Source organism: Ambystoma mexicanum, chromosome 12, assembly GCF_040938575.1.
Source record: "Ambystoma mexicanum isolate Mex_15411 chromosome 12, UKY_AmexF1_1, whole genome shotgun sequence".
Classification (NCBI taxonomy): Eukaryota; Metazoa; Chordata; class Amphibia; order Caudata; family Ambystomatidae; genus Ambystoma; species Ambystoma mexicanum.
The window spans coordinates 1018460451-1018532539 of NC_090936.1; positions in this window are offsets into that span (position 1 = coordinate 1018460451).

A 72089-nucleotide genomic window follows, 5' to 3' on the forward strand; every position below is an offset into this window, starting at 1 on the left:
AAGTGTCAAAGATTATTGGAATAAATATCAAGTGCTAATCAGTGCAATAAGCTATGCATTGATATAAATAGCATTCTATTATCAACTTCAATCCAATACACTAAGGTACTCATGTAGAAACATAGGCATTGTGTGCAGCATACATGATGGAGGTGCAATATTCATAAGCTTGCCATGTTGAATAGTGAAATGATAACTTTTTTCATATTAGAGTTTTGCGTACAGTGAAACTTGTAATAAGTAGGTAATAAAACCCACTTACTACATAATTGCATTATTATAGACAAATCACAAAGAGACAACACCAGATACAAATATGAATATATACAAGGGAAGTGAAGTAAGAAAAAGAAAGAGCAATAGTAGCAGAAAGTGTTCATAACCTAACTGATTACCTTTATGCAGAGAAATGATTGCTCTGTTTCAAAGCTGTTACTTACCCTATCTATATATATCACATGATGTGTCTGGACCCCAAGGACAATAGTGTGAGTACAACATATAAAAATATGAGCATATACAGGGAGAGTACAGTAATAAAAAAACATCAAAAGTATCAGAAAGTGCTGATAAATCTACTGATAATTTCAATGCACAAAAAGGATTGCTGTCTTTCAAGGTTGTGTCTTCCCCTATGTATATGTTTCATATGATATGACTGGACCATAAGGGAATTATTCTAAGAACATACTTGAAGGATAAGTCTACGAATATAGTAATTTACAATTTTTAGTTCCTGACTGTTACCGAAGAAAATCATGTGGCCTAGATATGTCAGGAAAGGAAAAAAGGGGGAGTCAGATATGTGATGTCATCAGTGATGTCATCAATGACATTTGTGATGTCATCTTTGATGTCCTGGGTGTTAGGCTTAGCAGTACACGGTGGTGGCGTGAGTTATGGTTGCTTAGCTTACCATAATTCCCGAATTTCAGGTTTTTTTCGGTTTTACTTGGAACCATAACGTCCCTTTAACAAAGTTTTTTCACTGAATTTCATAGGTTTTTAGTTGCGCACCTTAACCATAACGTTCCGTTAACAAAGTTTTTTCACTGAATTTGAAAGCTTTTTAGCAGCGCAACTTAACCATAACGTCCCTTTAACAACGTTTTTTCACTGAATTTCATATGTTTTTAGCAGCGCAACTTAACCATAACGTCCCTTTAACAATGTTTTTTCACTGAATATATATATATATATATATATATATATATATATATGTACATATATATATATATATATATATACTTTATATATTATGTGGAGAAAGAGAGAGAGCGCGAGAGAGGGTGAGAGCGAGAGGGTGAGAGAGAGAGAAGCAAAGAGAGAAAGATAGTGTGATTAGGCTTTCCTAATCTTCAGATCTTCAGACCACTTCACCAGGTATAGGAAGAAAGAAGCTCTTGGAAAGATAGGATAGCTTAAGAATTCACCTCTGCAATGCATTATCTGTTTTGACGATGTTTCTGGTTTTCAATCAATTTCAATTTTATTTAGATTGTAAGAATACAATCATAATAAACAGACATAAAACATACATACAGAATACATTTTAAAACAATGAGTTACAACGTTTCCTACATTGCTGCTATGTGAAACCAGCCAGTGCCTTTCATATTATCTACATTGAGTCAATAAGATGGTCCTTATAACCAGTGATAATTATCAACTCAACCAGATAAAATACAGCTGGCCGGCATTAACAGAATTAACAGAGGCTTGACTCCTTCAGTATTGGGGTTGAGTTATCTGTCTGACTGCAGCATATGCTGGGCAAAAGAACAAACAATTTAACAGATCTTCGCTTGGAGCCCCACATAGATCACAGCTGCTTATTTCGCCAGAGCCTGCCCAAGAGACTGTCACTGCCCGTAAAGGTAAACGATTCAATCTTGCCCGTGTAATTATAGGGGTCGAATTACTAAAGTACTAAGCGCATTGATTAACTACCACTTTATGTGTTGCAGCCACGGAATAGTTGTGGATACTAACTTTGATTAGCCGGCCCTAATAATAAAGTGTGATAAAGCTGCCTTAGGATTGTTCCATTCACATAACCAATATATAATTCCCAAAATAGGTTAGATTCAAATCCATATGTGCAGAAAAGTTGGGTGCGCACTGCAGAAGACCCAAACGTTTCTTTATATAATTGTTTTCTATCACTTGTATGATTGTGGGTTCCTTCACAAAGAGCAGTGCCCTTCAGAAGTTACCCTCAACTATTGCAGTCTGAAAGTTATGAATGGGGACACTGCAAACTGCATAAAAAGAGGCAAGAGAAAGAAACACTGGAGGGCTTCTCTCAAAGAGGTGTGAAGGGATGGGGTAGTCCCAGTCCTGGCTGTGCAAACCATGCTCTTTGTGAATGAACCACACATCAGAAACACAGACATGAGCAGAGAAGGAATTTCCGAGGTGAAGTCTTAAGTATATATATATATTTACTATGTATTTATTTTATTTGTATTTTGTATTCAGGGAGGACCAATGCTCTTTTGATCACATAAGAACATAAAATAGACAAGAAATCCGATTTGACGAGAAGCAGTGAGCTTCTTATAATGGGGAGAGTTTGGGTGACATGGTGACCAGGTTGTGGAGGGGTGTAAATCTAACAGTCACCAGGGAAAATACATGAGTGGACATACACAGATTAAGGACAATCAACATAGACATTTTTAAGTGCCGGTAGGTGGTACGGCCAGCTGTGTTCGGGATGTTACCATGATGGATGACGTGCTAGAGTGGAGTCAGAGAACGTGAGGGAGAGTGGCAGGTTAGAGACGAGGAATACATTTTAGCTACAATGCAGCGGAGAAGTAGTTTAATAGGGTAACTCAGAGGTGAGGAGGTAGGCTTTTAGTTTGGCTTTGAACAAATACATGTGGACTGTTTCTCAGCTGTTCTGAGAAAAATGATTCCATGCAATTGGGGCAAGAAGAGAGAAAGAGTTGAAGTGAGAGGGAGCACACGGAGTGTGAGGGGCCACAAGTGTAGTTGTGGAGGCAGAGTGGATTTTACGAGAAGGCTTGCAGAGTTGGACAGAGGAGGATAGATAAAGTGGCACCGAACCGTGGATAGATCTGTGAACCAGGAGAAGACATTTAAATCTGGACTTGTTTTGCATTGTCAGCCATCCATCCTGGTAACAGTCCGAGGACATAGGTGTGAAGTGAGAGAGTTCAAAGAGGAAGCTAAGTTAATGATGTTGTCAAGTGGACAGAAAGCTTAGTTGGGGAGACCAAAGAGGATGCTGGCACAGTAGACCAGTGTGGAGAATACAATAGCAGTTAAGAGATGCTTTGCAGTGTTGAAAGGAAGGAGGTGCCTGATTTTGCTAATATTTAGAGGTTGAGGTGAGCCACCGTAGCAGTTTTAGCAATATGATATGATATTTTATTTATAGTGCGCCCATACACAAGTGTTTCATAGCATGTGAAAGTAGAGAAGGTATGAGAAGGCTCAAAGATGATGCAGAGGTTTCTTGCTGAAGAAGAGTAGGGGAGACTGTCAGGTGGGAACTGGATAGGCCGGGGAAGAGATGAGAGAGAGTATTTGACAGGGAAGAAGAGCACCTGTGTTTTGGTTGAGTTTAACATCAGAGAGTGCAAAGCCATCCAATATTTAATGGCAGAGAGATTGTTGGAAATTTTGATAGGGAGATCAGAGGAGAGTTCAGGAAAAGAGAAGAAGATTTGTGTGTCATCCACAAAGAGTTGGCATGAGAACCCAAAAGGGGAAATTAGTGCTCCAAGAGCAAAGGTGTAGAGTGTAAAGAGGAGAGGACACAGAGACGGAGCCTTGTGGCACACCAACAGCTAGAGGAGTGAGTTGAGAGGTGTTGTTGCTCTAGGAGACATAGAATTGGCGAGGTGCCTGGTAGAATTCAATCCAAGCAAGGGCTTGAGCGTGAATCACAAGACGAAAGCAAGTATTAAGGAACTCAGAGTGATCAACAGTGTCAATTACAGTGGACAGGTCAAGGATAATTAGGATAGAGGATAGGTTGGAGTGCTTAGCAGAGGCGATGAAGTTGGAGACAAGCATGAGAGCAGTTTCCGTGGAGTGACAGGTGCAGAAGCCTGTTTGTAAGGGGTCTAGAAGGTTGTGTATGTCTAAGAACTTGGTAACATGGTGGAACACAACCCTTTCAAGAACTTAAGAGGAGTGAAGAAGGAGAGACAATGGGCAAATGTTAGCCAGTAGATTTGTGTCAGTCAGCTACTTGCTTTTTTAGGAGAGGGATGCCCGTTGCTGTTTTGAAAATAGAGGGAAAGTCAGCAGAGTCAAAGGACAGTTTGAAGAGTTAAGCACGGTGATGTGCCACTAAAGAGGCTATAGGCTTAACTAGCTAGGTAGCAAGAAGATCTGATGGTGCACAAGAGAGGTTAGCCTTCATCAGTAGAGATAAGACTTCTTCAGTATTAGTATTACTAAAGTGGGAGCTACAGGCAGAGGATGATGGTAGAGTAGCAGGTGTGTAGAATGTAGGAGGAGGGAGTGCGAGGAAGGTCACGTGAGAGTCTCTAATTTTGGAAATGGTCCCAGCACAATATTCAGCTAGTTAATTAGCTGTGAGAATGGAGTTGACAGTCATATGTTTAGGAGGAGTAAGTCTAGGGTGCCTGTAGCCTGCAAGGATGGTTGCAGAGAGAGTCAAGGAGGGTGAGGTAGAATTCCCTTTTCAACCTATCAAGAGAGGACTTGGCAGAGTTCAGGGCAGAGAGGCAGTGCTGAAGTTCCTCATGCGAGTGTGTACACCTCCATTTATGCAGCAGCCAATGCCTGTCTGTGCAGAGAGAGTGTGTGAATGGGGTGACCCATGGTTGAGAATTGTAAGACGTAGGGGTGAAAGTTAGCAGTTGGAAATGAGAGGAGAATGATGAGTCATCTAGAAGGGACAGGAAACTGGAGAAGACATTATTTGTGGAAGATGCTTGAGCTGTGAAGGAGAATAAGAACTGTAGGTCAGAGAGAAAGAGAGGAATGCAAAGAGGTTTACATTTCCTTTTAATAATGGGTAAGGCAAGTGGTGAGGAGAGGTCAGACGGTGCAAAGGAGATTGTGGTGGAAACAATGGAGTGATCAGATAGGGATGGTGCAACAGTGGTATTTTTTGTTTGTTTGTTTGTTCATTTATATAGCGCTACGAACCCTCAGGTATGTGAGCGCTGCTTATTTCCCACAGTGTGTGGTGCTCATTTATCGACCTCGGAAGGATGAAAGGCTGAGTTTGGCCCTGCCGGGATTCGAACCTGCGTCAGCAGGCTCTGCACGGATGTGAAAGCAAGCGCTCTACTCGATGTGCTATCTGACCGGCTATTATTTTTTATTTATTTTACTTTAAACCATTAGTATTAGTGGTTGAAAGAGGTGAAGATGAATAAGAGATCCAAAGAGCACCCGTTTAGGAGGTCAAGTTATGGAGAGAGTGGAGAGCATGGTCACTAAGAAAAGACTGATGTTCAGATTTCTGAGAATTGGTTGGAGAGGGAATGTTTAAGTCAACTAAGAGAATGAGGCAATGTTTATTGAAAGAGAATCAAGGAGTTGCCCGGGTTTATAAAAGTATGGTCAAGTGGGACCAGGAGGGTGATCGATAGGGACGATGTGAACCAATGAGGCGGAACAGTAGTAGGGGTGGTGATTTCAAAAGGTTGGAAAGGACGAGGCATTGGAGATTTGTGAGGCCTTGAGGCGGGAAAAGAGTAGATGTCCATTGCCTTCACCTCTCACAGTCAGACGAGGTGAGTGAATGAAGGAGAGTTTCAGGAGTTACATTCTTCCTATGCTTGATGAAGCGATCTGAACATTATGAAAGCTTGCACATAAATTACTTTTTATATTACCCATGGCTAATACGTTATAATGCCATTTTCACCACTTGAATAAATGATGTTATCTTTAACCTTTGTCTCTTACTCTCTATGCTTTTGTGTTCTTATCTGCCAAACATACAAGCCCACAGAAACATTCTAAGCCTACTGTGTTCTGTGCAACATCGAAAGTCAAGCTTGCATTTCATAGATGATAAGGTAATAGGCAGCAGTGGACATTAAAATTGTGAATAAGAAAAGTGTATGTGAGAGCAGATGTTTTTTTTTTTTTATTTGGGGTCTGATCACAAGCAAAGCGATGTGTGTTTGACTGAGGTTTGCTAGCGTACAGGCAAATTGTGAAATTCTCAAAAGGGATGATGGAATAAGGGCTAACTCAGTCCACACAGGCATGCTTAAGCTCTGATGAGCTTTCTGAATGTCATGTTTTCTGATTCAAAATCGAATCATCATTTGCGGATTTGCATAGCACTTCAAATATAAATCTTCCAGTTTAAAAGCACGCTACTGATCAGTGTCGCCATTATTACCCACTCCTGGTACTCAGTTTAATGACTCCAGAGTACATAGAGCTGAGTTGACCACAGTGGAGTATCCAACCCACATCACATAGCATCATCCTGTTACCGGGCTACACCTCTCATCGAACCTAGCCTCCATTGTCAATGGTCAGGAATCATGGGAGTCTTAGCCCAAAACATCTGGAGAGCCGCAAGTTGCAGACCCCTGTGCTTGAGCTTTTCACCCAGCATACCTCTGAGTTGTAGAAAGTTTTGACCAGAGAGGATGCAAGAATGGAGAGAGGAGTATGAGTAAAATCTCCAAAGTGCTATGGCCAAGAAAAGGAAGGGCCATGCTTTGCTATCCAAAGAGTAAAGAAAAAACAGATGTCCAGTCGAGAAATATAGTAAACCAGTGAGTTTGGCCAGGCAATGTTTTTACAGATAAGACAATGGGACATCATTGGGGAGCAGAACGTTCCCTCGAGGTGTTGGGGTAGTTGAGTGAGGTCCCACAGGTAGAGCGAAGTTTGAATTGCATGTGCCATATTGGGGACTGGGGTGACGGCGATGTTGATGCAATGCTGCGAATTGGCACAAATAGTGTAGTTAATGTGAGTGGGATAAATGTTACTTTTATTGTTATTTGTCTAAGAAGGTATATTTTTAGATTTGAACACACATGGCAATATAATGACAACTTTGTTATACATATTTAAATTAGTATTATTATTATTATTATTATTATTATTATTATTATTATTACTATTATTATTATTATTATTATTAATGTGGGGAGTGCCACTCAGCCTTAATGAGAAGCAAGAATGTGTACTTTTGGGCATTCTTATGTGCAGAATGTGATTACCATATTTGATCTCGGACCAAAATAACCAGACAGACTCAAAGAATATGGCAAAATACTACTTTATTATTAGCTCAATAAAGTATGGAAACCTGACGGACAACAAATCGTAGTCCACACACTCTTGGTTACATTTTAGTTACACAAAAGGATTCATACCTCAATGTGCATCAGCTATGATATCATCCTACATGGAAAATAATTAAACCTATCGGATGGAGTGATTGGTTAGGGGAACATATCTACTTATAGTTTGTATATCATCATTGGATGCCTCTTATCTAATAGGCACGTCTTGAAAGACATCTAACTACGTAAAAAATACAGATAGCAACATAATCCTAGCAGCAGATAGGCCCGTGCAATAATATATGGTCCACGATTACATGGGCCCTCTGATTGGTTGGCCTTCTCTCCCAACCTCGTGCATTCAGCTCATTCACAGCATGTAAGCAAAACAAAACCGAGGTGCAGAGAACAACGTCAGACTACTACCCACTTGCCCAATTAGTCTTCTATCTCTCACTATCCAAGCCTTCAGTCAAGGCTTCTCCTTTGTACTTGACCTTGGTGAATGTTCTCTTACCTGGAACTTTAAGGGGAGTTAAGGTACATCGTTATCTTCGTCCGGAGATTATGAATAGGCCTTATTTTCTGGTCTTGCACCACGTGTGAAGAGACCGTGGGGGTCATTATTAGTCGGGCGGTAAGGGATACCAGGCACCGGTAAGGAGACCGGTGCCGGTAATCCCTTACCGCACGATTCCGAGGTCCCTTGGAGGGAACCGTAAGGAACGTGGGGTCTGACCACACGTCCCTTACGGGTCCCACAAAGGGACCAGGGCGCTAATACCGGGCTTGCCATTCACGAGCCCATTATTAGCGCCCTCCCCATTCCCATTGAGCCCTATGGGGGCTCATATGGGAATGGGGAATGGTTTGTTCAATGGGGACTTACCGGTCCCGCCAGGGTCGGACTGCACCGGTAAATCCCCATTAAACAACACAGGTGCCAGACCCGGTATTGGAGGCAGCCATGGCGCAAATAGCGACATGGCTACCTCCAATCTCGGAATGAAGCCCCATGATTTTGTCCATCTCGCCTTTCCATTTAGTGCTATTTAATTCATTATATCAGGTGTCATTACTTTAGTTGGTCGCTAAAGACTTGGTTGGTCCATCTCACACATGCTTTCTCCATCTTTAATTGTCCAACACTTGCCATTCACAATTGTTCACTCATTTACTCAATCTAAGAGAAATATGTCATTTGTATGTTGCTTATACTCATTGGGCCTCATTACAAATCACCCCCGGTATGGAAACAACGATGGCAGTAAACCCGCCGTCACCGTTGTTTCCATGCCGGGCGATCACAACTCCTGCAGGCGGGAGGTCATGTTCCTGCCAGGTCTAACCTGGCAGTTTTAACACTGCCCGCCTGCAGGTGGACGAGGAAACACCGGCAGCATTACGAGATGCTGCTGGTGTTTCCATGATCCCCATTCCCATTGAGGCCCATAGGACTCAATGGGAATGGGGATTAACACCATTCCGCCTGCGTGATTCCCGGGAAACCGGGGTTGTAATGCCCCGGTAATTCCGGGAATCACGGAGGCGGAATGGTAATACGAGTCCGGCGGTAACCAGGCGGTTTTACCTCTGCGGTTACCGCCGGACTCGTAATGAGGCCCGTTGACTCCCTTTGTACTGTAAATTTGGTTCCTACTGTGGCATTCTTGATCTCTGACCAGCAGCTATCCTTTGTTCATGCACATATTCACTTCCAGCATCTATCAGCTCTGCAGCCCTGGTCTTTCTCTTTCAAGCTTTTTGCTTTACTTTTTATTCAGAGCCAACGTCCTTCTTTTCAACATGGTTGTTACCCATATCATATTTTCTACTACAGGAAGCTTATATGTGACTCATCCACCTTGTGTTTCTGCATATATTAATTTACTCCACATCTAGTTACTTATCTTCTGTACATACATGGTTTTTTCGGACTCGTATATATGTTTACTTTGTTTCTTCAGTTACATCTTAATTCTTTAAGTGTCCTCTTCTTATGACATCACGTTGCGCCTGTCAGACTTTCTTTACAGCTCTACGATATTCAGTGGTGTCTGCCAATCTCCTGCTACCACTTCAGTTCGAGGGTACATTTGATGCAGTTGTGTGAGTGCATATTGTATCTCATACACCTGATGCAGCATTGGATTGATAGCTGGTGTCATGCACAGTGTCTTCTTGTCTTTCATCCAGTATGTCAGAGGTGAGTGGGCGGGTTCTATTAATGACATACTGTCTGTTTCTCTAAATTCCCCCTGTGGTTGAGTGATCGACCACCTCCTACTTCTCAATTTTCTTCATTTTTCTACAGAATTACTTCTTTGGGATCCATATCTTAGTCACCCCCCCCTCAGGTCACCTGCATTCTTTATCTGTTTATCCAGACTCCAAGCCATATGGCAGTACTCCTCAGTTGGTTGACAGAACACCCAATGCCTTACATAGTTCTTATGATGCTTAGGGTAATAACACTTTGTTCCTAGGGGTGCCAGGGGACTTTCTCTCAGGTGCTCATGAGTGGTGTTCTCTGTGTGTGTTAATCAGCCATAGCATTCACATTGATCATTATCTTCATTCTGATTGCTTTCTTTGAAGTCTTCTTCCACTGTCCAATAATTATTCTTATAAAACAGAATCCCAGCAACACTAACACTGTTATTGCTCCAGATCGTTTGAAGGTATTTGACAACCAGGTTGGAACCCATGAAAACAAGGACGAAACCCAATCTTCATCCTCGGTCTCGTCTACTTCTTCCACCATTTTGGTATGCAGGGTGGACAGCATAGTTATTGCTTCTGTCAGGGTTCAATTTTCTTCATGCTGGGCAGATGGAATGTACAGCAGGAAGGCCCACTTTTGGCGCACATGACTCCTTCCATTGCTGTAATTAGCTCCAGAACATACCTGTTCTTGAGGACCATGAGCCTGATGGCCCTCAGTTCTAATTTGGTGGCATTTAATTCCTTTATTGTCGTGTTGATCATTTGTGGCAGCTCACACTTAGTAATTTATAACCACTTGGCATTCACTGCGGCTTGAATTCCTGCCATGAAAATAGCTGTAAATACCACTGCCATTCTGCTGAACAATTTATGCTCATCTAGAATGTCATGATAGGCTTCTATTGATTTTGCGAGAAGTAGTTCTCTCTATTTTATCGCATAAGGTTAAGTGATCTTTTCTTTCTCTGGTGCGCATCCATTTTGGGAAAGTCTGTCATCTGCAGGTCACTTTGTGGTACTACTAGGGCTGGCATTTTCATCAGTACTAGTAAACAAACTCCTCCCCATTCTGGTGGCAACTTCATAAATGCTCTTGATCCACAGGTCCAGTAGTGGTCCATCAGGACTGCTGTTCCTCTATTCATGCATGGTATGTCAAAAACACACCAATACTTGAGGTTTTTTCCAACTTTTACTGTGCCATTATTTCTGAAGCATAGGGATTCTACAGGGGTAATATCTGCAATGGCCCCCCTCATCATAGACCCACGTTAACAACTTTCTGATCTTAGGCCATTGGTCCTTGCATTCTTTTTCTGCATTTTCCACAACTGCTTCCCAATGTCCTAACAATGCCATTGACTTGCACACAATCAGTCCATTGGCTCATCCTTTAGGAGTGAGAATCCTTTAATTCGTAGTTGACCTATGTCCCGGCATTCTTGTACTTCCTTCTGTTCCTTATACTTGAATTGTAATATTCGATTGTCCTCGAATCTGATTACTGCTCCATTTATTCCAGGCTGCTTGTATTTTATTATTCGGTTCATTGTCTCTTGCTTTGCTCTCGACTTTGTCTCTTGAATATAATTATCTTCTCTTTGGGATGTCACTTTATTCGCCCATACCAACGATGCTGTCTTGCCTTGGAATTGTCCTCTGGTCAGGCAAAGTGCAAGGTGCATTAGGCAGTTTGCTTTTTGTACTGGTACTTCTGTTGCTATGAATATTTTAGATTCTCCCATAGCATAATGAATAAGGGTACATTAGTCACAGCTATCATCTGGCTTCTTCTCCCCACGTTCTTCATGTGCTTATACCACATGTATTTCTTTAAATGGGCATCTCTTCATTTTCTCCCCAGCATCCCTTTTAGGTAAGACAATTTGTTTGGACATATCAGTAAAAATATCACATGTGCACTCATTGAGGATAAGAATAGATGTCTGATTGTCAGACCCTGCAGATGTATTATAAAATGATATATCAAGAAATGTAAAGAGCATAAGAAAATAAAGACAACATGTAAGGCAAAATGTAGCTACAAGAAGTTTCGCCATAGTATTCAGATGTACATTATCTCTTTTGAAGTAGCTGATCTCCTTGTTAGCAATGTGTGTTTTATATAGTGAAACATTTCCCTTTTTAATTCAGTTATTCACCTTCCATTACTTTTTAAAATATGTACTTTATTACAACAGAAATTGAAATATAATTGCAATAATACCTCTGTGAATAATAGGACTGTTTTTAGAATTTCCCAAATTTCAACAACATCCATGTTTCGTTACACTAGCGCTGGGTATGTTTGGAGTATGTATACAAAAACAGTGTGTAAAAATGTGTTCAACATTTTAGGCAGCATAAAATGTGCTGTGAAATCTTTGTGTCTTATTTTTAATGTGTAGTATGTTTTTAGAAAATGTTTGGGAACGGCAGCAAGTCGATTTTTTCCTTTTCAACCTAGGATGTCAATTTGTTCCAGAATGTTTTAGTCCACTGGTTCTCTTTTTCTTGCCTTAGGTAGCTGATCTGGTCCTCATGCTGTAAGGAACTCATGGTGGCAACAGTGAAGTCAGACACAAATGATCACAGTTCAAGGGTGTTTATTACACTGTATATGCAGGTTGGAAAAATGCCTAATTTAAGCCTAAATCTAAGATGGGAAAAAGCTACAACCGTCAGATAGGAATAAGGCAGTCCTAGAGGCATCTTGTCAAATGAAAGGGCCTACACTAAGGAAACCGTAATGCCAATCCTCAGGCTAAATACAAACAAAAAGTGTGGGTTGGGATTCACAGGAAAGAAAGAAGTGTTCACAAATAATAAGTCAGGATGCGGTATTCGGGTCTCCCTTCCCCATGTTTTGAGTACAGGATAAGGACGGACTCTGGAGCACAGCACATACTCGAGCTTTCCCAGCTAACGGTTCCGCACTCAGCTTGTCAGAGCCTTCGGCGGTTAAGTCTCTTTTCTACAAAAAGGCACTTGCTTCCAAGGACCTGATGTCTTCAACAAAATAATAAACAAAAGTTGCTTTCAGTTTGAATGTTGGGTGATGTCTTTCATACTTGGATCCCCCTCTTTCAGGCTCAGACCCTTCTCTAATGTCTGCTTTCCTCCGTTGGGTTGGCTATGTATTTCAACCAGAGCTTAATTTGTGGGGGTGGTTGCCGGTGCCCAACACCAGCACTCTTTTTTGGGCACCGGAACTCATGCAGGGCCAGCGCACATGCAATTGCTTTGTTTGTTCTACCACTTCGCTTTGCTTCGATTATAAATCATTGGGATTTGTCATTCTGATCTCGATCTCTCTCATTCTTGCAGATTGCATGCCATGGCTGGCTGGGCCTGGGAGGGGCCAGCAATAGCAATGAACAACAAACTGTTACAAACAGCCAATGAACACTACCATTCCGTTGTTACTATGCAGTATTTGATACATTCTGTATAGTAACACAGAATGTGCAGTTTTCATTGGCTGTTCTTCTGATCCAGTGAAATTACATGGTGACATGTTGTTGTTGCCACAGGAGGCAGCGTGGCGCCACCTTCATTTCACAAGTTGCTGTGAAGTGAGGGTGTCGAGGCGTGGCGTCGTCGGTCCTGACTTGTGAGAGAGCCTGCCCTGCTGCACTGCATGGTGCGTCCTAGTTGCTTCCTGGGGCCCCCTCTGCCTGCTTTTTCATTTGTGCGGGTGCCAGTGTGCGCACCCAGCCCCCCCCACCCAGAGGCCCGACAGGAGACCAAGTCCCAGCCGGCAAAGCAGGTAAGTCACTTCTGTGCGGTGCAGCCTGACCTGTCACAGTCAAGTGATCAGGCAAGGAATGCTCCGGTCGGGGCCTGGGCGGCGGCACGGTCCCCTGGTGGTGTCCTTACTGCCCAGGAGTCAGGGGCCCATCCGTACCCGGGCTTCTGTCTGTGTGACCTTTGTGCAGTGTGTTACTGACTGCAGTCAGTGCCAGGCCCAGGCCAATTTCTGTGACCAGGGGCTGCCGGCTGCCGCGGGCGGTCAGGCCCATGGATTGTGCCCAAAAGTATGTTTTTTACTTTTTCCTTTGAAAATCTGACCTTTCGTGTGGCCGGTGGCCAGGGCCCGCCCCACAGAAGGTACATTTTAAAAGAAAGAACTTATTTTGAGTGACGGCTGTGGCCCATCACTTCGAAAGTGATGGGCCCCAGTTGCCCAAATATACGTTTTTTCTTTTAAAATCTTACCTTCCGTGGGGCCGCTGCGCCACACATCTATTTTTGTCATCAGGTTCAGCAAGGCAGGGCAAAGCCTTAACCTGATGCTGATTGAGGCAAGGCAAGTAAAAGCCAGGACCGGGCGGGGCACGGCCGGCAACGTGGTCCCACTAGTGTCTGTCACAAAAGGAATGAATTGTTGTTTGCAACTTTGGCCACTTTTTCATTGTCGCTGAGCCAGACTCGAGACAATTGTATGCCCCAGTTCGACCCTGAATAGCATTCATCTAAGCGAAACATGAACTGTGAATTTTTGCCTGGGTGTTTCCGTTCTTCGTTTTAATGTTAGCGGCCTCATTAGTTCACAAACGAGCTTCAGCGAGGGGACCCGGAACGGTGCACGTATAGGGCCGAAACTGAACCCGCTGCACTTTGCGAGAAAAGCCCATGCAAAGACGAACTTGTGAAATGCCATTTCAGACTTAAAGATACACACATGGAAACTAGATGGGGATAAACATAGTGCACATGCCCACTAATCTGTCGTCATAAATAAAAGCACTAATTGAGTATTTGTGTATAATTCTCAACCATCTTTTGCTGTAATTTTTTTACATAATTCCAGCGCATGTTTTCTATCCTGATGTGTGTTTTATACACCAGATGTGACCCCTTAACCTGAGTACAATATGCTCCGAGCATGTGCTCAGAATGAGAGCACATGCAATCCTCAGATGGGAATCCTCAGATAGGGGGGTGGGTGTCTGTTACACCCTGCAGTTTAGTGAAGTATGTCAAGAACATGTCAGTGGGAAGGAGATATCCGAATATGCATTCTCCTCTGGCTCCTGAATATTGCGTGACAAAACATATTTAGTTTTTTAATATGTGTTAAGGTGGAAAGAGGCTCTAAAGCAGAAGTATCACAGGCCGTTGATTTCACAACAGTGTCTTGCAGAAATGACTTTTTCCAAGTTATCCAACACCATGCTCATGCTTTAGGGAAGGGTGAAGGGGGATGCATTTATGAGATGTGATGACTCATAAGGGCTTGAGAGTAAATTGATTACACAAAACACCTGGATGAGGTGACTGAAGAACGGGTTGAGGGAAGGGTGTTCTTCCTGGAGGTAACTGATTAACAATACTGGGTGTACTTTAACAGACTGTTAAATGGGGCAAAAGGGGTAGAGACAAATACAGTTCAACAGTGACTGAAACAGAATGCTTTTTTATTTATTTGCATTTTTAAAGCACTCACACATCCCGGGGGCATTGTGGCGCAGTTCCAGGAGGAGCATGTCTTAGTTGCGTATTTACTACTAGCCTGTGCCAGCAGTTGCTGCAGCACCAAACATGTGACATGGAGCAGCAGCAGTGTGATGGGCTGGTGGTGGGCCAATCTAGGTAGGTCTAGCACTGAGCAGGCGCGGCCGGCGCGCCCTCGCTTATGGTGGTGCCGCGCCCGCACTGATGGTAGTGCCGCGCCCGCGCTGAGTGCAGCGCCACACCCAGCATTATGGGGTCAATATTTTCTGGGCACTGGCACTTATTTTTTTACAAATTAAGCACTGATTTCAACACAATTTAATCTGTGACGTTCAGGAATCTTAATGTCGTTTAAATAGATCACTGTGGGCATCCCTCTGCCGGGTTCACTCTTGTCGACACACTGTTAATTTGACCTCAGACTTTGTCCACTTTTATCGGCATCCCTTGGTCATGTTCACTCTTGCCAACTTTACGATGCAGGATTCGCTTACCTTAGCTTCACAATCATTTGTTGGTCAAAGGCTTACGAACTGTACAGAGAATTTTCCTAAACCCCTATATGACCACTTTAACCCCCTTCTCGCCTTTCCCCCCAAGGCCTTCTGGTTATGGTAGTTCAACAACAGGGTAATCGCCCAGTATTTTCTGAGTGAGCACCAACGTGGTGCTTGACTGTTCTATGCTGGCTTTTTCCTTGCGTATCAACAGTTCTTTGCACTTTCTTTAATCAGCCACTTGCAGCTTTCATTCAACACAGTTTGGTTTCTTATCGGCTCTCCCCTCGACTCACTGGCTGTGATGAACCACTTGGCTGTTCTTGTCTCTGGAGTCAAGGCCGGTACCATGGGCCAACCGTCCCTCCCTGGCTTGGTTGTCAGTGGAGGAGGACCTTGTGTACCATTGACAGGAGCTGCAACGCACGCTGGCTGCTGTTCGCAGTCTTGCGATTGCTTCTGTGGCGGTTTCACAGGCCTTGGTCGGAAAGGGCAAGGTCACTTCTCTCACTTCTCTCCTAAGCACCCTCTCTATTTGTGCCATCTTTCTCCTCTTCTTGGACTGCCGTGCTGAGTTAGCTCTCTGGTCATGCGGTCTGCCTTGCTCGTGTTGTGCTCTCATGCTCCACCTTTTATCCCTGTGGGGAAGGGAAAGGGCTGTCAAGTGTATGTGATTCTTGTCAATTGGCTGACTTTGCCTGAACCTGGCATTGGGACATGTCAGGTAGATGGCTTTGGTATTTGCCTGTTGTCTTTCGTTGTATGCAAAAGAATTTGTGTTGGAAAACGGGTGGAGGGTACAGTGTTAGAGTATCATACAGGGTAGGATGGAGAAAAGGTTTAATAGGAAGGGGGATAGCGCGTCTCACCCATTACTGCTCCACTTCCACCCCCCATACAGGTGATCCCCACTCAGTGGTCCACCCCAGGAACTGGATCCAAGAGTGATGTCCGTGTCATGCCCACCCGGATGACAGATCCCCAGGGACTAGCCGGGAAGACAACTTCAGGTTTCTCACAATGCACAGAACTTCTTCTCTTGTTCGTGCTCAGCGGTTGCCGGAGGGGTAGGGCCTCTCCTTTGTAGAGCTTTATGTCATTGAAGTGTAGCCAGGTTCTTCCTCCTTGAAGTTTCAAGGCAGTAGGAGTGACCTTCTCTACTAAATATTGGGGGTCATTATGAGGTTGGTGGTAATGGAAAAACGCATACCTCTCCGGGCTATTCCGACCTACGAAACCGGTATTAGAGGCACCGCTAATAACGGTGCCTCTAATAGCGGCAAGGGTGCGGGCACATGCGCCTTCAGCCCGGCAATACCGGGATGCCGCTAACAGGAGGATATCACAAGTCAGGTGGACATGCAAATACCGGCATTATGAAGGCGCTAATAGGGGATACTGGAATGCCGGCAATACCGGCATTGCGAAGCACCCATAAACTGCTATGTGCAGTGTTCCCAACTGCCACAGGTGCACACAATCAGCACAGGTGGAGGCAATGGAGTCTGGGCCAACACAAAAGGAGCACACCCACACACCACACCCCTTCCCACACCAAAATGATTCCACTAGTAGTAGCAATACTGGGGATGGAAGACATGCTTGCATTGCTACACCAGCAACAACAACAACAGCAGGCACCACATAGGAGACGCAGGAGGAGAAGGAGGGTGAGACAGGCCCAGCATGCCCCACCAGTGCAGCCAGTGGTACCACGTAGGCAGCCCCCAAGCCCTCGCATCAAAACCAGTCCATTCAACCTAACAGCTGAGCAGATCCACACCCTGTACCGTCTGGACCGGGACACCATCACCACCATCGTGGACATGATACACGATGACATTGTCAGCCTCATTGAAATACGCACTGCCATCACCCCTCTACTGAATGTAGTGTCGGTGCTCCACTTCCTTGCCACAGGCACCTACAGCACACAGTGGGGCACATGCATGGCATATCACAACCCTTATTTTCTCGCATGATGAACCAAGTGCTGGATGCCCTCCTGAAGCACACAAGGGACTACATATCCCTACCACAGACTCCCCAGGAGATTTTTGATACAAAAGTTGGATTCCAACAGGCATGCCAAATTGTATAGGTGCCCTCGACTGCATCCATGTGGAGTTGGTGGTCCTGCATGCCATGGAGGTGGCGTACCGCAACCGCAAGCAGTGCCACTCCATCAATGTACAGATGGTATGCGATGCCAGCAAGATCATCACACATTGTTGGGCCGGATATCCTGGATCAACACATGACTCAATGGTCCTGCAGAACTCCACGCTACCACGTTACATGGAGCGACATGCAGGACGACGTGCCTGGCTGCTTGATAAGTTACATGACAGGCACATGGCAGTGAAATGGCGGGATAGATGCACACACCACCATTGTGTCATTGTTGATGTGACAGCTGTATTACCCAAATTGTTCGTTTACAATTGTTCGAATGAACAATTGACCGAATTTAAAGGGTCACAATTGACCTTTTCACAATTGACCGAATATATATATATATATATATATATATATATATATATATATATATATATATATATATATATATATATATATGGGTTTTGGGGGGTTTGGCGTTGGGTGAGGGGTTGTGGGGGGTTTCCCCCTACATATATGGTACAATTGACCTTCACAATTCGGTCAATTGTGGAAAGGTCAATTGTCATTCGAACAGTTGTAAAACGAACAATTCGTATACAACCGTGACAGCACGATGTGCACATCACAAAACACTGTGCCCCAAAGCATCCGAAACTGAACATGACAGCCAAATCCCATAGCAATGAATTTAGCTGGACACCTATCACAACATGCCAAACTTAAAAGCACCCCACATCCCACAACACATCCACCACCCATCATCGTACCTCACCCTCGTAACACAATCCAACAACATGCTGTGAATATTCCCTATGTAAATGTCTGCAGCAAATCTCTACACAGGACAAGCATCCATGGGGGTGGACTGAACAAAATCACCAAGAGAATCCACTGCTTGTCACAGGGCCGCCATCACCACAGAAGTGCAGCATGTCACCATCGTAATAATCAGCGCTGAATGCCTAATATTGCATAGCCTACTGCCAACGCTGGCAGTTAGAAAATCATACAGAACACAACACATCAGAAATTTGACACAAACACAGCGGTATGCGTCCACAATGCATGAGCAACATCAAGGCAGTGTACACCATGTATCATCTTGGAGATGCAACCCACACCATAAATCCATGTCACAGAACAAATTGAGGGCATTAAAATTGTGTGCATACAACCAGGGACATGTGATTGTGACCAACGATAATCTGCAGGCATGTGTGACTAGTACAGCTGTCCATCATGAATCGACTAACATATTCCTTTTATTGGCTCTCATGCAGGTGATAGTGGCTATCCCTTGAAGCCGTGGCTCCTCACCCCTGTCCGAAACCCACAGAACAGGCACAAGGAGGACTAGAATTGTTCCCATACCCGTACCCGTGTGGTCATTGCGCAGACCTTTGGCCTGTTGAAGGCACGGTTAGCTGCCTTAGCCGGTCAGGTGGGCACTGCTCTACAGGCATGAGAAGGTGGCCAAGATCATCATGGCATGTGCCATGCTGCACAACATGTGTATCCGACGGAACGTGCCCCCACCCCCTAACATTAAACTGCAACTACCAGGTGATGATGAAGGGGATGAAGAAGATGTGGGTGCACACCATCGCAGTGCCGATGCACAGGAGGGACCTGCTGTGCGTCAGTCAGTGATTGCACAATATTTCTTACACACATGGGTGCAGCGGCTGACATGAAAGTTGGACAGCGAGCACTGGGTGTGGGTGTACATGTACACTATGCACTGTATATCAATAAATGACACATATGGAAGGTCCACTCAAGATATTTCGTTTCACACAATGGGTGTATTTAACTGTCCAAAAAAGATTAAAGTGCTCAAACACTCCACGCTACATACCCTCTATGCCTTCCCCGTACCCCCACACCTCCCCATACACCCTCTCCCCCCACAACTCCCCCACACACCCTCTCCACTCTACCCTTCCCCTAAAACTCCCCCACCTACCCTCACACCCTCCCCCACATCTCCCCCAAACACCCTCACCCCTTCCCACTCCCCCCACAACTCCCCACACATAGTGTCCAAGCAAATGCTTCATGTGTCAGTGTCTATTGCCTTCATCAGACTGCCCCGTCTACATCCTTCCACTGCCTGCTCTTGGTGGCGGCATGCACGTGCGGCGCAGGGAGCGCGCTGACCTGTGTAGAGGGCTGGTTTGGTTGGAGCTTGACGAAGAAGGGGTGGCCGCTTGCTCTATTGTGGGGGCTGGACGCTCAGCCTCCACGGTATCTGCAATGCGGGTGAGGACCTGCCTCAGTGCAGACACCTCCTTGCAGCAATATTGGTGCTTTTCATAATGACCTGCCTCAGGGAGGCAGTGTTGTCATGCCCCTCCTGCCTTGCTTGGGCACTGTCTGCGAGAAACTGCCTCACTAGGGCAGTGAGCTCCTCCTGTTGCTGTGCTGCATGTCCTTCCTGCTGCACTCCCGCCTGTACACCAGTGGAGGTGGAGAGTGCATGGGTGACATGTGTGACATGGGCAAATCCATTTGGGTCCTCTGTGGGACTCATGCTCCATTGTACAGACTCCCCCCCAGACTGTCCCGGGTTGCTGTTGTGGTAGGAGTCGACAGGTGTGAACTGCAGGGATGGGATGGGACTTGGTGTTGCAGGTAGGACCGAGGAGTCGTGCTCAACAGACCCACACACCTGGCCCTGCACGTCATCATCTGTCAGGGGTGCCGTAGCTGCCGCCTCCCCAACAGAGCTGTTCTCTACAGATTGTGCCCTATCAACTGTCTCCTGTGCAGGTGTCACAGGTGTTGTGGGGACTGTGGTGATGGGCCTTAGTGGCACCAGTGCCGTGGCATCCTGGGCTGTTTTGGTCTTCAGTGCCTGTCGTGGCTTGTCTTGGCCTTTCGAAGTGGAAGGCCTGTTGCCTTCATCCTTGGCCCTCTTCCGGGGTGTAGTCGGCTATGGGGGTGAGTCCTGGGCCTCGCTGTCATAATCTGAGCCTGTGGGGGAACAAGAGAGGGACGGCATGAGTGATGGTTTGACAAGCATCATGCATACATTTGTATTATTGCTCTTCTACACATTAGAGGGGATTAGGCATTGCCATTTTGATGATCACATTGCTTGCTATATGGGTGGAGCCTGCATGCATCCGGCTGGGTCACTCATGTTGGGGCGGGCGTATGCTATGTGACATGCATTTCTGTTGTGGCCTGCTTGCAGTGTGACTTATGCCATTTTTATATTTGTGTGGTGTGTGTCAGGTAGGTATGGCATTGCCATGCTGCATGCATGGGCATGTGTATGTGCTGCGGACATCTAGGCAGGGAATGTATATGTATTGGGCCATGCATTGCCTCTTTAGACAGACGAATTGGTGGTCTATCATCATACTTTGCATTACAGTGTTTTCTTAGGACACTCACCTCCTTCCTCCGATGAGGTGGCGCCATGCTCCATCTTGCCCACACCTTAGATGGCCTCTATGCCAATCGTGCATGGCCTGGCTCCTGTTTGCTCACAGGATGTTCCTGACTCGCAGGCGCAGGTCATCTCATCACTTCCGAACATCCTTTCATTGTGCGGTTGGTGTTGCCTACCGCACTGACTCTTTGGGCAAGAAGTTCCCAGATTTCTTTTTTCTTTATCACTGCCTCTCTCTTGAGGCTGTTTGCGAAAACAACCTCGGCATTGTCAGCCAGGGTCTCAGCCAGCATTGTTCATCTTCATTAAAGCGCTCTTTGCGCTTGCGGGAGGCGCCATTTTTTACTGCCTTGGGCATTATTTTGTTGTGGGAGGTTGATGTCTGTAGTCAGCAATATGCTCCAGGTCCTGTGTGCTGAGGATGGCAATCGATTCTGTTTTTCAAGATGGCCACTGTGCTCTTTCCCGTTCCTGTGCGATGACGCTACTTCCAGTTCCGCTTATTTACGGCCAGCGCTAATAGCGGTCACCACTGATAGCAGAGTCCGCAAATGTTGTTTCCATTGAGGCCGGTAGTGCTGTCTGCGCTTTCCATGATGCCGCTAAGGGCCATTTTTTGGACTTTAAGGGCATGCCGGTAATGTCGTGACCGGCATGGACAAAGCTTGTGCACGTAAACTCGTAATAGCCCTCTATTAGCGGGCTCTTTAATACACGGACACAGTATTTGCTCCATGCCGGTAATGTTAAGTGACTTTAATTCAGGACTCCAACTAAGTCAATGCCTAGTCTGGGATGCCCAAGGGACGACCTTATTTATATATTTTTATGACAAGTTCATAGATCTGGATGATAAACCCTTGTATAAAGCCCCTCTCTTTGAGTCCCCCTGACCTCACTGAGCCAAGAAGTAGGTTTGTTTTGCAAATGAAAAGATTTATTTGAAAATTAAACACTATGGCCCTCATTACGACCCTGGCGGAAAGGGGTTTACGCCGGCGTAAAGCATGGCGTACCTTTCCGCCTGACTACGAGTTCCCGTAGCGCCATGGTGCTTTTTTCGCCTGCTTTTTCCAGGCGGAAAAATCCATGGCGCTACGGGACTTGTTGTTAATTACGCCACCGTAATTTACGGTGGGGTAATTAACGCCTTCCCCACTCCCATTATACCCTATGGGGCAAAAATGGGAATGGGGAAGGGTAAATGGGGATTGGGGACTTACCGCCCCGCCAAGGTCGGAATGGGGCGGTAAGTCCGCCAACCACCATGGCGGAGTTGGCAGCTTAGCGCCATGGACCATGGTGCAAATTGCACCATGGTTCTCCGCCAGGGTCGTAATGAGGGCCTATATATTTATCACACCTTTTATGAATACATTAATATTTGATAGCACACTTATGAATATGATGTTGATCAACAATGGGTAATGTTACAATTGCACACTCCTTTCAATCAGTGAGGAGTTAGTATAGAAAGGATAAGGTAGCAGAGAATACTTTTATGGTTTCAAGGAAAAGCAATGATGGAAAGAATGCAGCACAGAAATAAACTGATATGGTTTCAACAAGAGATAATTTGATCACTTTTTTCTTTTTACAATTCACTCCCCCCATATGCAATATAAGGAGATGGAAGGAGAGCACACAGGTTTTCTGGAATACAATCAAAAGCAGTTCAGTTCCCCCCTAGCAAGCTTAGAGCAACCAGAATGCTTTTAAACATGCAGAAATACTTTTAAATGTGATTTGCAATAAATTGAAAGATATGCTAAAAATGATTTTAATTCCCTATAGGAGATTCAGGGTAGGTGACAGCTACTTTGAATTAGTTCAGGTCAACACTAGCAAGGATACACGAGCGATTATTAGGTTGAAAATGAAATTCAGAAGTTGCAAGTAAGAGACAGCTATTTTTAACGTGTGGTAAAACTTGAGTCAAATTGCCATTCGAGGCACTTTTTCCGAGTGCGTCGATAGCGATTACGGGAAAACTATAAGGAATAGAAAGTCAGGGTCGGGCTTGTTGGAAAGCTCAGGTTCTTAGCTTTGAAACGAAAGTAAGTTAAATCTCACTTCTTGGACATATGGTCCAAAAGATACAGACCATTTAGTGGAGGTAGATTCTCAGAAATAAAGTAAGATTCAAATGACAAATGACACTTTCACAGGTTTGAAATCACAGAATGGACACATGATTTCTATGATGTAGTTCTAGGTAGGTGGAAATGGTTTGAATTAGATTATTTTAAACTAAGAGATTGGTTTTGCACAGTTCTGGCTGGATATTTACACTATAAATTTGAAATAGGTCGTCAATATCTGGTCAACAGGTTTAGCTGCGGTTCTCTCTGCTCTGCTGGTCTGGATCTCTGGTTCTGGCAAAAGTTCTGGCCCTGCACAGCGGTCTGGTCTGTTCTCTGGTTTGCGGTTGTGGATACAGCACTTCTCTATGGGTCTGGTTCTGGCAAAGGTTCTTGGCTAGAATCAAACAGCAAAGCCCGGCTGTTTTATTCTGATGTGCCCCATGGAAGTCTGGGGTAAATCAGTTTTCAAAATTGTAAGGCCAGCTGAGAATACTTTTAGCTTGCAGTAGGCCTTCTGATTCAAAGTTCTGGAGTCTGGAGTCTGGTTTTCTAAGTTCTGGTCTCTGGATAGTGCCTGAATTTGGATGTCATCCGTCAAAGTGCTTCGCAAGAAAGTGGAAAGTGAATGTCTCTACCTGGGTCTCAGTGGCTCTTTTTATATCTTTTTATATCTTTTGAAAATGGTTGGGAAGGCTGACTTTCTATGCCCAACCCTCTGAGGATCTTGATAGGCTAGAGGATTCTCTGTTGATAGGCTAGAGGATTCCCTGTGTCATCAGGCATCTTTTTAATGGCATACAGAAAGAACACTCCCCTTGTCACTTTGCACACAAATCTATTTTTGAATCCAATGCATATCTATCTATGTACAATTTTTCTAATATTATATGTCCGGTTAACATATTTTCTGTAGCGCCAAACCATCCGATCCCTCTCTTTGTACGATGTTGTGTTCATTTCTGACAGAATTCTGCCCTTTTCATCCAGAACACAATCTCGAAACTTTTCCAGCATTTACACAAATGTGCGTAAGGAATGTGGGCATCAGATGATGAAGTGTCAGATTTTTAACATACAGACATTTGGAGTAATACTCTATTTTCTGCTACTATCCCCCAGAACATACCACAAAGTCGTAACACCTCTTAAAATGTGCACAGAAAAATCACAGGAATAATGATATTAATGATATAATTTTGACAATTTTGTACTATGAATTATCCATCTTTATAAAATTATGCTCTGATCCAAATGGGTGTGGTTAAGTCCCCAAAGCACATGGGGAATTTCTGGTTTGTCCACTTCCTCCAAGCTCAGCTGGTTCACAGAGACAGTGCCCCTCCCAGTTCCTTCCAAGAGGAAGCCATTTACGACCCCCTGATTTAGCAATTGCTTTGAGCAAAGGGAAGCTCATTGTTCTGTTTCCCTGCAGTCCCAGGTACCCCTCCCCTGATTCAATCAGAGAGTTGTAATCTCCTTTTGGTGGGGCAGCAGAAGGCAGGCCAGGCCTGTGAATGCAGTTGCTGGGCAAGTTTCAACTACTGTCGGGGGTAGTTTCCGGGCAGAATTCAATCTCCTTAAGCCAGGCTTCAGCCAAAGGTCACTTTTGTTCCCATTTTTCTTCATTCAAATCAAACTTACAATTTTGACACATGCAGCTATAACGCTGATTCTAAGTTCAAAACCATGACATTGAAGCAGTTGCAACGTATGTGACACTCAAAAGTAGGTCACTCATTTATTTTAAACATTTTGATTTTAGTGGCTTTAAATCCCATTTCACTTAAGCTGCTGACATCCACAGCTCAGCCAATTTTGTTATGAACATTATTTTAGGCTCTTCATCTTTCCAGATTTGGTATGCACACAAACTTCATTCTACCAGACGTCTGCTGGTGTTCAGTAAGATTTTTGAATATCTTGCAATGTTTGAAATAGGCATTTTGAGCTTGCATTCAGAGAAACAAAGGTGATCTCAAAGCGCTTTTTGAGCCAACAGGCACTGCTGTTTTTCCTTTAGCACCACGTTTCACTCATGGTGCGTCTGGCCCATCAAGCTCGCACTGGTGGGTGGCGGGTCAGACGACCATTTTGGTGTGCGCAAAAACTGCGCGTTTTTCCTGGATTCTGGCGCAATTGTGGGCTTTTCGGCCATCTTGGATTCTCTAAGCCCACAGCACCAATTGTTGCAGCATAATCACTTGAACTTGGGTCGATACACCTGACAAACCCCCCCGCCCAACTGCACTTTGATTTTGATTCGAGGGGGAGTCCGGTGCAAAGGATGTTTTGACCCACACGCTGGGATGTCCGCATCATCTTCTTCCGCATATGGCACAGTTCAGCATCTTTTCCTCCATCAGGGTGGATCGGTCGGTTCTCCTCACCGGTCCTGATGGGATTTTCAGCCGGTACCTCGGGCCCCTCGGATCTTTGCTCCCGGTCCCCGGATCGTCCTCCTTGGTTTATCTCTCCTAGGATGACAAAGCAAAGCAGCAGAAACATATTCGTAGACATATCCCCCCCACTATTAATGGTGGGGCGAACATATACATTTTATACATCAGGATACATTTGCATTCCAGAATCATAGAATTGTATAGGCTATATGTGGAATATTTTAGGGTTGGACTTGTATTACTCTGAAGCGGCCCCCTCTGAGATTGCAGAGGACTCCTCCAGTTGCTGCAGAGTGTGCCTGGGATGGCAACACTTTATTTGATTTATATGGACCCACTTGTCTTCCCCTTCCGCCAAACTACCCTTGGGGATGCGGATCTTGTAGGTGACTGGGGAGATCTTGTCTACAATTTCAAAAGGTCCCTTCCATGTAGGCAGAAATGTATGCTGTTTGGCCTGGTTCCTTTGGAAATTGTACAGATAGACCCGTTCTCCCACATTGTATTCTTTCCTAGTAGTCTTCAAATCATAATGAGTCTTCATGCTATCGGCTGATCTTTCTAGGTTTCGCTGAGCATAGGCAAAAGCATGTTGAAGGTGTTTCCTTAAATTTTCAACATACTTGTGAGTTGTGGAGGCATTGATCAATGTTTGCTCTTGGGTCCTGTAGAGCAAATGCTGGGGAAGCACCATCCTGCGTCCAGTCATCAGCTCAAACGGTGACATTTTAGTTGCAGATGAAGGGGTAGATCTGATGGCCATTAGGACAAGAGGTAATCGAATATTCCAACTTAGCCCAAAATCTGCCACAAACTTTTTTAAGATGCTCAAAATGGTTTGGTTGTAACGTTCTACTGCCCCAGAAGAAGCTGGTCGGTAAGCAATATGTAGCTTCCTTTTAACCACCAGTATCTCCCACACCTTTGTCATTACTTCGCTGGTGAAATGGCTAACTCTGTCTGACTCAATCCTTTGGGGTAAACTAAAACTGGAAAAGATGTGGTTGATCATCAGGGCAGCTGCTGGTTCTGCCTTGCAGTTTGGGGCCAGGAGACATTCCACCCATTTAGTAAATAAGCATGTCACCGTCAACATATACTTATTTCACCTAGAGGAGCAAATCACGGGGCCTATGAAGTCGACTTGCAAATCTGAACATGGCAGTGTCATCCCCCTCTTTAGGAGAGGTGCACGGTGTGTGAGGGATGTTGGCTGAAATTGTGCACACACAAGACACTCCTTCAAGTATTGGTCGAGGTCCTGCCCCATTTGTGTCCAGTATGCAACATCTCTTAGGATCTCAAGTGTTGTATGAAACCCCCTATGACCGGTGGTGGCCGCATCATGAGCATGACTTAACATCAGGCTTCGGAATGAGGTAGGGACCACCCACTGATCATGGCCAGCTTGGGATTTCCTTACCAACAAACCGCCTTGGATTCAGGACACTTTTGGACATTTCATCAACACTCATAGGTCCTCTTTCCCAATGTAATCGGTATCCGTCAGGGGAAAGTTCTCAGGGTCCTCAACGTGTTGGTAAAATTTACCAATTATTGGATCCCCTTTCTGAGCCGTAATCAAATCAGCATCTGGGGTCTCCTTACCCCATTGTGCAGTTGAAAGATCATTGTGAGCATTTGTCTGGGACCTAGTGATAGCAGTGACCTGGAATTCCCCCAACAGGGACTCAATCTCTATTAGATTCCCTTGGATGGCCCCGGTTTTGGCCAGCTGATCAGCTAAGTCATTTCCAGTTTTGTCTGGTCCCTCTACTTTGGAATGACCCTTGATCTTTTCCAGTAAACGGTCATCCCATTCGAGGTGACCAGATCATCAATATTTTGGATTAACTTCCCATGTTTGAAGGGTTTGTTATTAGCTAATAACATGCCTCTGGTTTTCCAATTAACCAGGTGCTCAACGAACCCGTTCCGTACATAATCCGAATCTGTGATTAGGACCAGTTCGTGGAGTTGATGTTGGACAGCAGTGAGGATGGCTTGATACACAGCCATCAACTCTGCCACCTGACTACTTCGGGGACCAATCTTGTATCCAGCGGAGGGTTCTGGGGACTCATTCACCCATGCATTCCCTACGCCGGCCACCAGTTCTTTCTCCTGGTTGTTGTCAACATCGTAAGAACATCCTTCCACATAAACAGTGGGCATTCCCTCACACTTTTCTTCTTCAAAGACTTTGTGTGGGGAATTAAGGTATGCCTCCATGTTGTCCTTGATTTTTAGACTTTCGTCCTCGAGACAGTTTTCTCTGGCACAATCATGCAAGTCAGCCAGACCTTGCGCGAGGGTACTCTTCTTGTTTTGGCCATATCTGACCTCCACAGGAAAGCCTTGCATTGACAGAATCCAGGAAGTAATTCGGGAATTACTCACATTTCCGGCCCGGATTCTGTCACTTTGGAGATATTGCAGAGGCTGGTGTGGAGTCTCCACTATGATGTGTTCCCCCTGGATAAACGGGCGGTAATTCTTCAATGCCCACACCGTTGCCAGGAGTGCCTTCTCGCAATCATTGAATTTTTCCTCCACAGAGGATAAAGTTTTGCTTGCATAGGAGATTACTTTATTGACCTTGTCATGCTTTTGATATAATACTGCAGTCAAGCACGTATTGGAGAACCCTGTCTCCAAGAAAAACTCCTTGTTTCTGACAGGGTAAGCTAGGCAAGGCGCTTGTGAGAGGCTTCTTTTGGGCTGTCTTACTGCCTCGGATTGTTCTGGACCCCATTCTCACTTGACCCCCCGCCTTCAAGAGATGAATCAGGGGTCTGGTGATCTCTGCGTAGCCCACAATGAACTTTCTGCTGTAATTAGTCAGTCCAAGGAGGCTCCTTGGTTCCCGCAGAGTTGTGGGGTATTTCAGTTTCTGAAGTGCTTCCACTTTCTTTTCCTGGGGACAGACACCCTGAGGAGTAATCTCATGCCCCAAGAAATTAACATGGGTTCTACACCACTGTGCTTTCTGAAAGGAAAGTTTTGCTCCGGCGGCCCTCAACTGTGTCAGAACATAACAAATCTCTGCTATGTGTTCCTCCACAGATGAACTTTTGATGAGGACATCATCTACATAAGCCAGGTTACCCCTTGCACCCATGTCGGGCATGGCCTTGTGTAGGAAAATGTTGAATTAATTTCCAGAGTTGAGATATCTGGAGGGAGTCCGGGTCCATGTGTACTGCTGGCCCCCAAAGGTAAAATATCAGCCAGGCTCTGAGCTGATTTCACATATTTCTGGACTATTGGTCCTCCCTACTGACAGGCACAGTCCAGTAACCATTGGTCAGGTCTATTGCAGTGAATACCTGTGACCCCTGGATCTGGACCATCCCTTGGTCAATGTAGGGAAGAGGCCATCGGGAAGTATGGACCCGTTTGTTGAGCTCCCTAAGGTCGGCGCAGAGTCTCCACTGGCCGTTTGGCTTCAATATTCCCAGCACCGGATTATTGAAGGTGCTGTGTACTGGACGGATTATTCCCCGGGACTCAAAGTTCTTAATTATTTCAGTAAGGGACTCCATGGATGTGAGAGGCAAGCGATATTGCTTCAAAAACACTGGAGTCATGCCAGGGTCCGTGGGAATTGTTGTTGTGTGGATGTTGGTGCGACCACAGTCATATGAGTCTACCGCAAAGAGATCTTGTAAATCCAAGAAAACTTGTTTCAACTTTTGCTTCTGTTCCAGAGTCACACAGTCATCAGCTAGGTTGACTCTCTCTTCCACCATCTGCCTGAAGCCTGGAAAGACTTCTGGTTTTGCTATCTCAGCAACCTCCTCCAGCTGGGTGGAGAAGTCCCTGGTCAGGGTGCTGATTTGGACTGGAGGCTTCAGGTGGGAAAGGCAGCCCTCATGGACCTGGAAAATCACCTCATCCCTTCTGAAGTCACAAGTTACATCTTCCTTACCATAAGGGCAGGAAGTGTTCACCAGGAAGTTCCCCCCATGCCGGGTAAAGATCCTGTCTGGTGTTGTATTGTCATCACTGTCACTGTCAAAACAGTCCTTGGGGATTGGTCCTAACAGTTCATTTCCTAAATCAATGGAAAAATGTTGGTCATCAACCGCCATTCCAATAATGGTGCCTGCAGCTAGAGTAATACTCTTTAAGTCGCTGTTATCCACCTCTATTGGAATGGTGTCATGTTCTAAGTTGACTATTGGTGTTGGGTTTACCCCCAACCCTTGCTGTTGGAGAGAAGCATTTAGATGAATATAAGCATCAGGGTTTTTCAATTTGTGTCCTCTTTTAACTTTCACTTCCAGGGAGAATTGTCAGGTCCTTTCTGGGATGGTGACTTCCTCTTTAATCAGAATTTCAACTGCATAAGGTAGCAATTGAGCTGACCTAAATGCGTTTTCTGTATCATCAGAAGCCCATGGGATTATCCGCTAATCGGGACCAAGCTTTGAAGTTTATTATTTGCAAACTAATGGCAAAGTGATTGAGAATGTCACTGCCTAAGTAAACGTGCGCCAACAATTATGAACTATGCTCTTGTTGCCAAGGGAGATTGTGAGCAAACACCTGCTTGGCAGGAGATGTTTGGAATTTTGGTGTTTCCAGATCCATTTCCCATTTGTCTACCAGTTTGAATGTGGGAATGGCTGGATCTTTTGGGAGTTGGCGGAACATGGCTTCGCTGATGAAGCTCTTACCGTTGTTCACACACGCGAGCGCAGAGTCCTTCCCATCATTTAACTGAACAGGGATGAACAACTGCTCTCCAATTTGCTGAATATCAGCCAGGCTCGGAGCTGATTTCACATCTTTCTGGACTATTGGAGTGGGAATGTCTGATTGTGGATTAGTAAAGAATTTCACAGTGTTTCCTTCCAGTGTGGAATACCATCTTAAACTGGAAGGAAGGTTGATTTTCAGAAATAGAGAGGACCCCCCGTCACCAATCTGTTGTCCTACTGCTATTACTGTCACGTCTGGAATTTGGTTGTTCTGGAAATTAAATTCTACTTGGTCAGATTTTTGTTCAACCATATGGTATGTGCCATTTAAAATAACATGGTTGACACTCCGTTTTAACTTTATTGGTCGGCTAGTCTGGGTCCAGAGGACCTTGTTTACGCAATCTATTAGGGGTGACAACCTTCTCAGGAGGTCGTTCCCTAGTAAACAAGGGGTGCCCTCTGGAGTCACTACTATGACCGGGTGTTTCACCTTGTGTCACCCAATTTTAATGTCGAAATCCGCAGTCCCCTCGATGGGAATTTCCTTCCCGTCAAAGTTCTGAAGTTGTCCAGGAAGAGAGGTGAGAGGAATACGGTAATTCTCCCCCCTTCCTGCATTTAGTTTGTCAAAGACCCTTTTGGACAAAAGGCTAGCTTGGGATCCAGTGTCCACCAGTGCCAAAATTGTACCCTGCCCCTTCACTTGAACCGGGGCATAGTATCTTCCCTCCTTCTCCTCAAGGGGGCACAGATAATGCACATTTTGGGACAACTGGTGGGCTAATTTTTTAGTTTTAGACATTGCGAGAGAAGAGATCTGGGCAGAATTCTGTGGAGAATAATGGGAATCTGCAAGAAAAAGTCGGCAACTGGAAATCAGAGCCGTTGTGGGTTGCCCTGGTTCCAGTTCTGAGCCGCCCCCCGCCCCCTTTTTTGGAGGCAGTCACCAGAATGGGTTTGAACCAGTGGATTTTGATGCTGTTGGTTCTGGGATGAGATGATGGGCGGCGCTAGCTCAGTCCCCACATCTACCCAGTCTGGATTTGGATCCCATGGGACCCATTTTTCTTTGGAAGGAGTTCCCCCATCTCTGAAGGAGAAGATCCTTTTCCCAGGATCCTCTGAGGATCCCTCTCCCTCAAATTGGAAGATCTGTACCTCCTCCACAAAATGGGTCTGTTTGGGTCCTTTGTTTCTCCTACCTCCTCTCTGCTCCTTGGGTGGCAGACTTTCAGGGGTAGGAGATTTTGTTTTCGGTTCCTGGGTTTCCAGGGGCTGTTTACAAGTGGGGAAGGAAGCTTCACACCCCCCTTCCCATTGTGCCCCCTCCCTGGGAACCGGTGGGTTATCGGGGTGCTGCTCCCGTCATTGTTCTGGAGCACCAGGCCCAGAGTTTGGGGCATTCTGCGCCGGCATGCTCGTATGAGGGTTCTGTTGAGCCCTCAGCATGTGACCCAGATCCCGTGCCATATTTTGGACCTGGCGCTCTAACTGTGAAACCCGCTCAGGCTGATACGGGGTTCGGTTTTCTCCCCTGGGCTGATCCCGGGAAGGGTAGCTATCCCTTCTCTGGTAGCACCCAGGGTTGGGAAGATTTGGGTACCCCTCCACCTTTGGCCTCCCCTCTACCGGATTAAGTGGTCTGGGCTCAGGGAATTGGGGAAAGAGGATGGATGATTTTGGGGTTGGAAATTGGGTGGATACCTGGGAAAAAAGTTCTGCCCAGTATTTGGGGAATTTGTACCCTCCTGTGGGAAGTTAGGAGGGGAGTTTCCTGGGTTAGGTACTTGGCTGGATCCCCCCTGGGCCGGAGGAGTCCACACATAACCCAGGATGGGTCGGTTTCCCTTGTAACGGGGACTTACATAATCAGGGGAATGAGGGATCCCATTTGTGGGACTACCTCCTTGATTCCCTGTTTGTGACTGGCCGAGGGCCTTCTGGGCTTAGAGCTATTCTGCGCAGGCAAGTTTTTAGGCCCCCCCCCATCTCCAAATCTAAAATGGGGGCAACCTTTACCTCTGCCACCTTAGCAGCAGCAGGAGCGCTGGTTGATTTGGGGCTTTTCTGGGCATTATTTTTATTTTCTATGGGCTTCTGCACCTCATAGATCTGGGTAGCCTGTTCAATGACCCAGTCTAGTGACCTTTTCTCATGAAAATCTCTCGCTAGCTGGGTCATGATGTATTTGGGAAAGGCATGGAAAAAAGTGTTTACAAATTCTTTGCTGTCTGTGCGCAAAGGCACGCTTCAATTCCTGCACAAATTCTTGTGGGGCCTGATCCTCCCCACATTGCAAATTGTAGGCTGCCTTGCGAGCCTTTTGGGGATTTCTGTGAACAGAAAAATGTTTCAAGATGGCCGCCCTATATGTGGACCATCTTGAATGGTTTTGGTCCTCCAGCCCTGCAAAGAAACTGGAGTATTCTGGGGAGAATGTCCATTTTACATGCTGAATGCAGCTCCTGCTGTCTTTCAAATGGAAAGTCTCCATCATTTGCTCGTAAAGTTCCAAGTGTTCCCAAACAGAATACTTGGCATTCTTGTGATAAGGGGTGATGACACTCCTTATTGCCTTAATCTGTTTTAAGGGGTCCTTAAGCAAGGCCCTTTTTGCCTTATTGGCCTTTTTGGTTCGGGTAACCTTGGTCCATTCATCCTCTGACTCAGAAGCACTGCTCCCAGAGGTGTCTGTCTGATCTTCCAGGTTTTCCCGGATTCTGCGAGCCTGGGAATGGCTGGCAGAATGTGGGGACCTGGTCTCCTGTGTCCTGTGATGTTCAGAGGAGTCTTCAGATTCCTCTGTGCTGCCAGGATTTGATGAGTACCCCCCCACTGACCTAACTGGGCAGAGGTTTTCAGGATGCCCTTAGTGGGCCTACTCTCCTGGAGTTCCCCACTAAATTGCACTGTACTTAAGTGCCCATACCCGGATGCCCGCCCATCCATTCCTGGGTGGTACTGGCCTATGCACCCCATACTTTTGGCTGGCTAGTAATCTGACATCCCTGTGGCCCTGTGCTCATGTGCGCCAGGGGACATGGGGGTGGCAGAGTCCAGGGACTGGGAGAGGTGAAAGCCTCTGGTACTAGGGCTCCTGAGGTTATGCTCAGGTGTTTCCCTTTCCCAGTGAACCTCATCTCTATCAGCCCCTGCTCCCTGTTGCAATGCAAGAGCCTGTGCTTTCAGTTCCTCAACCAAGGCCTTACTAGACTCGATCAGTCTCTCCTGCATGGCTGCCTTTTGCTGGAGCCTATCATTGTGCTAACAGAGAGCCTCATTCACTCTCTGTGCTTCCTGGTTTGTCCTGGAGTACTGGGCCAGTGTTTGCTGCAGGAAGTTTACCTCCTGAGTCCCATCCCTACTGGCCTGCTCCTTTCTTGCCAGAGCATCTTCCACCCTCCTGGTGTTCTCCAACAAGTTTTGATGCTCTTTTTGGAGGTCACCCAGTCCCTGGAGGGCCAGGTGATTTTCTTCCATTTTTCTTTTCAAGTGGCAGACTTCCTGGCCTAAGGTGTCCCTTTCCTGACTAAGAGCCTGCCTCCATGCCGCCAGGTAGTCCCTCTGCCTTTGAAGGGCACCAGCTTTCTGGTGCTCTTCCTCAAATTCTGACTGGGTATGCAGGTCTTTCAGAATCAGTTTGTTGCTCTCTGCCTTCTCCTTATCTAGGTGGCTTTATAGGGTGACTACCTGCTCTGTGCATGCCCTATTGAAGTCCAGTTGTTGCTCCAGCTTTTTATGGCTCTGCAGTAGGGAGTCCAAACCTTCTTGGTACAACTTCTACAAGGCCAGAAATCTGGTATCCTGGTCAGACTTTTCCTGTTGCAGGATACCCATATCCTCTTTGATTTTAATGAGATACTGTCTACTCTCATTTTCTGACTCCTGGCTCCTGTGCAGCCTCTGCTCAGAAGAGACCAGGTCAGATTGGGCCTTCTCTAATGCCATCTGTTGCCTATTTGCCAGATCTTGGGCTTCAGCACATTTGTCCTGTATGGCTCCGATATATAAATATAAATATGCTGCTATCCTGACAATCTTGTCGTGCTTATCTTTGGCTTTAGGGGCCATATATAGTTCACTCAGAGCCACATGTAATGGACCCTGATCTCTCCATATGTCTGACCCTGTTGCAGTGATCTGGGGTGCGATTGCCTGCAACCACACCGTCTGGTCCTGTTCCGTCCATTCGCCTCTCACAAATAGCTTATGTAAGAGGCACTCTCTGGCTATTTTGATATCTACCAAGGTTGTCATTCTGGAAATTGATTTCCTTCCTGATTTACAGCAGTTTGTATTTTATTTTGCAAAACAAAACGTCTCCTTAGAGCGTCCTTCTTTTGAGGGGTGCTTTTACAGTGTAACACAGCGTGGTGATCCAACAGGTTTTATGTATGCTGTCAGTTAGCACACTGTATTAAGCTGCACAAGTGGTAGATCTAATCCAGACGTCCCGGCTCGAGCCCCCACTCTGTTAAGTTACTTCAATTCAGCACTCCAACTAAGTCAATGCCTAGTCTGGGATGCCGAAGGGAAGCCCTTATTTATATATTTTTATGACAAGGTCATAGATCTGCATGATAAACCCTTGTATAACGCCCCTCTCTTTGAATCCCCCTGACCTCACTGAGCCAAGAAGTAGGTTTGTTTTGCAAATTAAAAGATTTATTTGAAAATTAAACAATATATATATATCACACCTTTTATGAATAAATTAATATTTGATAGCACACTTATGAATATAATGTTGACCAACAATGGGTAATGTTACAATTGCACACTCCTTTCAATCAGTGAGGATTTAGTATAGAAAGGATAAGGTAGCAGAGAATACTTTTATGGTTTCAAGGAAAAGCAATGATGGAAAGAATGCAGCACAGAAATAAACTGATATGGTTTCAACAAGAGATAATATGATCACTTTTTCTTTTGACAATTCACTCCCCCCCTATGCAATATAAGGAGATGGAAGAAGAGCACACAGGTTTTCAGGAATACAATCAAAAGCAGTTCAGTTCCCACCTAGCAAACTTAGAGCAACCGGTATGCTTTTAAACAGGCAGAAATACTTTTAAATGTGATTTGCAATAAAGTGAAAGATATGCTAAAAATGATTTTAATTCGATATGTGAGATTCAGGGTAGGTGACAGCTATTTTGAATTAGTTCATGTCAACACTAGCAAGGATACACAAGCGATTATCAGGTTGAAAATGAAATTCAGCAGTTGCAAGTAAGAGACAGCTATTATTAACGTGTGGTAAAACTTGAGTCAAATTGCCATTCTAACACTTTTTCCGAGTTCGTCGATCGCGATTACGGGAAAACTATAAGGAATAGAAAGTCAGGGTTGGGCTTGTTGGAAAGCTCAGGTTCTTAGCTTTGAAATGAAAGTAAGTTAAATCTCACTTCTAGGACATATGGTTCAAAAGATATGGACCATTTAGTGGAGGTAGAGTCTCAGAAATAAAGTAAGATTCAAATGACAAATGACACTTACACAGGTTTGAAATCACGAATGGACACACAATTTCTATGATGAAGTTCTAGGTAGGTGGAACTGGTTTGAATTAGATTATTTTAAAATAAGAGATTGGTTCTGCACAGTTCTGGCTGGATACTCACACTATAAATTTGAAATAGACCATCAAGATCTGGTCAACAGGTTTAGCTACGGTTCTCTCTACTCTGCTGGTCTGGATCTATGCTTCTGGCAAAAGTTCTGGCCCTGTACAGTGGTCTGGTCTGCTCTCTGGTTCGCGGTTCTGGATACAGCACTGCTCTCTGGGTCTGGTTCTGGCAAAAGTTCTTGGCTAGAATCAAACAGCACAGCCCGGCTGTTTTATTCTGATGTGCCCCTTGGAAGTCTGGGGTAAATCAGTTTGCAAAATTGTAAGGCCAGCTGAGAATACTTTTAGCTTGCAGTAGGCCATCTGCGTTCAAATTTCTGGAGTATGGAGTCTGGTTTTCTAAGTTCTGGTCTCTGGATAGTGCCTGAATTTGGATGTCATCCATCAAAGTGCTTCGCAAGAAAGTGTAAAGTGAATGTCTTTACCTTGGTCTCAGTGGCTCTTTTTTATATCTTTTGAAAGTGGGTTGGAAGGCTGACTTTCTATGCCCAGCCCTCTGAGGATCCTGATAGGCTAGAGGATTCTCTGTCGCCTGACTGGGGAACTGAATTGTGAGTCATCCTGCGTCATCAGGCATAATTTTTATGGCATACAGAAATAACACTCCCCTTGTCACTTTGCACACAAATCTATTTTTGATTCCAATGCATATTTATCTATGTACAATTTTTCTAATATTATATGTCCGGTTAACATATTTTCTGAAGCGCCAAACCATCCGATCCCTGTCTTTGTAAGATGTTGTGTTCACTTCTGACAGAAGTCTGCCCTTTTCATCCAGAACACACTCTCTAAACTTTTCCAGCATCTACACAAATGTGCACAAGGAATATGGGCATCAGATCATGAAGTGTCAGATTTGAGTCCTAACACCTCTTAAAATGTGCACAGAAAAATCACAGGAATAATGATATTATTGATATAATTTTGACAATGTTGTACTATGAATTATCTATCTTTCTAAAATTATGCTCTGGTCCAAATGGGTGTGGTTAAGTCCCCAAAGCACGTGGGGAAATTGTGGTATGTCCACTTCCCCCAAGCTCGGCTGGCTCACAGAGACAGTGTCCTCCCAGTTCCTTCCAAGAGGAAGCCATTTACATCCCCTGATTTAGCAATTGCTTGAAGCAAAGGGAAGCTCATTGTTCTGTTTCCCTGCAGTCCCAGGTACCCCTCCCCTGATTCAATCAGAGAGGTGTAATCTCCATTTGGTGGGGCAGCAGAAGGCAGGCCAGGCCTGTGAATGCAGTTGCTGGGCAAGTTTCAACTCCTGTCGCGGGTAGTTGCCGGGCAGAATTCAAACTCCTTAAGTCAGGCTTCAGCCAAGGGTGACTTTTGTTCCCATTTTTCTTCATTCAAATCAAACTTACAATTTTGGTACATGCAGCTAGAACGCTGATTCTAACTTCAAAACCATGACATTTAAGCAGTTGCAACCAATGTGACACTCAAAAGTAGGTCACTCATTTATTTTAAACATTTCTATTTTAGTGGCTTTAAATCCCCTTTCACTTAAGCTGCTGACATCCACTGCTCAGCCAGTTTTGTTATGAACATTATTTTAGGATCTTCATCTTTCCAGATTTGGTATGCACACAAGACTTCATTCTACCAGACGTCTGCTGGTGTTCAGTAAGATTTTTGAATATCTTGCAATGTTTGAAATAGGCATTTTGAGCTTGTATTCAGAGAAACAAAGGTGATTTCAAAGCACTTTTTGAGCTAACATCCACTGCTGTTTTTCCTTTGGCACCACGTTTCACTCATGGCACTTCTGGCCCATCACGCTCGCACTGGTGGGTGGCGGGTCAGGCGACCATTTTGGTGTGTGGAAAAACTGTGCGGTTTTCCTGGATTCTGGTGCAATTGTGGGCTTTTCGTCCATCTTGGATTTTCTAAGCCCACAGTACCAAATGTTGCAGCATAATAACTTGAACGTGGGTTGATACACCTGACAGTAAGGACTGTTACTTACCTCCAACCTCGTAATGACCCCCATTGTCTCTGAAAATGGGGCTTGTTACAAGTACATAGAAAACTGTTTACTAGTACTTGTTCCCCTGGGTACAAGCTACGCTGCTTGAGCAAGTCAATAGAATCTGTTGGTTGGCTGTCTTCTTCAATCTTCTTCGACCCTTCCTTTTGGATCTTGATCTGTTGAGAAATTTTAAAAAAACTAGCAGTCTTATTTGTTAAATAATCGTGCATCTCATCCCCTAACATTTTTGCTACAATATGGGCATCAGTTTTTATTCAAGTGGGACAAGCAAGGCGGCGTCCAGTCACCAATTTATGAACAGTTAAATGGTGGGGTAGTTCTGCGAGTTAGGTGGTGGTCAGAGCCAGGCTGTTTTTAAAGGGCAAACAAAAAGAAGGGGGAAGGCAACATAACCATCCCCTTTTCAGAATAATTTAGATTTTTGCTATCATCTCTTTGAGAAGTCTATTTAGCCTCTCGTAGACACCATTCGCCTGTGGGTGGAGGAAAATGTGTGTTTTATGCCACGTAGAAGAAGTATTTGTTCAAATAATTAATTTACAAAATGCGGGCCATTGTGAAACTGCAGGAATTCGCACACACCCCGTCTAGGAAACAACTCACACACAAGAATATTGCCAGCGCATGTTGCTTCGGGCTGCGTGAAAAAGGGATATACTACGACTAGCATGTACCTATAACCATTCCATACTTATAACAAATTTATATAATCTATAGGTAGATGCTGAAATGGACAATTGGGTCTAGGGAGTGCTTCTTGCACTGTCCGCAAGGTATGCCCTGCTGTACATTTCTGGCACACAATGCAATTTACAATAAACTATGCAACATGTTCTAACGAATTTGGTGTGAACCAGTCTTCTGGAATCATTGCAGCAAGACTCTCTCTGGTGATGTGCGGAGGGTGGTGAAGCTGCTCTAGCACCACCTTTAATAATGCTAGAGGCATTACTGGCTTTCCAGTACTATCCAGTCTCCATTTAGCCTCAGTGAGTGATAAAGAGCACCCAGTCTCTTCCAAAAATCCAGTTTTTTCTCTGGAGCTCGACCTTGCAGCTCAATTAGCAGTACAATGGATAGCGTATTAAAAATATCCTGTATTAACAAGTACCTTCTGATGCCTGCTTAACATCCTCTAATTCAAAGTCAGGGATATATGAACAATATGCTTCTCTTTTGGCCTCTACATCTGCAGCTTTATTACAATGAGAAATCAGGTTTGCCCCTTTAGTATGGGCTCTGCATTTCAGCATGGTGATAGCTAAGGGGAGCTTTAGTATCTTAATGAGCTTGCCCAGTAGGGACACATGTTGCACTGGAGTGTAGTCTGCATGGAGGAAACGCCTCCTTTTCAAATGTGACAGCCCTGCGTGTGCGGTTGTCATAACGTAGTCAGAGTCAGAATACACTGTGACTTCCTCATCTTCAAATCTTTGAAGCTTGCCGATAAACACCACTAATTCTCTAACCTGTGCTGAAAAATGTGAAAGCAATTTTGCACTTGTCACTACTTCAAATTCACCAATATTTTGTAACTTCACTACTGACATCCCGGTATGCCTTTCACCAGTCAGTTGATCAATTTGTGAAGAACCATCAATAAAGAGTACTTCCCCTCCTCCGAGTGCATTTTCTATAACATGTGGAATTTCATCATAGAAGTCGGTATATGTTGTGAAGTCATGTACATAGTTTTCCTTTCCTACTGGCTCTGCTGTGAATGTAGCTGGATTCACTATTCTAGATCTAACAATTTTGATTGTTGGATTTGAAATAATCACTTTGTATCCAGACGATGTATGTGTAGTCAATGTACTTTTGGGTTTCTCCAAAATGGTAAATCGGGAAGGCTCGACAAATAATGTTATTGAGCATCCCATTGTAATACTGGTTGCTTTTTCTATCGCGAAAGCCAGGCCCTACAATAATTACATAGGCCTAAGAATTGTTGCATTTCTCTTGATTTTTCATGTTTTGGAATTCACGTGATTGCTTCTGCTCTTTCAGGTGTCACTTTTCTCCCATCGTGAGCAATGAGCTGTCCTATGTACAGGACCCCTTTTCTTGACAATATTGTAGTTTTTCTTTGTCTATTTTGTATCCTTTTTCTGCTAGTATTATCATGAGTGGAACTGAGTCTTCCCTGCATACTGTATTATTGTACACTGAAGTTGTGTGTTACTTAGGTTCATCTGAAGGACACTATTAAAAATTGATGGGGACTCACAGTACCCTTCAGGCAGTCTTGTATGTTTTACTCACAGATTTATATATGAAAACAAAGAAAAATCCTGTGAGTCTTCATGAAGGGGAATTTAAAATAAGTCATTGTTTAAATATATTACTGTAAAATATGTGGCTTTAGCTCAAATGTTAGATACTATTGTAGCAGGGTTTGCAACCAAAAGAAGCTCTGTTTCAACAATATTGTTTAAGGGGCGGAGATCCTGAATAAATCTCCATGACTCCCCAGTTGATTTCTTCACTGGGTATACAACAGTGTTACATACATATTATGAGGGCACCAATATTCCCTGCTTCATTGAAGTGGAAATGGTCTCAAATATGCCTTCATCTGCTTCTCTGGACGTGGGGTACTGTTTTGCACATGGCAAAATTACCTTTCATTTAAGCTTCATTTTAACTGCTCCTGCTCCACTCAATAGACCCACGTCATCTGTACTGCTGGTCCACAAGATGCTTGTCACTTTTTCTAAATCTTCTGGAAAAAAATGACAGTTTCTTTTTTATTAATGCCATTCACTGTGGCATTTCTCGGTTCTCAATGTTCATCCAATAAGTGAGACTTATAAAAAAAATATACAAATTCATTGTATGAATATTCATCTCTGAACAAGTCTTCGTCTGTCAAATCTTTGAATCTGTATCCTTCCTTAAAAGCTATTACTGTTCTCCATTCCCTTCCTGCATCATCTGTCCCATGAACAACCACCCTTTATTGATTTACCACTGTTCACCCTAACTCTATGGGAGTGATATGTCCCTCCTCAGCAACCATAGGTATTTCTGGTTTAAACAAATATTCATTAGGTATTCTCAACAACACATATATTTACTCCATCCAAAAATATTTCTGAATCTAAAGAGACCCCTCAGAATGATTTTTGGCCAGTGAAAGCAAGTAAAAACTTTCACAAATTTAGATAATGGCCCTCATTCCGAGTATGGTGGTAGGCATGGAGCAATTAGCCCCATGGCTTCCTCCCATACCGGTACCGACTCCGGCGTCGTTCAATGGGGACTTACCGATCCATTCCGAACCTGGAGGGACCGGTAAGTCCCCATTGAACAAACCATTCCCCATTCCCATTTGAGCCCCCATACGGCTCAATGGGATGGGGAGGGCGCTGATAACGGGCTTGCGACTTGCAAGCCCATTATTAGCGCCTTGGTCCCTTGACGGGTCCCATCCAGAATGGCTGGTCAGACCAGCCGTTCCTGGTGGGACCCACTAAGGGACCTTGTAGTAGGGCGCTAAGGGATTATTGGCACCGGTCTCCTTACCGCCCACCTTGGAATGACCCCCAATGTGTCCCTGGAGTTGAACACACTATCCCTTTGTTAAAGGATATTGTCATGTTTAATTTTGTCATCAAGTCACACCCCAGTATGTTAACTGGGGTCTGCTGAGAGTAGAATATTGGCATTGATATTTCATGTTCACCGATAGATAGTGGTAATTCATCAGTAATGGGAACCGAAATTGTGGCCCAGAGAATCCCTGAGCATTCATGTCAATGCCAGACATTGGGTATTTTCCCTCTCGAACACAGGAATGAGTTGCTCCTGTATACACCAAGAGCGAAAATGTCTTGCCTCCTATCGGAACCTTGACCATTGGTTCCTCTTGTTGGTCTGGAGTCAAAGATAGTACTGAACACATCAGATTGCTCTGTGGGTTGTCCTATTGTGGATACAAATTCATCCCTGTACCTTTGAAAGGATTCTCGCCCACTAATGCCACACTCTGTATCCTGGGTGTGGTCATTTGTGGGGCTCCTGCATTTGCCTTCCATTGTGGAACTGTCACTTGGTATACCAGTATGTACTGTGGTTGCTGTGCCTGTACTTGCTGTGCCTGCATTGGTGCTTGCTGTGGTCGCCCTTGTGGCAACTGTATTTCCTGTGGAATCTGCTGTACTTGCTGTATTTGTGGCACACTTGTCTTATACTCTGTGTGATCTTGGACGTAATATTCCTGTGGTTCTGTGTTGTACTGTGGAGAAGATCCCATCCCCCCCTCTTGGAGCTTGCAGTTTTACTGCATGGCTCCTCCTCTACTTCTACATGTTCGGGCTATATGTCCTGTTGTCCCAACAATTGCAACATTGCTGTGGCTGTCCCCCATTAAATCCTCCTCCACTTGTGGGTTTTGAATTCCACCTCATCCTCTTGGTCCTCTACCTCTACCTTGTGGCCAAAAGTTGTTCTGACTCTGATCCATGGGGTGCACTACATTATTGTTCTGTGCTGACTGTACTTCCTGTGTGGCCACACCTTCACCACTGGTCAATACTGCTCCTTCTATAGTGAAATTTGTCAATTATTTCAGGACTAACTTTGCTTCCTCCTGCTTTCTATTCTTAGCGTTCTTCTTATTTTTCTGTTGCAACAATCGACAATGATGTGCAATAGTCAACTGTATTTCTGGCCATGGCTTCGCTACCTGTGTCTTTCTCTGCCGTTGCACTGGCTGAGGCACTCCCTGATATCAAATATGAAAAAATAATGCCTCTGTTTTATCCCACGGTTCTTTAGTCTCAAGACGCCAGCATTCCTGAAGCTCTTGAATGAAGGAAACAGGATCTTCGTCCTCTCCCATTTCCCTTGTCATAATCACACCCATGCCTGATGTGTCAGGATAATGTACTCTAGGCACCCTCCATATGTCTACCCTGAAATTATTAAATGGTGTACCATCAAGTGTCGTGTATTGTGCTGTATAACATAAATAAGAGAAGGAATCCCGGGATGCACTTATAAACAAATGACAAAGTTCTTTCTCTATCTAGTTCCGGAGAGGGGTAGCATATTACAGTAAAATGTACATAGAGAAAATATAGGACAATGTAGTCCCTACCATGATAGGTCTTACTTCATTATATGAACAGTAACAGACCCCTAGCAATTATAGCGTATACTGTTCTGTTTGCTTGTTTTTATATGGCAGATCAAGATGTATTAAGAAAATTCTATTGATCTAAGGTGATATTTAAAACAAAAACTATTATTAAGTGTGACATTAAAGTGGAAATCTCCTGATGAATGTTCGCTACTAACAGGCGAGGAACAGAAACATCTTGAGAGCAAAATCCTCTGTATAATTGTGGAGGAGTTAGACTAGCCAGAGAACATAACATGACCTGCCAGTTGAGTTTGTAATCTAACGGACTCGACATAATAAATTGTTTCTGAATAGCAGACAAGCATTTGTGTTTTACACATAGTCACCTTCACCATTGTTAAATGTTGATTCTTACAACATTGGGATTTTTGTAATGTACTTTTATACATGTTTATTTTAGTTTGAATACATTCTTTTTTATATGTGCTAACTGATTAGTCTTGAAGCATGAATCTTTCTTGAACTGTCACTATATTTTCTTTACCTACACTTTACTGTTATTGTGTTCTGTGTTGTTACACTCGCATATCCTGCTCATCTCCAAATGTAGTCAGCTCTCTCCCCTAGAATAGCTGCTAACAGGCCCTTTATGTCACCCACTGCTAATGTCATTCCCCGTCATTATTTCTAACTCATAAATCCATTTTCCCGCACACACAGTCAAACTAGGCAATATATATTTTACATTTTCTTTGTCAATTTGTTGCCAACAAATATATTGTGGTCGTCCTCCCAATGTCTCTAATAACAGGATTGTGTAAATCCTGGTCCAAACTTATATCCCCCTACACTTTGCATCTTCCATATGGGACTAGTTTTTCCTGTTCGTCTTTTTCCTGGTAGTAACCTTAACCTACTTGCATAAGGCAGACACAAATTCCCTGCACTATGCGAGCGTGCTTGTAGTTGCTCAGACTGTGGTATAGGTTATGGTTAATCTGACCATTGTACTCCTCTCTCGATGTTTGGGGCTATTGAAAAACCGCATGCGCCTTCTCTTCACGGTTTCTCATTCTCCTCCCTCTCTTCGTCTGGCATCATTATATCCCAACTGGTATCACTAGTATCCCTTTCCTTAGCATCAAGGGCTAGTCTACTTAGGGACAGCATTCCATACACATCCATCAATGCATTATCCGCTATATGTCCTGTTTCCTTTCATGGAGATCCTTTAATGCTCCTCATAGCCTCATAATCACTCTGTTCTCTCATTTGTCTATATAGATCACCAATCCTTTTCCCTTTGCCTTCTGCCTCATGCTCATTGGCCCATGTCTGTATTCTCTGTATCCCTTGCAGCTCCCTGCGGAGCTGTTGTGTCTCTCTCTCTTCTTCCCATCGTTCTTGTGCTTCAATAGATAACACACTTCTATTAACAAGATGGTCTATTTCATCATCTTTATGTCCGCTGCTCCTTCTCATTTCTTCTCCCCTTCTTCTCATCTCTCTTTTCTCTTCTTCCACTCGCCTTCTTTTGAACCTATGTTTTTTTTTCAATCTTTGGGCTTCCATTTTTTTATGTTTCTTCTCTTCTATTGTCTCACTCTAGTTTTTTCTGTTCTTTATACCTCCTCCGTCTTCCTTTTATTGTATTTCTTTTCCTTGTATGTCAATTTTTGTTCCTTTCCCTTCTTTTCCCTTACATCTCTTTCTTCTCTCTCTTTAACATCGTCAATGCCCTTTCCGTCCAATTTCAGTAGTGGCTGTCCTCCCATCCACTTGTTTTGTACTATTGTCATTCCACTCGCTTTGTCTTTCTTTCTAGTCTCCTGACTTTCTCTTCTATTTCTATTTGTCTGTCCTTTCTCTCATCACGCTCTTTATGTTTGTTGCGTGTGGATATATATTCATGCTCTTTATTCTCACTTTCTTCCATGATGTCTTCACTATTGTAAGCTGGAGGTGTGTATGTTGGGGGAACATACCCTGCCACTGCTATCAATTCCTTTACAGGATATATTCACTCTTTGGCTTCCATTATTATATCATTTTTAGGAGGAGAAAGAAGAGCTGAGGCTGTTACTTCCTCCTCTTTATGCTGATTGAGCCGCCGCTCCTTCTCAGGTGGGTCTTCTCTTTCGCTCTGATACATCTTGCATAGTTCTAAAACAGCTAACCTTTTCAGTAGCTTCTTCCCTCTATATGTAGCATGCAAGTATGCTGTCATGTGTCGCAGTACTGTTTTCTATAATGAGCTTTCTTGAGGCCATGACATAAGTGTTTTATTAGTTGTTTCTTTTACCCACCCAGCTTGGTACTTTCTAATCTTTGGTGTGTATCTTGGCGATGTCATGCATAGATGTAAAAGGGGAATGTCCCCATAATGAAGTCGTTTTTCATTGTCAATACATACCCAGGTTGTTTTGTTTATTATTTATTTAATCAGGCTATAACAACCACTTCAGGCCAGCACCATCAATCACCACCATTTCCAATAAAACAATTTCTTCATACAATTACCAAGCCTGTACAACAATAGTAATTTTATCTATTCATTTATAATTTTTATAATTTTGTATTATACTGTTATTGTTTTTGATAGTTTAATAATCTTATTTTATTCTATTTCTCCTCAACTACCCTCTTAGGTTTGATTGGACATCAATTGCTTTTTTTTCCGGGACTAATAACCTTGTGAAATTGCATTACTATCTTTCTTATAGCTTTTTAAACCTCCAACCAATTTTATCACCACTAATACAAAACACGCCAATTATACTTTTTACACAGATATTTTTTCAAAACCCCCCAAATACATGTGCACGCTCTTTCTACGATCATCTTGTCCTATTATCTGATAGATGTATCTCATCTCTATTTTACTCCATTTTGGAGTGTGTCATGCACTGTTCATTGATTGTTGCCACAGGACTCTCTTAAAAAATACTATGTTCCAGAGTTTGGTTAGTCCCTTCTTCCTCTTTGAGGAAATGTATTGAGGTATTACCTTCCTTTTCCCTAATAAATCCTGTTACATCCCCCATATATTCAGTGAAAAAGACGTTGTTAAAGGGACGTTATGGTTCAAAGTAAAACCGAAAACCCCCTGAAATTCACAAGTTATGGTAAGCTAAGCAACCATAAATCGCGCCACCACTGTGCACTGCTAAGACGAACACCCAGGAGATCAAAGATGACATCACAAATGTAATTGATGACATGACATCACATTTTTGGCTCCCTATTTTTTCCTTTACTGACATATCTAGGCCAGTAACAGTCAGGAATTAAAAATTCAGTAGTATAGTAGTATAGTTGTTCAGTAGTATAGTAGTATATTTGAAGACTTATACTTCAAATATGTTCTTACCGTAATTCACTTCGGGTTCACTCACAGCATATGAAAAATATACATAGGGGAAAAAACACACTTGGAAGACAATAATGCTTTCTATTTATGAAGATGATCAGTAGGTTTATCAACACTTGCTTATAGTTCTCTGTTTTTTTTATTGCTGTACTCTCCCTGGATTTGCTCATATTTGTATAAATTATACTCACACTATTTTCCTTAGGATCCAGTCACATTATGTGATAGTTATACATAGGGAAGTATTAGCTTTGAAGCAGACCAATCATTTCTGTGCATGAAGATAATCAGCTAAATTATAAAGATTGTCTTGTAATACTGCTGTTTTTTTGTTTATTTATTTTCCCTGTATATGCTCATATTTTAGTGCTGTTGTCTGGTTGTGTTTTGTTTGCAATAATGCAATTATGTAGTAAGTGGGTTTTATTAGCTACTTATTAAATGTTTCACAGTATGCAAAACTGTAATAAGAAAACATTTATCATTTTATTATTCAACATGTCAAGATTATCAATATTGCACCTCCATCATGTATGCTGCACACAATGCCTATGTTTCTACATTAGTAGCTTAGTATACTGGAAAGAACTTCATAATAGAATGCTATTTGTAGCAATGCATTGCTTAATGCACTGTGTACCTCATGATATTTATTCCAAAGATCTTGACACTTTTTTTATCAACATTACAATAAGAATCCCTTGTAGAGACTTTTCATGAAAAGTAAATGCACATGTGATGTCATCAGTGATGTCATCAATGACATTTGTGATGTCATATTTGATGTCCTGGGTGTCCGTTTTAGCAGTGCACGTTGGTGGCGCGAGTTATGGTTGCTTAGTTTACCATAACTTGCGAATTTCAGGGGTTTTCCATTTTTACTTCGAACCATAACGTCCCTTTAACAAAGTTTTTTTCACTGAAAAAAATATAGACAATATAAATTGGATAAATGTTTCCTAGGATTCCCTTAGTTTATATCCATATAACATAGAACATACTGAACCCCCTACCTTCGCTAGTGGGTCTGATGTTTGCTGACCATGCGTATGTTCGCGGACAGACTCGGTCAACATAAACATTATCCAAAAACTCAATAAAAACACTGAACATGTTAAAAAAGCAGCACATAAATACATTACATTTAATAATAAATAAGAAGTGGAAACTGTATATGTAACACACCAACCGTCCAATTACATAACATATGCAACATAATGCAATATACCAAAACAAAATAATTATGCCTCCAACAGAATTACCTTGCACAAACTGCACAGCACAAATCAGCAGCACACCTACGCAGCAGTAACAGCAAAACTTAGCAAGGGACTAGTGAGTACACTACATTTATTTTATATATTTATAAACTTTCTGTATTAGGTCCAGTAAAAATAATATATATATTTCTTTTTGCACAGAAAGTCTAGTACTTTGTAATGGCTGGAAGAAAATTTTCCTTTTGATGAAATGAGTGAAAATAGTGATACTAATGGTAGACACTACACTTCTCTATATAAACCAATTATTACCCATTAGTTTATGTGTACTTACCACACAGACATCAAAAATAATACAGAAACAGAGACCTTAGAAAATCATCTGCAGCGAATGGAGCAAAAAATGGATCTATTAAAGGAATAGTGCGCTCAGAAATATGATTGTCCTGCAGGTTCAGGCATGTGTTTATAAGCATACGTTGATCGATCGTACAAACATTTCCTATGCACCTTATCGTAGATTTCCTCTTTTTTACACATGAGAAATCAGGCAGTATGGCGCAACTAAGGTGCACTAATTCATATGCCCTGCCCCTGAGGCTGACATCACCAAACCTAGTGATATTCCTCGCCTATCTCCAGGACGTTACTGGGCAGCATAGCCAAACGCGCCCAGTCATCACCTACGTGATAATGTTAGTTGACGCAGAACCCGGAATATCAACACACATCATCTTACAACACAGCACATCCCAATTTTGAATATAAAACCATACTTTTAAAGGAAATAGCAAAACTGTACAATTTTTGAAGTACTTTTATTTCACAATAAACGCTCCGAGAACATCCAGCGATTGCCATATTCAAGCAAATGGGTAATTTTTTTCTTCGTTCTCGATCCACAAATGTTTATCGTGAGTCACGCAGTGTTCCTTTTGGGTATAAGAAGCACATTGGACGCACTGTGAATCACAAGGCTTTGGCATCAGCTTGGCGCTAGGCCACTGTAAATAATGTCAGGTTTCTCCTTATCGTTGGTACCACGTAAGGGCATATCAGCCGGTGGCAATCGTCCCAAAAAAGAGTCATAGTGATCCACCCATTCACGTGTCTCTGCCGCTGCCGGTTAAAAAACCTGTCATTTGGTATCTGGAATCAATGACAATCGTAGAAAGTCAGGATGTAGCTGTGTAAAAAAGATAACAGTAATGTGTCTCAGTAGCTGATCTTTATTACAGTTTATCATTTTAACCAATAATTTGGCCCCGTGTTAAAACTATTGATGAACACGGACGTGAAACAATGGGAACACAGAGAAAACAATGTGGAAAGTAGTCTTCAATTTGCTTCAGAAGTTAGTGCTATCGAGTATGGTCAGCGCGAAATGGGATGCAGAGGCTGACGCTACAATTAGGGAGCAAGCTAAGGGCAAGAAGAACCCATAGACAGAATTTTAATTAAATATTAGCGTTGAATTACGCATTTGTGGAAACTGGGGGAAGCCACTAGTGGACTACACACATCTCAATGCTGGACTGCCCATGTGCCCTGGATAAATCCAAGTACACAACAGGTTGTAATTGTGCGTTGTTGCAATATGCCACAAACAACAACCGAGTACAATGTAAGCCAGCAATATTGGTCGGCGAATGATAAGTTGACTCGTTGGTCTATAAAATCGTCGAAAGTTAAACTTACATAATATTCGGCATTCATTCTATCGTCGGCGTAATTCAGACACTCTGTTCAGGTCAACAAATTTTCATAAAATCAAATTACATGTTCCTTTGTACAGTTTTGAAATGGTGAACCTTATCATATTTGACAGTGTTACATCCCTCGCTTCATGCATTCCTTTTGGAATACTCCCTTTGTTTGAAAGTCTAAAAACAAATTAACCTTATATTGTCTACGATGCATGGGTTTGATCAGCTCAGAAGCAAAAATTCAACAGCGCCAACCTTCACTCAGAATGGGAGCCAATAGCCCTTCAGACCATAGTGGCATTAGAAATATTTTTGAAAAACATATGAATTGTTTGCTACCATTCAGCAATGCGGTCACCATTTCTACAGAATTACTTTGTTCCTCTGGAGAACTTTGCACTCTCCCAGCGATTCCCACAGCCAGGCCACCCCACCTGTCAGCTCAACCCATCTCCTCTTCACACGGCAAATCACGTAAACATTTTTCAAAGGAGCAAGTCTCGAGCCCTTATAAAATGTGCTCGGATGAGAATGTCCGAGCAAACCCTGCTGCAACCCCCTCTGGCCAGGCTGCGGTCCCCTGACTTCATGACCGCAGTTATATATTAGAGGATAATTTGCACACGTGTGTTTGAACTATCCCACTTTTGGTCACTAGCGAGATGAACGGTGTGGGGTTCTTGCCACCTTACAAATACAGACACATTGGGACTCATTACAAGTATGGAGGTAATGAAAAAAGGAAGGCGGAATGGCATTACCGGCATCACCCATACTGTGCCTCTTCTTACCGGCATGCGCGCGTACACGTGCCCCTTTGCGGCACCAATACCGGGATGCCGCTAATAGGAGGACATCACAAGTTACGGGGCATGCACTTACTGGCATCCTGAAGGTGGTAATTAGGTGTAAAAGCAAAGAAAAATATTGAGGCTGAGTGCCCCAAAAGGAAATACACCAAACACGGGCTTATAAAGATTCACAGATCTTTATTCTATAACTGTACAGTTTTACAAAGAAACAAAGTATCAGATAGCTATCTGGTCTTCAGTACAACCCAGCAAATATCAGCCCTTTCCGTGTGAGAAGTGAGAGGTACTGGACGTCTAAACATTTGCATCTTTTATACATTTTCCAATCGTAATATCCATCCCCTCTGCAGGTTAATAATTCTCGGTTTAGGTTTTGTGCCAAGTTCACCTCTAGTTTATCCAACTATATGCACGTGGATTATTTCCAGTTTGTACAACAACAAGTCACAATGGCAACAGTGTATCTTCGGATTTAACATTAAGCCTTAGTACACGTCCTATAGAATGTAGTTCAACAAGTGTTCAAGTTTAGTATTTAAACAACATTGTATTTGATGTATGTCCGCGTATCTGACTTGTTAGCGCGTGTAATCCTCGATCTACAGGTCAAACGTAGGACAAGGTATCATTTTACGACCCTAACATTTGGTCTACGGGCAGTTTAGACATTAACTTTTGTGCGACGGTCAGGTCGGCTAGGTTACAAGTTGGAAACACTGTCCACCATTTTAGAACACAGAGTGACTTTGAAATGGAAATCAAAATGGCGGATGGACCTAAAATGGCAGCTAAGTCGATCTAAGATCGCAACTTGGCAAAGCGGATTTCTTCGCAGAGCGACTGGACTTAGGCCAATATATACAATAAAGGAGGCACAATATGATATCCTGTTTAACAAACCCTCCTTTTGGCCTAAGCCAAGTGCTAAATGAATTCTAGTCACTTTACGAGTAACTCCACGTCTCAATGTCCATACACCCTGAATCAGTATGGGAAATATCAATTGCCATGAGGTCAGATACTGAGATTTCCTTCAGCACAAATTCATTGGAGATTTTCTCTGGGGCATATACCTTGTGCCCTAATGTACCCATCGCTTGTGCACAACATCCTTCTAACATCAAACACATACTAGGAAGACATTGTACATAACAGCAAAGAAACAACAGAATACCTAAAATAATCAGCAAGACTGAAAATAGCTTCCATCCCCAAGATCGTAGGAAGTCCCAGAACCAAGCACTAAGATCCCAGTTTCCTTCGGGAACATGCACTTCTATAAAGAGAACATTCAGGTTTCAAATCGCCCTAAAGATAGTTGGAGAGGAATCTGGCACGAAAACACAGCAAACGGACCCCATTTATTTACATACCCCACCACGTTCAGCCAGAATGACATCTAAAGCCATCCAGTTCTGAAATGCCACTAACCTTATAGCTTTCTGTTCTAACGTCATATTATAGCGTATGTCAGTGGTCCGGTTGATGGTCCTCTCCAGTACTCTCGCAAGTCTCCTGATATCTTCTGAGTTCAATATTTGTCCCCAGAATGGCACAAAGGATTTAGCTACATCGCCCAGAACTTGTGCTGAAGTATCGCCATTCTCGTCCCGCCGTGGACGAGCCTTTGAAATTTCTACATGCTAGCAATGAATACCCCGGGTAACAGAATTCCTAAATAACAAGTTGCCTTACCAATCCCTGGGTAACCATGGAAATGCTATATTACCGCAAACTAAGTAAACAGGTTCGCCTACATACAAAGGTCTGTCCTCACTGGTCAAATTCGCAACATGGCGCAACCCTTAAAATCACCCATTGATTCAGTACCATTTCTCTGTATGTAGAAAGAAACTGAATCGGGGCTGTGGTTGACAGTATAAGAAGGTGGCGTGGCATCCCTATTACCTATAGGAGCCATCTTGAAAGAGATCAAGGATTGAAAAGGACATGACAGTCTGTCAGAAGGCCTAATAGTGCAACATTTGGCTTGCTCCTATTCGCAAAGAGTGAGCATCCCAGGGGCGTTAAGACACGTTTTTCAAAATCATTTAATTTAGTCCCATTGAAGTTCCTTGAGATGCTATTGTTCCATCGGCCAAAGAATAGTGCTCTAAGAGAAGCATAGGAAGCAGTTGTCAAAGGTAAAGGATGAATATACCAACCCAGCCCCTTATCCCCGTGTTGCGGTAAATGTGAACAAACCCAACAGTTGGACCTATTAAAAATGGCATGTGTAGCATTCATAATGAGTAATAGAGTGTTGTTGTGGTAACTCTGTCTGTGCTGAGGGTCTCTAGGAGATAGAGTGTGCAGATGCATGAAAGGAGTAGAAACAGTGGGTACAGTTTCAGTGGGTTAACACATTTTCAAGCGGATGTACTTCTTCCAGATACCAGAATCCCAAGGCAATGACTATTGTAAAACTAGTTAACATTATCACAAGAAAACAATACATTTTCGGGGCCCACACATCCAATTGTTCGTTTTCGTGGTTGGTCACACAATCTCTTATCTCTTCTGTATGAGCGGAAGGGGTTGCAGGCATTGTGTTCTTCAACAATTTGCACCAAAGTTTATTTGCTGGCGACCTCCAGTCCGAGCGCCTTCTTAGTCCTTTCACAAACTGTACCCAACAGAATCCCCTTATATACATATGATCGGGCCAAAAAGGCAAGCCCTTTGATGATTTTCTTTGATGGCACAGCCGAAACGTGCAGTAGGTCTATTTCCTCGGACGCAGATTGTACCTTGTGACTCCTGGTACTGAGTGATCTGTGAACAACGTGTCGTCACTTCCCGATGGAAGCAACAAATCCAAAGTGAGATCGGATGCAAGATTCGGAAAAAAAATTCAAAATGGAACCGTTGGAGAGTGTGGAGATCAAGTGGCTGTTTCCCAGGCCCCACGGGCTCAGGAAGAGTCTCCAACGCACTCTCGATGCTTTTTACTGCTTCGTGATCATTGGTTGCAGTACTGGTGAGGGGTTCTGTATCTTCTGTAGCGTGTGGGAAAGAGTATGGAATTCTCTTGATGTGGGACAACTGGATCCAATGCTTCTTGCCTGCTACCTGCACCGCCGTCTGTGTGACCAGGAGGACCTGATGGGGGCCCCACCAACGAGGTGCGGGGCAAGAAGATCACTCAAATGACTTTGTGAGGACCCTCACTCCTGGCCGTATGCTGTGACCGGGGCCCTGGTACCTGACACGTAAAGCCTCTCGCACCTGGTGATAAATCAAATACAGATTTTTAGTTAACTGGCCACAATAATCAGAAAGAAGTACATTTTTGACCTTGCGTAAAGAACAGGGCTTTGGGACATTCCAAATGTTAGTTGGCCTACCCATGACCACCTCAAAGGGAGAGAGCCCAGTCTTAGTTTGCAGTGTTGTTCTCATGGACAATAACACAATCGGTAAGGCGTCCAGCCATTTTAGTTTGGTGCCGGCACACGTCTTAGCGAGCTTGTTCTTGATGATGCTGGTGTATCTTTCTACTAGTCCAGCACTCTGTGCATGTCTGGCCGAATGGAACCATTTATCGATCTGTAATCGCGCGCATATCTGCAGAATTACAGCAGCGATAAAATGTGGACCATTATCTGACCAGATGACTCTTGGAAAACCAAATCTTGGAGAATATTCCTTCAGCATGGTCTTTGCCATGGTCATAGCGGTAGCATCTTTGATGGGAAAAGCTTTGACCCATTTGCTAAAGGCACAGATAACAACTAGTACATATTTAAAGTTGTTACAATGCTCCATTTCTATGAAGTCAAAAAGGATTACTTCAAAGGGGACATAAGGTGGGCCAAAACTACCTCTAGGAGTCGATGTGCCCTTTCCAACATTATACTGCAGACAAATCATACACCCTTGAATGAAGCGCTCAGCTACCTTAGGGATTTTATCAATTACCCACACATTTTGCAACATTTTAGTGACCTTACGAGCACAAATATCGGTAGAACCATGAGCCATAACAACCATCATCATAATATACGCATTGGGCAATAACCACTTCCCTTCAACTTTGTCCACCCAACACCCGTCATCGTCCAATTTTGCCAAACCCTCAGCCCATTTCTTAGATTCCTCTAACGTTGCATCAGCTTGAATGTTCTTTACAGAGTCAATACCCTCATCCAAAGTACAGGCATTTGTGGCTTCCCTTGAAGTATACATTTCTGAAAAGAGATCAGTGGCAGTCTGTTTGGCTATCTGGTCAGCGAAAGCGTTCCTTTTTCCTACATTATCTACGATCTTCTGATATGCTGTGCATTTCATAATAGCTAGCTGACCAAAGTCTGCCAAAGTTGGGAACCACCACAAAGGCATACTGACTGTCAGTATATATATTTACAGTAAGCCCTTCGGAAAGTTCACAAGCTTGGGTCAATGCTATAATCTCTCCGGCCTGCGCAGAGTTATGCACAATTCTTTTGGTCTCCACAACCATGCTCAATGTGGTGATTGCATAAGCAGCTGTGGATGTACCATCCGGGAGTTTAAAACAGGAGCCATCACAAAACAGCTCCCCTTGTGGATTGTTCAAAGGAATATCTTTTAGATCGATTCTGCCTTTGGTCTCTTGCTCTGTGGTGTAAAGGCAGTCATTTGAATCTTCATCACTGCAAGCACTACCTTGCTGGAAAGGTAAAAGTTCAGCCGGATTAAGAACACAACACCACTTGATTTGGATGTGCGGTGCAAACAAAATCAATTTGTATCTCGTTACTCGTGCGGAGGTGAGGTGTTGCATTTGTGTTCTGTTTAATAGAACATCCACAGAGTGAGGTACCATCAGGGTTAAAGCATGGCCTAGGACCATTTCCTCACTCTGTTTTACGGACGCAGCAGATGCAGCGACATCTCTCAAACATCTTGGCAAAGCGCATGCAACAGGATCAAGGGCGGAAGAAAAGTAGCCACACGGCCTGTTCTTCCCTCCATGTTCCTGCATTAATACAGCCAAAGCACATCCATCACATTCATGCACATACAACACAAAGGCATTTTCATAGTTTGGTGTGCCCAAAACTGGTGCAGAGCACAATGCAGTCTTGAGCAGATGAAATGCTCGCTGGTGTTCCAAGTTCCACGGCAATGGCAAAGAAATGCCCTTCTTCGTCAAAGCCAACATTGGTTTAATCATTAAGGAAAAGTTGGGGATCCACTGCCTACAGTAAGAAGCCATTCTATCAAGGCTCTATCTTCTTTTTGTGTATTTGGGACAGACATGCTAGAAATTATTTTTATCTGTTCAAGCGTCAACCTTCTTCCCCCCTTTGACAGGACATAGCCTAAATAGGCACCTCCTGTCGACAATAGTGACATTTTTTAAGCAAAGCTTTGTGTCCATCTTGTGCTAGGTGAATAAGCAACAACACAGTGCCCTCCTTACTAGCGCTCTCTGAGTCAGCAGCTAAGAGAAGATCGTCTGCATACTGAAGCAGTGTACAAGTAGAGGGCAACTCAAGTGTGTCGAGCTGCTTTTTCAAAGCCCTACTATAGATGCAAGGACTTTCAATGTAACCTTGCGGTGCACGGGTAAAGGTTAACAAGCGTCCCCCTAAGGTGAACGCGAACAAGTATCTACTGTCCTTATGTATAGGGATATTAAAGAAGGTGTTCTTTAGATCCACAACGCTAAAGTGAGTAGCTGAAGCCAGAATCATGGTCAATATTGTCACATCAGGCACAATGGGAAATTGTGGAGCAACAATCTTATTAATGGCACGTAAATCAATAATATAACGGAAGGGAATTGCATTATCGCCTTTTTTGTACACTGGCAAAATCGGCCTATTGCACAAACTACCTGTAATTTCCTCAATCATCCCTCGATGAACAAAATCAGAGACAATGCATTTCAAAGCTTGCTCACCATCGACCGAGATCTTATACTGGGGGATACGTGGCAACTTTACTCCATGTTTCAGAAGAATCTTAACAGGCTCAATTTGCAAAACACCAACATCATTGTCGTCAATTGCCCACAAACACTCCGGAACATTACTAAATTCCAGTGGCAAAGGTCTGGTTAAGAATTGGGAGACAGAAAGTTGCTGTGGTGAAATCGTCAAAAGCACTCCATCAGAAGAACAATGAATTACCTCATTTAATTCTTTCAACAGATTCAATCCCAACAAATTCTCTCCACAATTCGTGGTCAAAAGGAATGGACAATGGTCCGTAAATGGACCCAAAGAAATAGTTACCTGTAAAGAAACCGGACAGACGACTGGTGTGCCAAAAAACTCTACAGAAACATTGGTTTGCCCTGACAGTGGAATGTTTGGAACCTGTGAATGGTCAATGGAACACTTCTGTGCCCCTGTATCTATCAAGAATAGATAGTTCCTAGTTCCCACTATCATTTCAACGTAGGGACCTTTCTGATTAACGGTAATAGGCGTTGGTTCCAAACCCTGCTTTGGGCAATCCTAGTGAAACAGAATGTCGTTGAAAGGAAGTTCTTCAGAGAGGTAAGCGGCAGAAGGATGATCAAAAATGTTTCTATTGTCCACACTTGGTGCCTGATTGTCCTGCGAAAACGGTTGCTATGTATCCTGTGAAAACGGACTTCTACCAGGACCCCCCTCCCCTGGGCGGCCTCTGGATCGTCTACCCATATTCCCAAATGTGTTATTTAACCTCTGCTGGAGGATCGGACATTGTGCACGCCAATGACCCTCTTGTCTACAATAAGCACACTGGTTTATGTTTACAGGACCCAATGGCGCATTTCCCTGTGGAACGTACTAACCCCTAAATTGCGAATTACCCCATCTAGGGTCTCTAACAATCTGCTGCAATAATACTTTCGTCTTTAAATCACCTTTTCTCTTTTCAACTATTTCTTTTTCGTTATTGACATGATTCTCATAGTACTGAGCCATATGCAGTACTTCTGACTGAGACTTTGCTTGTCAAGCGCTCTCGGAAGACATCATTTGTGACTGGATGTCAGGCAGCAATCCACGCACAAATTTATCCACAAATAGTCGTTTCTCAGACTCTGTGCTTAAGTCTTGCCCACTGTAATCTGAAAATACTTGTTCGAACTGGTTAAAGAACTCAGTAGCACCCTCAGATTTCCCTTGGACACAGGCCATAAACTTGTCCCAAATAATCCTTCTCTCAGGAATTATAGCTTTCAACTTGGTAACTATTCTATCAGGCAAAGTTAGTATTACCTGTGGTGGTCTCTCGCCAGCTGGCCTCACTCTATATAGTCTAATCATATGAACCATGAATCTCCTAATCCTGGTACATCATCTACAGTCCTAATCTATTTCCATAAATCAACAGGCAAGAGTACGGGAAATAATAAATCAATATCACTTAAGGTGAATACTGATGATTGCAAGACAGACTCTATTTCTTTGTAGAACCCTGTTGGATTCTTCCTAATATTGGGAATAGATTGTTTGATGGTGTTCACTTCCTGTCTCGAAAACGGGACGTGAACAAACTGCGACACATAGTGTCCAGGAATATCTCAAGCAGGTATACCTGCTGCAGCATTAGCGGGAATCTCTACTTTTGGGACAAATGTTGAAGGAACCTCTCTCATAGGCAACTGATAAATAGGCAACTCAGAATGCGTTCTAAGCAGCAGAGCTAAATCGAGCGCTAAAGCAGCTGAAGGAGTGTCAAACGAAAAAGCCCTCTTATAAATACTCAATAACTCTGCAAGACAACAAATCTTTCTTTTTACGCATTCATCCTGCAGGTACTTCTACCATTACCTGTATCACTTTCCTCTGCATTTCTCGTGTATATTGACTATACATGTCATATACTTCAACGGGAGTTATCGACGTGTCTGAGATCCACCTAATTGCATCTTTCGTACAAATTCGCGTTTCCTCATTTATCGATTTATGACAAGGAAAAAAACTTTTCTGCACTAACATAGCGTCCAAAATATCACCATCTACATCTTCATTCTTTAACCTTTCTTACTCCCTTCTATACCCAAAAACCCTCTCAACATGCTTTTGTACTTTCTCTGCAGTATCTCTAGCAATTGCTAAAGTATTCAGATCCCTTAACACTTGTGGGAGATCTATATATTTTGGTCTGTTCCACATTACACATAAATGAATTCCTAATCCCTCAATAAAAACGTTTTTCTCAGGAAAATTGTCTAAATTACAAAGTATGGCAAGAACATCGGCTTGTTCACCCCTCTCCATGCAATGCTTAGCCCATGCAGTCAATTCACTCTTTTTCTCTGAAGATACAGTATTACGAGTTAAAGCCCTCGATCCCGCTCCCTGATCTACAACAAGTGGTGTAGAACCACTTGGAAGAGGGAGAGAAGGCATTTTTTGAGCATCCCGAAACAAAGATACTATCACTGGCGTGGCAGGCAAGCCCACCGGACCCGTAACAGCAGGCAAAGGTGGAGGAACAGGTGGAGGACAGACAACAAGAGGAGGAACAACAGCCGGAGGAAGAGGAACATTAAGAGGAACAATAGGAGGAGCAGGAGGAACAACGGGAGGAGGAATAACAGCAGGAAGAGGAACATATGCAGGTGGCGCAGTGGCACGAGGCCTTTGTTCATTTAGAAGTTTGTCAATAAGTTCATCAGATACATGAAAGTCTTTAGAAGGATACATTTTCTGGATACCAAGTGAAAAAGCCCTATCCATATTCCTAACTGACTCAGACTGTTTATTCTGGTCATATAACAACGCTTTTTCGGCGTTCATCATTTGACGGCACGCATGCTTTTCTCTACTCTTAAGCTGCTGCATAGCTTCCTTCTTCCAATTCTGTAATAAATCGAATGCTGCAGGTCTAGCCTTTTTCTTCAATAATATGGATTCTAAGTATTCAATACGAGGAATTTCAAAACTTCTATTGATTGGCCACTGAAGTTCGGAAGCATGTCTAGTTTGTCTGTGCCAAATATCATTAAATACTATACTACCAATGCTGTGCTTACAGTACATAGTACATGCTGGCGACCCCTCCATTGGCGCCGGTCGACCAAATTCCAAAGATTGTCTATCCTTGCGGAATAATGCCCTGAAGCAGGCAGACAATTTCCCAGGTATATCAGAATACTGGTGTTACCTGGTCAATAATTGTACTCGCGAGTGCAATGCGCCAAAACAAATGATCAGGATACTTAAGAATCAGGTCACGACTCACCTGATCAAATCCTAAGGAGGTCTGATTGGATTGCAATGTTCTAACTAAGGTCCCACGTGGTTGGTGATTTCGGCAAATCTGCCCGCCTCGATATATGGACCCTCGTCAAGATGCCGACTCGGACCGCATGCTCACCGTCCAGGGATCGGGTCATGCAGGGCTGTTGAGGTGTCGCGTCCCATCCAAGAAAGGGGCTCCCTTTTACACTGTCCGATCCTGGTCCTATAGCCGCGTCAACCTTCAACGAGCTGGCATCAACCTTGAGGGTCTCTATTCGAGCACCATCTGTAAAAGCAAAGAAAAATATCGAGGCTGAGTACCCCAAAAGGAAATACACCAAACACAGGCTTATAAAGATTCACAGATCTTTATTCTATAACTGTACAGTTTTGCAAAGAAACAAAGTATCAGATAGTTATCTGGCCCTCACTTCATCACAGCGAATACCATCCCTTTCGGTGTGAGAAGTGAGAGGTACTGGACGTCTAAACATTTACATCTTTTATACATTTTCCAATTGTAATGTCCAGCCCCTCTGCACGTTAATAATTCTCGTTCTAGAGTTCTTGCCGAGTTCACCTCTAGTTTATCCAACTATATGCACGTGGATTATTTCCAGCTTGTACAACAACAAGTCACAATGGCAACAGTGTATCTACAGATTTAAGCCTTAGTACACATTATATACAATGTAGTTCAACAAGTGTTCACGTTTAGTATTTAAACAACATTGTATTTGATGTATGTCCGCGGATCGGACTTGTTGGCCTGGGTAATCCTCGATCTACAGGTCAAACGTAGGACAGGGTCTCATTACACGACCGTAACATTTGGCCTACGGGCAGTTTAGACATTTACTTTTGTGCGAAGGTCAGGATGGCTAGGTTACAAGCGGCAAACACTTTCCACCATTTTAGAACACAGAGTGACTTTGAAATGGAAATCAAAATGGCGGATGAACCTAAAATGGCGGCTAAATCGATCTAAGATCGGAACTTTGCAATGCGGATTTCTTCGCAGAGCGACTGGGCTTAGGCCAACATATACAATAAAGGAGTTACACTATGATATTCCATTTAACATAGGGCCTGCAAGACGGCTGCAATACAGGCATCGCGTTCCCCTCGCAAATAGCAACCTGCAGTGAAGGCAACTGACTCCGGTGCACACAATCACCGCAGGTGGAGTCAATGGAACCTGTCCCAGTACAAAAGGAGTACACCCACACACCACAAATACTCCACCTGGGTGGGATTGGGGGGGATGCATACTCCACCTGGGTGGGATTGGGCGGTGAGTAGACAATGCACTCTGAGCTAAACACTGTTGTCCTGAACATCCCAACCTGAACATGACACATCAATGCCATACATAAGACCAATGCCGCACATCAATGACAACAGCCAGACGCACAAGCAGGCCACCATGGGTATGTCAAGCGATGCATGACTAATCATGATTGCAGCTGTGCCAATGCCGCTAGTGTGGTTAGGTACAGAGTAGCATACACTGCAATAATGGGTGGAAAGACATTGTTCTGTATCCACAGTACATCTGCATCAGCATGCAAGTGAACACTCTGCATCATCAGTAGAATGCAATCCACACTAGTAGGCCATGGTGCAGTACACAATGCATCAAGTGAACCTGTGTGCATACACACAGGGACATGTGCATGTCAACACCAAATAGCTGCAGACATGGCCGTTAATCCTAAAGGTGTCAGCTCTGTTTCACTCACACATTCCTCTTTGTGCTCCCATGGAGGCTATCCCTTGAAGCTGCGGCAACTTACCCCTGTGCGGTACCAGCGGAACAGGCACAAAGAGGAGTACATACAGGTACATACCTGCACCCGTGTTGTGATTGAGCAGACATTTGGCCTATTGAAGGCACGGTTCTGCTGCCTAAACAGGTCTGGTGGAACACTTATTTATGGCCCTGAGAAGGTGGCGAAGATCACCATGGTCTGTGTCATGCTGCACAACATGGGCATCCGGAGAAACGTACCACTGCCACCTGACATTGACATGCATGCACCGGGTGAAGATGATGATGATGATGATGATGGAGGAGAAGCAGCACCCCTGGCAGCACGTGATGCACAAGATGGCTGTGCTGTACGCCAATCACTGATTGACGATTAATTCTGAACCACAGGGACGTTGATGGTTATGGGTCAGTACTACACTAAGCACTGGGACCGTGTGTACCTGGACACAGGGTGTGTGGGGAGTTGGGCACTGTGCGCTGCAATGAATAAAATGAACACACACGAAATGAACAATGTCCAGGCATTAAATGATTTGGAACACAACAGGTGTATTATGAAAAATTACAACATAGTGATTCATCCCTCCACCACTCACACGCCCTCCCCCAAAACACTAAAACACCCCATACCCCCAATTAACACCCCATACCTCAAATAAACACCCCGTACCCCCATTAAAGAACCCTTAATCATCACAACACCACCAACACCACCTCCCCCCTCACCCATTGTCATCCCACACTATTTCCAGACTTTCTTTGTGTCCTGGGCCAGCGTTTAACTCTGCCTTGCACTGCGCCTTGTCATCCGCAAAGGGCTTGAAGGAGCTGAGCTTGCAGGTGTGGACGATGGGGTGGATGCGGATGGGACTTGCACCGCCGGTGCAGGTTGTTGGCACTGCATGTGTTCGAGCATGCTGTTTAAGACCTGTGCGACGGCCCCCAAACTGTCATGGATCATAATGGCACTTGAATTGATGGCCGCAATGGTCCCAGCATTGACCTCCCGGATCTCGCAGCATGTTTCCTTGCCCACGTCCACATACTGGCACATCCAGCTCGATCATCGAGTCCTGCCGGGCCTCTACCCTTGAAAGGCATACCTCCATGTCAGTGGGGGCTGTTGAGCTAGAGGGTGCTGCGGCTGAGTGGGCCATTGCAGGGCTAGCCTCTGGGGTGCGTGAGAGATGCGGACTGTGCAGTTAAACTGCAAAATCCTGCATGGGGCTGGACGATGTGCCCTGAGTGGTGTTTTGGGGAGTAGATGGGGGGCTTGGGGTGTGGGGAAATTCCACATGGATTGTGCCATCAATGTCCTCGTACTCCTCCCCTTCCACATCCACATCGCTGAGAGGGGCTGTGGCTGCTGCCTCACCCACTAAACTAGTGGCAGCGGATGACAAGCCATCATCCTCCCCTTCAGCTGTTGTTGCCAGCTCTTCATTCGCACTTGCGTCTGCTGCTGTTGTGTCCTCATCAGCCTGCCTGGCCTGTACCAGTGCCCTGGGTAGCAATCTGGCCTGCGTGCTGCCCGGGAGGTGGAATGCCCAGTGCCCTGTGGTCTTGCCCTGGATGTAGATGCCCTTGGGGCAGGGTTCTGACTTTCACCTTCTGCATCAGTGCCTGTGGGCGAACAAGAGATGCAGGGCATCAGTGATGGTGTTACATGCAAGATGCATGAGTTGGTGCTGTACAGTATTTCATTTCTCATGCATTGCAATCTTATAGGTGTGTCACATAGGGTACTTTAAAGGGGGGGCATATTAGCATAAGCCATGGCGTCTACATTCGGCACTGATGCGTACCAGGTGGCACGCCATTGTATTGGGTTGTGTGTGATGTATGACATGCAAATGGTCCCTATATGTTGGTGTCTGTTGGTAATGGGATTGGCACACAGCATGCATTTCCTTGTGCCAGGGTTTGGGCCTCCATCTGGACATGGATCTGTTTATGTGTGTATGATGGGCCATGCATTGGCTTGGCACACTTTCGCATCAGTTTTACTACGTCATGGTTGGGCCTACTGGGGTTTGCAGGGTCACTCACCTCCATCTCCCGATGTCGCGGCACCCGTCTCCATTTCTCCAAAGCCCTCTATGGACTCCATTTGTATGGTCATGCTGCAGTTCTCTTCCCAGCGCATGAGTTTCACTGGTGAGTAGTCACCACTGCCTGTGGCCATGGCCTCCCTGCGATTACTGGACCGGATGTTACGGAGATGGAGGTCATCCCATCTTTTTTTACAGTCTTTGACTGTGCAGGGGGTGGTGCCAACTGCTGACACCTAGCGCGCTTCCTCCTCCCAGATTTCTTTCTTTCTCAGCTGAACTTCCCTTTTGAGGTTTTTATCATAAACCTCATCTGCATGGGCTGCAAGGGTATCAGCCAGCATGTTTAGCTCCTCATCGGAGAAGCGCTTCTTGCGCAGAAAGGGGGTAGTTTTGCGGGTAGCCTTCGACATGCTGGATGCTATGGCCCTGCTCTCTCCTCTGTAGCACTGCTGGATTGAAAGGATTGCAATGGATTGTGTTTTTAAAGATGGCCGCCGCCGCATTTCCTGTTCCGACGCAATGACATTACTTCCGGGTCTGGTATTACAAACCCAGTATTAGCATATTGTTATTACCGGGTCGTTATTAAGGGGTTGCTCCTTGGCGGAAGCGGTATCTGAGGGTCCCGTGATGGCGCTATCGGGGGTTTGGAGGGCCTTTAGCGGCATGGCGGTGCAGCCATTACCGGCATGGGGGTTCGTGAATGCTCGTGCACTCGTAATCAGCCGCTATTAGCGATGTCAAGGGTGCACAGACGCGCTATTACCTCCATGCCAGAATGGCTCAGTTTTTAGCGGGAACCTCGTAATGAGGCCCATAGTAAATACGTAATAGTAATGCTTTTAGGTTATAATGCAGATGGTACCAAAAACAACTGCAAGCTAACTGGATTCACACATGGTAAACTATCACTTGTTAAGAAAACCTTCACAACGGTAGGCATAATCTACCATGCAGGAGCCACAACCAATGCAGGTCTCTACACTGCATATATAAAAAGAAGGGTGGATGGGTCAAATATAATGATACCAACATTACTGTAAAACAGAAAATAAGAAGGTCTGCGACTTACCTCGATAAGGCCCACCCTACATCTTCCTCTCTCCACCCGCTGAGGACAAAAAACAAAACTATTGTCCCATATTGCCCTAGGTACTAAACCAGAAACAATAACCTTGGCATTTGGAAGTATTCTCATTACTTCCTAAACCAAGTGTTCGAAATCTGCCAACAAAGTAGGGGCACTGACATAGCCCAAATGCAAAGCACCACAGTGCAAAACAACTACATGTGGACTGTTCACTCTGCCTATATCTCCACAAACTTGTACAATTCCCTGCACATGAAACCAGGCACAGTGCTCCATACCACCTCCACTCTTTTAACATCAAAATAGTTTGCCACATTCCTGCATTTAGCATTCTGCTCCTATCCATGCACAAACATATCTCCAATCACCAACACCCTGACTTTCTCCACCTCTGCCATATTCACTACCCACAGCCTCTTTCAACACAAACCACAACCTCAACATCTGATTGGCTGATCCCTACAGTCCCCTTTCCATGCTGGATTTGCTGAGAAACCCTGGATGTGGTACACCCTGTCTGCGGACAGCAGCGTAGCCCCGCGGAGCGAGTAACTCTAGGGCGGCTCTTCTACCCTTTCCACTTCACTCTCTGCACCATTTCCTCATTGGCTACTGTTAAGCAGTCACACAATCATCCACCAATCACATCCAAGAACTCTACATCTAACTCTATCATAAAAGATTAGCACTTTAGATGTATTATTGATCACTCCAAGTACCATTCGGCTGTGACTGCAAAGGACCTACAGCAACTTCTATAAAACTCTGCAATATTTCTACTTGCAGATTCAGGCACAACCACATGCATGAACACAGACTACAGGTATGAATATTTTCTACACAGTTCATGTACAGCTCTTCTAGAAATACATATAAACAGAGTAACTGCCACTTACCCTGTATAAACTGTAAAATTAACTTACTGTCGTTTTTCCCATCTGCTATGATGAAGTGCCAATTGCAAACCTTTCTGCTCTCCAAATGTTTGTTTACACACAGAGCTATCGAAAAAAATGTTATTTCATATTAAAAGATGGGATAAATAACAGCATAATTATGAAAAAGGCTGTCCAGTGTGTTATGAAATTGCATGCAGCCAGGATGAGTACATGCATCTTCATTCAAGCACCCACACAGACAATATCATTACAAAGGTTCCAGCTCAAACAACACCACTGCTTCTATATGAAATCCTTCTGCTTTATTTCCCACACCTTCATAAATGCATACATTGCATGCTTTTCTGTACAATCTCTGCCATTTACCCTGTAAAAATAGCAAAAAATGCATATGATTATTTATTCTTTCTCTTAACATCCAATAAAAAACAAGTGTGCTCTATACGTTTACTATTATACTATTTTGTAAAACATATTCAACTAACATATTCTAAATAAATATACAGGATGCAAATAGGTAAAGGAAAGTACATGTGCATACTATGCTCAGTTATAAGAAAATACTATTACTACAAACAAAAAAAGAAAAATGTCTACATTAACAAAAGGGCTATAAACACCTATATTCACTAACCTCTTTCTTTTAAAATTGCAGTAAATACCATTCTCCTGAAAAGCAGCAGTGTCTGAAGTACGAACAAGAACTTAGAAGAGACCTGCTCTTTCCATACAAAAAAGTAAGTACAATACTAACATAATATTCTGTTACTCAAACACACTAACATTTTAGTATTGTAGAACAAACAAGTGTATTAACCCTTTACCATTAGATGTAGTATTAGTGCTTCCCCTTAACAGCTGCATACTTTATATTGTCACCTAAAGCCCAGTATAGTAACACACAAATTCAAGAATAGCCTTCCCAACTTTATGTAGCTGCCCATTGCACAATCACACACCTCCACAATAATCCTTACCATCATACTCAGACACTCATGCACAAAGCACGCATACACTGAACAACAGCCCAACCCACACTTTCTTTTTTTCACCAACATACCCCAAAGAATGCTTACCAAAAAGCAACTCCATATAAAGCAACACAGAAGTAGAGCAAATCAAAATAAAAGTGTCTAAAATAAGCATCCATCTCTAGCAGATTTTGAACAAAAAGTTAAAACAAAACAGCTAATACAGTCATTAAGCAAAAATAAAACAAGCTTCCAGTACAGAAACTTTGCCTCCTCTATCAAAATGTAAAACAAACCATACCAAATAAAATATTTTACACAAAATGTTCCACCACAGAGTCCTTCAGAACCTTAAAACAGGAGAGAAATCATGTAAAACCCTTAAAACCTACCATAGAAAATTAATCCTACAAGCTCTCATAGACAGTGCAATCCTTCTGAAAAGGAAGTTATATATTTTAGTTTTAAACAGAATGAAACCACTAACAAAACTAACTGCTAAACTACAGAAAAGACTTCTCAATAAACGGAATATCAATAAAAATAGCTTCTTAAACATCTGTGGAGGTGAATGGAGTCAGAACATGAGCACAGAACCATATTTCAATGAAGAAGCATATAAACAAAAGAAGAAAACTCAAAAAATGTCACCTCTGAGTCGTTGCGCAGCCCTATAAGTTAAGGGGAACACTTTCCAACTATGTTATTGTCACCTGAATCAGTGATATCCGCGTCGGACAAAGTGGACTCTGAATCTACTCCCTCCCATAGCTCCTCACCTTTGTCCTCCTTCCTGGAACCCTTCCTCTCCTTTCTTCTGGTACTCTCCTTTTTTTTGTGGAGATAAGGACGCCCATGGAAGGAAGCCACTGTGCCACCAGATAAGGTGACCAAGGGCCCCCCCCGGGAACGCCGAGAGGGGAAAAAGCACGAAGGCACAAAAAACCCCTGAGAGACCTTGGTGTCTGCTGGAGAGATGCGCAGGCGGAACACTCTTGTGACGAATGCAGAGCAAGGAGAAACAATCCAAGGAGATTTGGCGGTATATCCGGGAGGGTGAAGTCAGAGAGGCATCTAGACCCAGTACACTGGGTAGAAGGCAACCATCAAGTAGAATGTGCAGAATAATGCAATCCAATAGGCAGGCCGAGGTCTAGTACACATGAGAGCAATATCCGAGAAAAGAAAAAACCACGAGAGTAGAAAGAAGAATCTAACGAGGGCTAAAGTAGAAAAAAGAAGGAGGCCAGGGAGAAAAGACAGGAAGAGAGATAAGGCAAGAAGAAAGGAAAGGAAGAGAGGTCAATAAATAGGAACAAGTGTAGATGAAACAAACAAGGCAGGAATAAGAGAAAAGGCACTGAGAACAAAGTCGGCGGGCTGGACAGAAAACACAGGGAGCGATGGCAACAAGCGGAGAAACCGGAAGCGTTGCGACGCATCCGCAACCCGGAAGAGGAGGAATAAATACTCTGGCCCGTGCCTACGTGCAACAACTAGACCTGTGATAGAAAGATTGTGACAGGTAGACAGTCACGGCGTGACGGGAAGACGATCATCTCTCGCTCTACCAGCGGCTCCACAAGCGCCACCCACCTCGAGGCATGACAGTTATATAACAAAACAATAGGCACAATGTGACAAATAGTAAAATCTAAAAAGATTTTGAGCCAATTCTGTTTCGAACTGTTTATATGAATGAGTGCATGGAACAGTACTGCCGACACGTGTTTCGACCCCAAACATCGGGTCTTTTTCAAGGCAAAACGTAAACGGATTGATCTGGAAGTGCTAATGCCGCACTCATCATGAGAAAAAATAATATATAGCCAGCTCTGATGATGTATATATGCTATATTGGCTTGTCCAATTAGAATACTGGTGAACAAGTAGTAAAGGTGATTACCGTCCTCTATTCAATACCGTGAAATATTCGGGATAGATCCCGCAACGTTCCTATACTGAAATGCTTGAAAACGCTGACTAAACAAAAGCAAAAAACCCGAATTGCCATACATAGCAGTGGACGAGGGTATGAAAAACTTAAAAACACCATTATGGAACAAGAAACTCTGCTCACAAAAATATACCCAGAAATTTCAGTATCACTTCTCCATTCTACTGAACCAATACGTACAGTCTACAAATGGCCATGCACATCTATGTGTAATATTGCCAAAAAGTCTTTCAAATCTTTACGCCAGTTCCTCAATCAGTATGCAAAAAGCAAAGACAAATTCAAAATGAAACTTCTACAAAATATGGATGCAAGTCCAGTGCGCAAATACACAGGACTACAAGGACATTCATTAGCCTGCATTTCAGGACCTATTTGTAAAAGCACCTTCCATCATATCAAAATGATATCAACACATCATTCAACTATAAGAAATCTGGTCCATAAACTCTACTGTTCTAAAAGTCCTGCTTTAACACTAGCCAATTTAATTAACAATCTTCTACTGGTACAGTGAAACAACTACTCTAAAAAATAGAGCATATCCAGAGAAAATATTTTGGAAGTGAAAGCCACTTACAAAATGCAATAGCTTGACAACAAACTAGCAAGTACTGTACAAATAGCAACCTTCTATTAAACACATACAAAAAAGAAATACTAAAGCTTCAAAGTACCTCCGCTGAAGTACCAAACCGTGTATGTGTGTTGCCGCAGGACTTGTTATAAAAGTAGCACAAGAACTGTAGACATAACGTACAAAATAGAAGACAACAAAGATTCCAAATGGTTCCAATTATCTCTCTACCTTATTGCAGAAAACAAATACGAAATTACGGAAACCTTAATATTTTGCAGTTACTGTACTGCAAAACTTGACAACAACAAAACACCTTCACGTGCTATCACAAATAACTTGGAATTATTCCCACTACCAAAACCTCTGTAATAACTAAATTTATATGAGAGCATCATAATTCAAACAGTGCACCCATTTCAAACAATAATACGCCTTCAACCAAAAACAGCAAAATGACCTCCCTCTGAATTAATGAAAGGCCTTTGTGGCAAAGTAGTTTATTTACCATTAGATCTCAAAAAAAATGTACACACTCTAGGAGTGCAACAGCCAATAGATCAATCTTTAATTATCTTAGTAAATGGCGTACCTACAAAAGACGAAAAAATGTGTCAACAACTCGTGGACTTAAGCCCTGCAATATCTAAAAAACAACAATGCATACTACAAAGAAATTAATATTGAAGAAAACCTGAGAGAAACCATTGAAATAATTCAAGAGTCACCAGAAACTGTTCAATTTCAACTTCTAAATCCTGCTACAGAATCCAATATTTTAGACTATTTTGTACAATTCAACCTTTACACTCTAAAGACACTATACATGATGCACTGGAAACCTACCAAATGCGACAAGCCAAAGGATACCAATCAGCATATGGGAAAAAAGTATAGAAGCACAGGCCTTTCCTTTACTCTTTCCTACTGGAAAAGGAGGAAGGTACGATGATAGACCCACACAGATAACAGCACCAGACTATCACTTGTTACAAATGTATTCTGACAACCCCATATTGAGACAAAACATGCAATACATATTCCACCTTCTCTTTGAAAGTGAACTAGCAACTCTATGCTACGGAGTTGCACACACATTAAAATGAGGTACCCATTTTCAAAGTATGTCAGCTGCGCAATTATTACAAAAAGTGCAAGAAAAAGATGAGGTTTTACCGTCAAGCAGTACAAATCTTTTAGCAAACATATGTGATACAAAAGAATACTTGTTCTGATGTCACAGAGATGTACGCTGTATGATAAGAAACCTTGGCCCACCCACTTGATTTATTACATTAAGTTGTGCACAATACGCATGGGAAGATTTACACGATTTCCTATGCATAGCAAATGCAAACAAAACAAACATAGATATATAAACACCAGGAGAACTCTGCTCTCTAGGTCCGGTAAATGTATCAAGATATTACCATCATCGCTTCATTGCTATGCTACACTTTATTTGTAATAAGACTGTTCCTCCCCTCTGAGAAGTTCAACAGTTCTTTTGGAGAAAATAATACCAAGCCAGAGGAGCACCACACATCCACATGCTATTATGGATTAAAGATGCTCCTAAATTTGGTCAAGACAGTGATGGCAATGTTTTGCAGTTCATCCAAAAATATGCCACTTGTGAAATCCCTTCACAAACAACACATTGGACCGCATTCCAGGTCCGTGTTCCTGGAATGGGGACTTACCAGGTCATTCTGACCTTGGCGGGACCGGTAAGTCCCCATCCCGGGAACCATTCCCCATTCCCATTTGAGCCCCCAGAGGGCTCTATGGGAATGGGGAAGGAGCTAATAATGGGCCCGCTACCAGCGGATCTGTTATTAGCTCTGAAGTCCCTCACCGGGTCCCTTCCTTAACAGCTGGTAAAAAAAGGCATTAAGGACGGGACCTGCTAAGAGACCTCGTAGTAGGGTGGTAATCCCTTACCGCCTACCGTGTAATGAGGCCCATAGTGACCTTTATGCACACATTTTACATTTTCAAAGAAGCAAATGTGGGAAATATTGTCATCACAAATATTTAAAAAAAGGGAAATACTACACCAAATGCCGCTTTGTTTTCCCTAGACCAGTTTCAGCAACAGGTCATGTAAACAACTTCATGTCTTCAGTCAGTGTCAAAGTTAAATCACCAAAGAACACATATTACATAAAAATAACAGAAGAATTCAAATACATCTATGGTTACAATGCAATCATTGCCCTTCTATGGAATGCAAACATAGATGTGCAGTACATTGGATACAATTCCACTGCAGTTGCACAATATATCACAGCCTACTTAACCAAAGCAGAGAAAACAGAACTTCAGGATCATCATCTGACAAAACACTATCACAGAAATTGTATATTTTAGGCATAAAAATGCTCTCTAATAGAGAATGTGTCTGCTATAAAGCTGCAGACTGATTAACCAGCACTGCGTTGTATTGAAAATCTGACAATATAGTATGGCAAGTCTTGGTCCTGCTAAATCTAGAAAAAGAGTTCTCAAATCATATGAGGACATAGAAACAATAGCCAAAAATGATCCTAACAGCCAAGGCATTTTGAAAAGCAATTTACTAGACACATTATACCCAAACAGGAGTACCACTTTGGAAACCATGAGGGTCTTTACGAGGTTGGAGGGTGCCATGGCGCTATTAGCGCCATGGCTACCCCCTTACCGCATTCCGGGTCCGTGTTCCCGGAATGGGGATTTACCAGGTCATTTTGACCTTTGTGGGACCGGTAAATCCCCATTCTGGGAATCATTCCCCATTCCCATTTGAGTCCCAATAGGGCTCAATGGGAAGGGGGAAGGCAGCAATAACGGTACCGTAAATTACAGTACCGTTATTGACCCCGGTGTCCCTTTGCGGGTCATTTCCTTAACTCCTGCTAAAAGCAGGCGTTAAGGAAGGACCCACAAAGGGAACTCGTAGTAGGGCGCAAAGGGATTACCTGCACCAGTGTCATTACCGGTGCCCGGTATCCCTTTGCGCCCTACTTGTAATGAGGCCCCATGTGTCTCTACCCCGTAGCCCAAAACTTCACATACAAAAATACTATTAAACCAAATGAAAGGAAAGGTAGATACAGAGTTGTAAATTGTGAAGGCAGCTTAGTGAAACTTACCAAACACAGCTTAATTAATCATATCAAATTGTCATTAAAAACTCCTCAACATAAAGAACTGTATAACATGTCCCTGCTACAACTTTTTAAACCATGGAGAAAAGAAGAAGAGTTACTGGATCCATATGACTCCTATGAAGACTCTTTCAAAGTAGATGAAAACACTATAACAATCATAAACTTTACACAGTACCAAACAATGTTGCACAATGAACATCAACACGAAGAAGAACTCGAGGCCCAACTAGAAGTGGACACTCCAGACAGTTGTCAACTTTCTGTAACAGGAAGCCAAGAACTACTTGGACAGCCACTAATAGCAAATGAGGCAGTATTAGCCATGACAGAAGTAGAAAACACCATGTGTCTGTATGAACAAGCTACAGAAGAATTTGCTGTACTGAAATCACAACTGAACAATGAGCAGCGTAGCATTTTCCAAGAAATAACAAAACAAATTGAACATGG